Below are 60,948 nucleotides of genomic sequence, written 5' to 3' on the forward strand. Positions count from 1 at the left end.
AACACACTACAGAGTAAATAACGACTTCCTGAAGTAGTAGGCAGGGGCGTAACTACAGAGGAAGCAGACCCTGTGGCTGCAGGGGGTCCCATGAGATCCTAATTAATGAGCAATTTCAACATGTATTAGTAAAACAAGACAACCTCTGGATATATTGGGGGCCGAAAATGAATTTGCTGTTGGGCCCAGTAACATCTGGTTACTAGGGTTTATCAGTCACACCAGGGGTTTCGTCAGAAATCATGAGGCCAAACAATGACCAACAGAGCAGGCCCTTTTTAAGCAGCACCGGCAGGGTGAAATGTGGGGTCTGTAGAAAAGGTGGGCCACCCTAACATTGAATCACGTCTAGTAATTTATCACTTAGATATAAATATCTGTTCAGATTTAACTGAATTATAAAAAGGCATTTTTTCCCCAATGTGGATGAAAAAAAAGGATTTCATGAAATTATATATTAAATATATTAAATAAGAGCTTGTCCTTCATTGTGTAGTGTTATAGAAGAAAATACTTCAACATCTTCTGTGTTATTCCCCATGATATATCTGATTATAATATAATAAAGTTGAAGTGTCCAGTCCCTGTGTCCGTGGGATTGCGCTACTGCGCATGTGCCCCACGGACCGTCTCTGGCAAATTTTTTTTAGACTAGAACAATTCTGTTTTTATAAATGTTTGACTACATGTGTTCTAGCGCCCGTTAATTTAACGGTCTTAATGTCTAGTCTGATTATAATTCCACTGTGGGTCAGTAGTAGTAGATATCTATTATTCAAGGTTATATAATTTATGCTGCATTTGGTGAATAGTGTGAGTCTCTATTTCAGGCTATTATTATACACCTCATTTGGACAGATGGAGGTCGGTATCACAAGTTATTTTACTTCACTGGATCAGTAGCAGGGCTTCCCTCAAGTTGCATTGAGACAGTAGAAGGAAGGGCCACTATCAGCGGAGCACAGTGGGTACAGTTGTACTGGGCCCAGGGCTAAAGGGGGGCCCGGCTGTGCTGGAAAGATCATGCGGCTCTGAAGTCCCGAAGCTGCGCCTGAAGACCCGAAGCCGCACTGAAAAGACCCCCAGCTGTGCTGAACAGACCCGAAGCAGTGCCGAAAAGACCCAAAGCCATGAAAAGACCTGAAGTCACGAAAAGATCAAAGTTGAAGTCCTGAAGCCACAAAAAGACCCGAAGCTACGGAAGGAGCCTAAGAAGCTAAAGAAGAACCTAAGGTAAGTTCCACTGAACATCAATGTTTTTTTTTTATTGAACCCCTGGCCACCAATATTTTTTTTAAATATTCTATGGGGCCCCTGACCACCAATGTTTTTGAAAACTTTTATGGGGGACGGGCCGTGCCGACAGGGTGCCCTAGACACCCGGTCAACTATCCCACACCCTCCCCCCTATGTGTGCACGCTGCATGGGAAGGCATGACAGCGTAATGAAGGATAAGTAATGGCAGTGGGGGGTTGACGGAGGAAGGGAAGAGGAGGAGGGCCTAGCACAATTTTTTTTTTATTTAAAGGGGGCCCTGATCACCAATGTTTTTTTTTTTGTTTTTTTTTAAACTTTTATGTGGCACCCTGGCCGTCCTTTTTAAATTATAAAGGGGCCCTGACCACCAATGGCTTTTTATAACTTGTGAGTGAGGAGGTTTACTGTTTTTAGAGGTGGAGTCTGTGTGGACTTGTGGGGTAGGCAGGGACCAGGGGGCCCAGAAAACGTTGTATGGGGCCGGGATTTCTGACTGCAGCCCTGGTAGTAGGTGTGTATTTATATACATCATATATCACATGATATATAGATATGTATGGCAGATTATTATAGTGATGTGGGTCAGTAGCAGCAGCAGGTCTCTATTCCAGGTTATACTGGCAGTGCCAATAAGTGTGCAGGGAGCAGCATCCCAAGCTCTTCTCGTTGGATAAAAATCACGGAAACTATTTTTGTAACACATCCGCGCTACATAAAAACAATTATTTATAACGAAGAAATCTAAAGCAAAACAAACGCCCGAAAAACCCGCGCTAGATATTCACTGCACCAAATAAGCTTTAGTAAAATATTACACATACCTCGCAACTGTCCCGTTTTTAGAGGGACAGTCCCTCTTTTGACAGCTCAACCCTTTTTCTTTGCACTGAACAGCCAGAAAAAGAAACAAAGTTTCTGACTTAATTGGCTTTTGGCAGAGAGCCCAGAACAGCCAGGGCAGCAGCAGATAAGATACTTTTGTAACAATTTTGAGATAAGCAAATAAGTAATTGTAACAATATCAGATAACAGGTTTCTTGGGAGAAGTTAGAATCACAGCTGAAAGGGCAAATCACCTTCATTAGCAAAACTGTAATAACTGAAAAAAAAACAAAACACAGAAATATGTTCAAACATTCATAACCTGCCAAATTTTGTAAAATTAACATGCTCATTAGGGGGTGTGGCTAGAAAAATGGGTGTGGCAACTTTGTTGTCCCTCTTTCTATTTCCAAAATGTTGGGAGGTATGATTACGTGGTATCAAAGTCACGTCACTTTTTAGTGGTGTTGCTGCACTTGCATGAAATGCCATTTAATTGCATTTAATATCTTGTCATTTAGCGCCTCCTCTGCCTCCCTCAAGCTCACTGAGATTTCTAATTAGTTATTTCTAGTTAATTACTGACAGTGCTGCGGTGCTCGTTGTTTGAAGGCCGGGGAGCCAGTAGGGGGCCGGGGGAACACAGAATGTACCTTATGTGCCTGTGCTATGGGCTATTTTGGGAGTCCCCTTAGTCAGGGGAATAGAAGCCACACACGCTGCTCATTGCTGCTGAGATGTCAGTCTCTCCGGGACAGTCAGGGGACTGAAGGGAGAGAAACACAGAAAGCGGCAACATTTCAGGATCATGGAGAGCTTGTGCCCCCCAGACATTGAGAGGGCATCCACTGTATCCCTGGGGCTGGAGGACGAAGTCCCCTCCGACTCTGTCCTGGACACGGGGGAAGCAGAGGAGCTGACGCAGAGGTAGTGTCTGGGCTTGGCCACAACAAAACTGAATTTAGTCACAGAGTGTGTGTGTGTGTGGCACTTATCCTTTGTATTGGCTGCACTTTTACCTCACAAAACATTATTAGTAGGTGTTGCTTGTGCTACTGGGGTGTTTGTGGGAGGGAGAGGAGGGCATAAACTATGGGCATCAGAAACTGGCGGCCCCCTTCGTTTTAAAAATACAACAGAGAGATATTGTGTGGCAGTTGTTAGATATTTTCACTGTATCTGTCACAGATCTGCCAAGTCCTGGGCCTCCAGCTGTTGTTGAACTCCCAAACGTGTGTGAAAATCATGTGCATATGTAAGGGCAGCCTTGCAACAACTTTAATAAACAGCACTAAAGTTCCCCAGACGTCCACAACAACTGGGGGGGCTGCACCAGCTCTAGTGCAGGCATTGTATATCCTTTCACGCCTTGAAATCTTCCCACCCACTCCCTAAACACCCTGCCGTGCAACCGGCCTGCTCTCTCCAAAATCCTCTTATTTCAGCTCCTGGCCCTGCTGCCCATGGGTTTCTATTTAAAGAAGTAGCAGAAATGACAGCTGAGTTGGGACCTGGCCCCTCCCCTTTATGTTTGCCACATACATATCAATCCTCAATTCCATTTCATGGGTGTCATGTCATTGCGCAATGGCTACTGGCGACATAACCTTGTGCTCGTCTCGCTGCTTCTTTATATTGTGGGGCAGCTAGGATACGTTTTTATTCCCTCTTTCAACCCACTCCCAAATGTAACTAAAAAGTTATTTATGTGTAGTTGCTGTGTATGCAAGGCACAACTAGGGTTGCCACCTTTTCGGGGAAAAAATACCGGCCTTCCTATATATTTATCTTTTTTCCTTATTTATAACATTGGGATCAACCAACATTTTTACAGGCCAGGCCTGTAAAATACCGGCCAGGTGGCAACCCTAGGCACAACAGAAAGCCATTTTCCTGAACTAGAGATAAAATGTATACAGATGGGTTTGTCTTCCCTTCAATCCCCTATTTAACACTGTTATTATGTGCAGAGAACGTTTATTTATTTATGACCATTAGACTAGAGTCAGGGTAGCATTTGGTGGTAAAGGGGTGGACAAGTGCAGTGGGCCCTGCCAAAAAATTCTTGTCATTGCTCATGGGACCTTTTATCCAGAATGACCTGGGGTTTTTTCAGATAACGGATCTTTCCATAATTTGGATCTCCATGCCTTATGATATTGCCTTAAAATATTTTAATCATTATAATAGATTTGTTTTGCCTTAATCAAGGATTAATTATATAATTTGGATCAAGTACCCAGTACTGTTTTATTATTACGGACAAAAAGAAAATAATTTTTAAAAATTTGAATTATTTGACTAAAACTAGTCTATGGGAGATGGCCTTCCTCTAATTTGGATCTTTCTGGTTAACGGGTTTCCTGATAGCGGATCCCATACCTGTATGCAGAGGTAGATTGTTATTTTATTACTTTTAAGAGGTGGTTCACTTTTAGTTAACCATTATTAGAACGTTATAGTATGAGTAATTCTAAGCAACTTTCAATAGGCCTTCATTTTACAATTTTTTTTATAGTTTTTTTTTTATTAATTATTTGCCCTTTAATTCTGACTCTTTCCAGCTTTCAAATGGGAGTCATTCATCCCAACATCTGAAAAACAAATGCTCTTTAAGGCTTTTATTTTAATTGCACCAGTTTAATTTTCCAGTCTCTTATTCGTGTCAGTGCCTTGTTGCTAGGGTACTTTGGACCCTGGCAACCAGATTACTGCTGAATTCCATACTGGAGACCTGCTGGACAAAGCTAAATAATAAAATATTGAAAATAAATATGCAAGGGGTCTCAGAATATAACTGAACTGTCTAAACTGAACACTACAGCAGGGGTGCCCAGACCTAGCGTCCATCATGAGATCTACCGTAAGAACTCATAGCAGGATGGCACAGCGGCAATTACATCTATAAATACTCCCAAAGTGATCAACTGCTAGACCACGATCAACGTCTTGGGCACCCCTGGTCTACATCATGTTAAAAGTTCATTTAAATGTGAACAATCCCTTACTACCACTACTGTCTGCTATAAATAAACCATATTTTCCATTTAATGCCCCGTGGCTATTATTAAACATTTCCTTGTCATCTCCCTAGGGGAGGGCAGACAGTGACTACATAATTGCCGATCACAGTGTATTCAACCCAGTGACCGCCAGCCCATAATTCTAGTTTTCCCAAGCAGTGTATAACAAAGCCCTGCTGTTCCCATTGGTAGTCCTGGTTGTGCTCTTCTGTTGCCTTAGCTGTTAGCAGTGCACGTGTTCTAATTAGGCCTAGAGGGTTCTATAATTAACCCAGGGGACCTGTCAAAATAACAGAGACTCTGATTTATATACCTGCCTGCAAGAGTGATAATCCCTAAAATCTGCACTTCCGTGGGTAGTGTGGTACGGTGACTGTGTTTGATAAACTGCTGATAACATCATCAGATTGTCTTGGGGAAGTTTACTGTTGGTACTGGGCTTCAGGGCTCCCTTTAGCATTTGCGGGTCCCCCCTGGAGAAAAATAGACTTTCTGGTGCCAGATTGTTAAAGTTCAACTGCAGTTGAAGAACACTAGCAACACTGATATTTAGGGTTTATTAAACTCCAAATGCCAAAAACCAGAAATATTCATTAATTTTTACTATTAAATCTGAATTTTTAGTGGAAAAAAACCCCACAAATTTTCCAGGACTTATTATACCTCGAAGATGGAAAAAGTCAGAATCCGAAAATCCGGCATCTCAGACCTGCCGAGGTTGCGTATAAATCAATGGGAGGAGTCCCGAAGATATACTGATCTGCGCTGGGTTTCGTGCAATAATCGGAAGATTTCGTGATTTTCGGGCAAAAATCAGAAAAAAATCGGAGTTTTCAGGTGGAAAAACCTGAAAAATTCGTACAATTTTTTTTCCCCAATTTTCGGGAAAATGTATTGATAAATAAGGGGAATAAATACGGATAAATTCGGACTTTGATAAATGGGCCTCCCCATCTTACTGACACCAATATGCCCTACTTTTTTTTACATACTATTCCTGCTATCCCCCACTCTTCCAACCAACAGCTGCTATGCTGTGGGACCCTGATCTGTTAATTTACCCACATTTTATAATTGGGGGACTATAAGACTTTAAATCTCTTTATAATGGCAAGATGAATTCTCATCTAATCATATCTAGCTGAGGCATTGGAATATATTTGAAGTCAGAGTGCATAAATATAACTTTGTCTGCTTGCTCTCTATAATTTGCAATCATACACTTTTTCAGCATAGGTGATATTAATGATACCGAACATTGCATCCTTATAATTCTGGTTATGATTGTGCAGGTAGTAGTAACTAGTCTTTACAGATACTATATATCCCTGAAAATTCCAGTTATAAATGGTATCTGTATAATGGCAGAGACGCGTGGTCAGATTCGGGGAGATTAGTCGCCTGGCGACATAATCTCATCTTCTTCGACGACTAATTCCCCGAACTGCCTTCTCCTGCCTTCCCGCCATCTAGAATGTAAATAGCTGGCAGGGTGGCACTCGGATCGCTTAGTTTTCTGAAGTTTCCTCGTGAGGCAACTTCGGGCGACTTCGGAAAACGAAGTGCTCCAAGTGCCATCCCGCCGGCATATTTCATCCTAGCCAGCTGGAAGGCAGGGGAAGGAAGTTTGGGAGATTAGTCGCCCCCAAGAAGAGGAGATTTGTCGCCCCCAAGAAGAGGAGATTAGTCGCCCCCAAGAAGAGGAGATTAGTCGCCCCCAAGAAGAGGAGATTAGTCGCCCCCAAGAAGAGGAGATTTGTCGCCCCCAGAATGCTAATATTTTTCATCTCCCTTGGTTAAAATCTTGGGCATTAATAAAATTACTGGAATTTTCTCATAGAATTGTTGCCCCGTTGCATTCTGGTATCAGACTTGGGGGCAGATTTACTAAAATTCTTACTAAGGGGTGATTCCCAGAAGTTTATATAATATCCATTTACTTAACAACTCCCTGTCACATTTATCAGAGCAGATGAACGTGACAATTCGTCAGAATGTGAATAAATCCTTTGAGCATTCTGTTTAGCGTAGTGTTAGAGTTCAGTTCTGAATTGCTAAGCATATTAATGTGGAAATTAAAGATTTGCATTTCGACATAATTACAATCATATGTTTTTATTTTGACATAATAATAATAATAATCATGTTTTCATTTTAATTTCAGTTTTAAAGAGATTGTCCAAGCTGAAGATGTGAAACCAAGGTTACAGTGCCTTATGGCCAGCTCATCCTTCTCTATGGTGACAGTTCAGTGTGAAGATAGCGGGATACACTGGGAGACGAGCTCAAGTCGATGCTCAACTCCTTGGGCGTCAGAGGCCAGCACCACCTCCGATGTGTTCAGCTTGGAAAGTTCAGGCTCTGTCCCAGGCAAAGTTATATTTATTATGGATGAGGGCAAATATACCAGGAAAAAACACCGATCATCATCATCATCTGGCTTACCGCGGCATTCCAAAAGAAACACAGATCCTTCAAAACTAGGTCCTACAGAGAACATGGGAGAAGCTTTTAAACAAGCACTCGAAAAAGCTAAAGGTAACGCAAATTTGCATTGACACAAAGAGCAGGCGTTTGGACCAGTTTGTCATAATTTTTGTATAAATATTTACATTTTTTGAGACAGGCAGGCTCAATGGTCCCCAGTGTAGAAGTGCGATTAAAAACGTTTTTGTTTATTCACAAGAACAACATTCAAACGCAGCCTTAAAGTGGCCATAAACTAAAAGATCCGCTCGTTTGGCGACGTCGCCAAATGAGCCAATCTTTCCCCGATATGCCACTAACGGGCATGGCTATAGTCTATGGCCACCTTTAGGCATAAAACACATATGGCTGTTTTTAATCACACTTTTCCATTGTGAGTGAATACTCATGAAAATATGTACATTCTCACCAGTAGCGATCCTAGAGGGGGGCGGACCCTGGTGCGTGACGCGCAGCCTGGCCCAGCCCCCTCCGTACGGCCGCATTTTCAGCGGCGAACAGACTGCCGGGGGGCCCTGAGGGGGTGCGGGCCCTGGCCTGCTCGCACCCCCTGCTCCCCCGGTAGTTCCGCCACTGATTCTCAATCCCTCTTGGTCTGTGTCTTGTGCACCTGGACCCCACCTCAAACTTGATAAGTTTGATTCTTTTCTCCCCCATAATAAATGTGCTATTATGACCAGGCCATAGGAATACATTTCATGAATGGCTGCCCCCATGCTTACACAGCAGCTTTTTTATCTAAAGTAAAGTAGAGTTTCTGGAGCAGACACACCAGCTATACCAGTGCAAAGCAGCAGTTCATTATATTTTATACTTTAAAACGCTTTCATTTTTTGGTGTTACTGTTCCTTTAACATGCGCAATTGATGCATTTGGGCTAGGCAAAAGAACACATGGTGGCAGATTTATTAAAATGTGAGGTTAGAGCTCACCCCAAAAAATTTCATCCACTTTCTAATCATTCCAATGGGATTTTTAGAAGCATATTTATCAAATGGTGAATTCTAACTTTTATCCATTGATAGTTTTTGTTTGGTGAGCTCTGATCTTTTATACACCTGCCCCTTAAACTCTACGATTGATTCATTTTTGAATTTGTGTTATTTTAAAATTTAAATTAAACTTGATCAAGGTCTTTTCAAGACATGATTTTTTTCTTTGACTGCTAGGGGCAGAATTATCAAGGGTCAAAGTGAATTAGAGGGAATTTTCAAAGTTAAAAAATTTGAAATTCGAAGTAATTTTTTGAATACTTCGACCATCGAAAGGGATACTACGACTTCGAATTTACTTCGACTTCGATTCGAAGTAAAAATCGTTCGACCATTCGGTAATTGAAGTACTGTCTCTTTAAAAAAACTTCCACTTCAAAAAGTCGCCAACTTAAACCTGCCGAAGTGCTATGTTAGCCTATGGGGACCTTCCAGAGCAATTTTCTAAGTTTTTTATATTCGAAGGAAAATCATTCTATTCATACGATTCGACGTACGATGGGAGTACGATTGTACGATCGTACTACGATCAGAATACGATCGTACGATGAATATAATCCTCCCACTTCCACCTCGAAATTCGACCCTTGATAAATCTGCCCCCTAGTGTAGTTACAAAAAAAACGTGAATCTTGTTAATTAATAGTAGCGATGGGTGAATTTGTCCCATTTTGCTTCGACCGAAAATTTGCGAATTTCCCGTAAAATTCACGAAAATGCCTGGCGAATTTATTTGCCCAATATGAAGAAACAAGAGGCCGGCACACAGAGCGAATTAAACCGGGGTCCTACCCCTGGTGTGTTTACTGCGTCAAACAACGTTTCGGAGGGCGTTCCCCCTTCGTCAGGTGATACAAAGAATACGTGCATACACATTAAATAGGCAATTAGACCCACCCCCTTGCCTATTTAATGTGTATGCACGTATTCTTTGTATCACCTGGCGAAGGGGGAACTCCGTCCGAAACGTTGTTTGACGCAATAAATGTTTCAAGCTCATTTGATAAACTTTTGTGTAACCACCAATGCTATGTTTTACAGATACTGTGAACACAATAAAAAGTCCCAATTTAAGAAATGATAACCTTGGATCAAGAAGTTCTTTGAAAAAAAGGGCTATAGAAATGCATCCACTTTTAGAAGACACAATGGATTTTGCATCGACTTCACAGAATGTTGATCCAGATATCAAAAAGGATATTCTTCCGGCTCCTGTGCCAAAAGAAATCATATCAGTGTCACCTACAGATCCTGAAAACCCTCTTCCATCATCTGGTGAAAACCATTCACCAATAACAGGTCCTTCATCTACGAATTTACCCACCTCAACTGAAAAAGCAGGTGACGTTATGGCAAATAACGCTTCTATCATATCCAGAAGAAGTCGTTTGGAAAGAATGAACCACCCCATAGTTCCTCGGAAAGCCCTGAACAGTGTTTCAGAGAATATAGGTAATCTCCTTTTCCCCGAAGGAGAAAATGCATTAGCAAATTCTGAATGTGAACACAACACAGATGAGGCGCCTGACACACAGTCACATGTTTTCAGTATAGTCTCCGACGGTTCAGAAATATTAAATATTCTTGCCCCGGAACTCATATCATCAGTTGACCTAGAAGCCAGTTATCAAATGGAAGATAAATTAGAATATCTGGATGAAAACCCTATGCTAATACCAAAGCAAGTTTGTGAGACAGTTGATATATTAAATGAAACTGAAGAGCCAATGGAAGAGCAGGTGTTAAAAGTTGATACTAATCATATTGAAAACTTGAAAACTTTAGACCAGGAGACCGTGAAACCATTAAATCCAGACAAAAGCACCACAGAAGTTGACTATTTTGAAAAATTTACTTTAATCGACGACAAAGTAGCTGTTGAACCAGACTTTGTGAAATCAGATTTGAAACCTGAAGTGGGTCTTGCTAAAGTAAAAACATGTGGTACTTACAGTGAGAATGAGATTGCTGTTGAAGACGACCTTTACTTGTATGGTCATTTAGATGAATCCTTCTATGGCGTTCCTAAAGATAATGACTTTGAAGAACAAGCATTTAATGGCCAGAATTCTGATGTCATTCAAGAAGATGCAAGAACACAAGATATACAGTCACTAAAAATATCCCTGTTTAGCGAGGAGGAAGGCACATTGGAAAAATCTTTGCTTTTTCCAACATCTTATCCAATAAACCCAGAGCTTCTAGAGGAGCCACCAGCCTTGGCATTTCAATATGAAGACCTATATGAACACGCAAAAGGAGCAAAGAATAAAGATGATTATGACCAATCTGATGTTGAAAGTACCACTTCTGTGGCCACGTTTCATAGCAGAATTTCTGATGATGATGGAACTGGCATTTACTTTGAAAAATATAACCTTAAAGATGAGATACCAGTTAGTGAGGCCAAGACATATTGTAAAATTAAATATGATTTACCCGAGATTTCAGATTACCAACAACCGACGAGTAGCGTTACACCTGAAATAGATGATCACAGTCTGGATAATGACAAGCCTCTTGGAAGTGAAGAGTTTAATGATGTGCAGATGGAGTCAACTTGTGAAGTGGTGCCTCAATATAATGAACTATCACAGACAATTGAGCAGGGGGATATTGTATGTGTGAATAGTGAAATAACTGTCACTGATGCTAGCAATATTTTTGATATAAGTTCAACTGACCAAGTGCATAACAAAAAGGAAGAGATCACGGGAAAAGACAAGACTTTTCTTATTTCTGAAACCACAGTCAGTCCAGCTGATAATAGTTTTGAAATCCCTAAACCTCAAAATGAAGAAGAAACACCTGGCGTACAAGTGAAAAATGAGTTTGAAGCCATTGTGTGTGATACAAGCAAATCAGTACTAGATACCAGCCAAGAAAAGACAATACTTGCCAAAGCCTTGGTGAATGATGAGTCAAAACAGATGTTAAAGACAGATTTGAAAGAACCCAGAGAGGAAAGGTTTGTTGACAAAGAAATTGCACCAGTTAGTGCACAGAAATCAAAGGGACTAAGTGAAATAAAAGGTGAAGCAGAGAATAACAGGGAAGAAACTAAACTAGCTTTACAAACACCTCTGGGAGTCCTTGAGGAAGAAGAGGAAGACCTTTGTCTACAAAACACTGAGGAAATTGCTGAATCTTTGGGCTATGTCATGGTTAACCAAGATGATCTGCCAACACAGGCAAAAACAGACAGTCAGTTGTTGCAACAGGAAAGTGAAAAGGAAGATGATTTAATTACAGCCTTGGAGCAGGATGCTCAAAAGGAACTGGAAGATTTAGGGTTTGAAGTTATAGAGCATGAGAAATCCCCTGCTGATCTGCCAGAAGAAATATTACAAGGGGTTGCAAAGAAGATTCAGGGTGACACTTATTGCTACTCTTGCAAAAGTCCCATGTTAGCCATTGATAAAATATTTGGCGACCATAAGGACCATGATGTCACAGCCTTAGATGATGTTGTCAATGAGATGACAGTAAGTGATTCATTAGTATGTTAACTGAGTGTTTATATAAAATATTGTTCTCCATACAATTTTAATTTTATTCATTCATGGAAAAGAGCCATGGTGCCTAATTCTTTGTCTGATCCTAGGGATGCACCAAATCCAGGATTCGGTTTGGGATTCGGCCCTTTTCAGTAGGATTCGGATTTGGCCGAACCGAATCTGAATCCAAGTTTGCATATGCAAATTAGCGGCGGGGAGGGAAATCGAGTTACTTTTTGTCACAAAACAAGGAAGTAAAAAATGTTTTCCCCTTCCCACCCCTAATTTGTAATGCAAATTAGAATTCGATTCAGTATTCAGTCAAATCATTCACAAAGGATTCGGGGGTTCAGCCGAATCCATAAAAGTGGATTTGGTGCAGGATTCAATTCGGTATTCGGCTGAATCTTTCACAAAGGATTCAGGGGTTCGGCCGAATCCATAAAAGTGGATTTGGTGCATCCCTATCTGATACAGATGTTTATATATCCAACACTACTGTATTTGAAGGCAGATTGAATTGTGTAAATATACATCCTATAACAGTGCACAGTATCTTTCTCAATCTCTGTATTAAGTGTTTGCCCTTTAAAGGATAATTAATAATAGGTCTGCAATTCTCTGAAGGTAAAAAAATGTAGATGTTTTTATTTTCAGCATTTTCAGCTCTTGATCTTCCAAAGTATCTTACCGGTTGCTTCCTAGGCCAAAGGGACATATCCCATACAAGTGTCTATACATAGGCATAGCCACATTTTATAGTTCCATTCATTCGTGTCCGCTTTTGTCCTGGTGCATTTACAGATGATAATTTCAGACTGGACACATCATCTGGTCTACCAAAACTGAGCCAAACATGGCTAACTTAAAAGGGCAGTATAGCCCCCTTTTCAGCATTAGCTCAATGAATAGAGCTTGTGATAAGCATACTTTTTGCCCACTGTTTAAAGTAGAAATTATGTATTTATTTTATTATTTTTTACACTAAGCAGGACAAAAATCTAAATAGAATCAAAACAAATCATCAGTTTACTGAGAAGCCCATTGTACAAACAAACCCCATCTTTTCCCCAGCTACAGCCTGTTGAGGTGGCCGATAAAACCCGCCTACAGATGATGTCGGAAGCTTATTGGCCCATGTATGGGGCCCTCCAATGGGCTTCCCTTATCTGTATCAGGCCCAGGGGCACTCCACCAATGAGGCAAGTTGAGGCACTCACCTCAGGCGGCAGCGCCCCCCTGGTTGCCAGGGGCAGCAAAAATGCTGCTCCTGGTAACTGAGAGCCGAATTTCCGCTCTTCAACCTGAAAATTTGGCTCTTTTAGTGCAGAGAGCACAATTGCACTCTCTGCACTAGCAACGTGGACCGCACCCGACCCCCTCCAGCGCTGAAGAGGTAAGTGCCGTGGGGAGGGGTGGGGGCGGCAAAATGAAGGTCGACTAAGTGGCAAAATGACCAGAATTGCCCCTGATCAGGCCAGGTTTAAAAGTCCCATCGGGCGAGGACCGCATTGGCTCATTGATTCGGTCCTCACCCCTTCCTCCTGTAATCCTGTCATTGAGAGTCGATCGTTGATCAGCTCAGACCGATAATGACCACCTCATGTTATGCATGTTATAATACAGAGGCATTCTTACTAGACTACTGGATTGTTTTATTTGTGCTCATACAAGTAGAACATGCCTTAGTTTTAGTTTCAGAATTTGCCCTGTTTAGTGCTAGAAATACCAAAAAAAAAAACAAATTTCCTGATTAAAATAACAGACAAAATGTTTGTTTAGTACAAGCTCTATTAATTTAATCCCTGTTGAGTATAACTGCCGGTATACTACCCAGTTTTAAAGTGATGACTTGGCAGATGTTTTTAGGGTTGTCACTTCACCTCTGCCATAGCAAATGCCTGTAAAATGTACAGTCTGCTTGGCTAGAAACCAGGAATTAAAATGAAGAATCCGTTACTGCACAGGAACAAACACAGTCTGCAGTAGTTATTGATGCTAATGAGTAATCTTCCCTGTTTTCAGATGTACCAAGTGGATTCTACAAATCACTTTAGTTTAGTTCATTTTAGTTTTTTCCCCTAAAAAAATCTTATAAAAAATGTTATATTGTTAAGTTTGTCCTGAATTTTCCCTTAAGCTGGCCATAGATGCAAAGAACCGAACTTCGAATGATCGGACTTCCCCATCTCCCGACCTGCCACTAACCATTCCGATCAAATAAAGTAGTAAAAAAACTCCAGAAAGATCTGGAGTCAGTTTACAAAACTTTACAGTCTGATGCCATAATTGTTGGAAGCTATTAATGATATTTCCGTGCAACTGGAGCTCCTAGATGTAAGGTGCTAAGGAGTATTCAATTACATTTTATTCACAAGGAGGATTTGCAACTGCAAAGTGCTAACATGGATGCAATATTGAGCTTGCTGTTTTAACAACGGTACTTACATCTGCATGGCTTTTGGGTTACTATATGGTAAATATGGCCCTGGTTGTGTGTATGGATGTAAGGGAACCCTGAAATTACTGGTAGCCTTGACATTGCACCTTGTGAATTACACCCCTAATGACTTTACTGATGACATGCAATGAAAGTCACATCATTTGAGCACAAATGCAGTAAGTCAAATATTTGCTGCATCTTGACTATGATACTGTATGCAAAAAACAGACTCTAGTTTGAATCCGTATTGGTAAATCATGTGCAAGTTGTATTGCATGATATATAGTGCAAGCCTGCCATTAGTCTAGAATTCTGTGGAAAATGTTGAATTGTGGGTAAAAAAACATAGTTAATTATGTCCAGATCTTGCACCTTGCAAAACATTTTTAAATGACACCCTGGAGTTTGTGGCTGCAGCATTTAGTTGCCTCTGTTACTTATGGGTCAGGCCACACAAGCAGATTTGGGGAGATTAGTCACCCCAGCGACAAATCTTCTCTTCTTCAGGGGCGACAATCACCCCAAACTGCCTGCCCCCCTGCCTGCACACGCGGGGCTTCGTTTTCCGAAGTTGCCTAACAAGGTAGGTTCGGCGACTTCGGAAAATGAAGTGCCGCGTGTGAATTGCTGCAGCCGATTTTCATTTTAGCTGGCGGAGGGCAAGGGGATGGCAGTTCGGGGAGATTGTCGCCCCAATGAAGAGGAGATTTGTCGCTGGGGCGACTAATCTCCCTGAATCTGCTTGTGTGGCCTGACCCTTAAATAACAAACAGTAACACCAAAGAATGAAAGTGCTTTAAAATATATTATTTTTAAATATAATTTACTGTTTCTCAGCACTGGTAAAACTGGTGTTTCCTACCACTATAGTTTATAGATAGAAGGTGCCATTCTAGGCTCAGGTTAAATAGCAAATAACAGATGAATTCTGCAGAATACCATTGTATTCTATTACAGAGCTTATCTATCTGCTATGTAACCCGTGCCTCTTCTCCTTTTTCAGCCTTAAGGTGGCCATAGACGCAAAGATCCTATCGTACGAAACGAGGATTTGTACTATTTTTGGACCGTGTGTGGAGGGTCCTGTAATTTTTCGTCCGGCAGAGATCTGTCGTTTGGTCATTTGGACAGGTTTGATTTTGTCCCGACCGTCCCGCCAGAGCCCATTGCGCTCTCATCGTAATCTGATAGTTTGGCCATAGGGCCGAACGTTCAGATTACCCCCCATATAGCCATGCACGTTATTGGCATATCGGGGAAAGATTGGCTCATTTGGTGATGTCGCCAAATGAGCGGATTTTTGCGTCTATGGCCACATTAAGGGCCAGGACACATGCTCAAATACGGGGAGATTAGTCGCCTGATTAGTTGGGGCGACTAATCTCCCCCCGAACTAGAATGTAAATCGCCAGCAGGATGGTGCTCGGAGCTCTTAGTTTTCTGAAGTCGTCTGAAAGTTTGGGCAACTTAGGAAAACAAATTGCTCCAAGTGCCCGAATCTGAGCATGTGCCCTAACCCTTAATGGCTGCCCTCATGGTTACTTAACAACTTATTAATATAAACTATAGTAGTCTTTCTGAAGCAAACACATAACTATTACCAATGCAGGGCAACAGTACATTATATTTTAATCACTTTAAGATTCTTTTATTTTTTGGTGTTACTGTTCCTTTAAGCTCAAGAAGCAGGATCCTCTTCATTTATACAAGTGAACCTGTCACTCTCTCATGGTTACCAAGTGTCTCCAGTCTATTGGAATCCAACACATTTTATGCAAACTATGGCATACAACCATGACAGCAAACAGGAACATGAAGGGAAAGCACAAATGGTCACAGTAATTTGAGGCCTTGGGGAGGTGGTATAGGAATGTTTATGTTTGTGCCATTTTGTTGTCTTTTTGACATCATTCAAAAACACCTTATTTTTCTTGCACGTCTCATGACCCCAACGCATGCATTTGTTCATTTATGTTTTTGAATAGAATAATTTGGAGGATCTCCTAGAGAGACTGAAGGAAAGCTCAATGAAAACGGAGGATTTTGTCAGCAGAGTGGAATCGATGTTTAATGACGTTGAGGTAATTCTCTTTTCTTTTCTTTTTTTACTTATCGGCTTATAGTATTCTTTACTCCATGTCATTTATTGTTCAGTCTGATCGTTCTAGGCAATATGCATTAATGTCAGGACTAATAGTTCAGTAATCATCAGTGTGCAAGATTTATTCAGATTTATTCAGACTGATGAATGCCCCATTTGGTCATACAAGTGGTGGACTTCTTTGGTGCACGTTGCACAGATCTGTCAAGTGTTTGAGAACATATGTATAACTGTTGGACAAAGACCAACTACACAAGTCGATGGCCTCAAAATAACAGATGACCAGGGAAAAGCCAGTTGCTCACATGGTTTTATCAGCTGGTCGCATTACTTTGAGCAACCATTTCAAAACTTGGTGTGGACATAAGCATAGTAAAATAGATGTGTCAACATATCTTCAGTAAAGTGTGATTCTGCTATGCAGTAAAACTTTAAAGTTAATCTTGCCAATTACAAAAATAAATCTTTGCAAATAAAAATGAAAGATACAACTTTTTTTTTATTTATTCTCATAAATATTTCCAATGCCAATTAATATCCAGACCAGGGGTCCCCAACCTTTATTTACCCATAAGTCACACTGAAATGTAAAAATAGTTGGGGAGCAACACTAGCATGAAAAAGTCCCTGGGGGTGCCAAATAATAGCTGTAATTCGCTATTTGGTAGCCCCTATGTGAACTGGCAGTCTACAGGAGGCTCTATTTGGCAATACAACTGATTTTTATACAACTAAAACTTGCCTCCAAGCCTGGACTTCAAAAATAAGCACCGCTTTGAGGCCACTGGGTGCAAAATCCAAGGGGATGGTGAGCAACATGTTGCTTAAAAGCCACTGGTTGGGCATCACTGATCCAGACAGTAATTATGGAATCTATTCATCATTTACTATTTTTATATGCAGTGCTAAACCATGCACTGCAGTACATAATCCACAAGCCCTTGTCTGGTGGCCATGTGCCCACTGCTTTCTCTTACTGTGGCAGGTTTTAGAGCATTAAGATAGCATTGAGAACTGTACGTAAAACCTAACCTGATGAGGTGTTAAAGGAAAACTAAACTCTAAAAATGAATATGGCGAAAATGCCATATTTTATACTCTGAACTTATAGCACCAGCCTAAAGGTTCAGCTTGTCAATAGCAGCAATGGTCTAGGACTTCAAACTTGTCACAGGGGGTCACCATCTTGGAAAGTGTCTGTGACACTCACATGCTCAGTGGGCTCTGAGCAGCTGTTGAGAAGCTAAGCTTAGGGGTCGTCACTAATTATCAAGCAGAAAATGAGGTTTGTCTGTAATATAAGCTGATGCTACAGGGCTGATTATTAAATTCTGATGCTAATTGCACTGGTTTCTGAGCTGCCATGTAGTAATTATCTGTTATCAGCCTTATACTGTGACATTTCTATTCTATGTGTACTGTATATTGTGAGTGGGTCCCTAAGCTCAGTAAGTGACAGCAGCACAGAGCATGTGCAGTGAATCAGCAGAAAAGAAGATGGGGAGCTACTGGGGCATCTTTGGAGACACAGATCTTCCCTGCTAAATGGCTGTGGTTGCCTTGGGCTGGTACAGAAGCTCATAATAAAATGTACAACATTTCTAGCTACTTCTTTAGTAAAGCTTCAGTTCTCCATTAAGACAGAACTCCATTTGCACAGTACCAGCAGAGTATAAACCATTTAGTGATGGTGTAACAGTAAGATAATGAGTCTGCATGAGGTGGTGCAGAATTCTATGCTGGTTTGTGGTGGCTGCACATCTATTAAAGATATACTGGAACTTTTGTTTGAAATTGTTTGCAAAAACTAGTTATTTTTAGTGTGTTTATAATAATTTCTACATACAGATTAATATATATTATTATTTCATTTAAGAGGAATCATACAGAAAGTGAGAAGATTTTGGGTGAACAGAATGAGAAGATGACTGGCAAAGTCACCGCACAACGTACTGCAAAGAAAGAGAACTTTGAGGAGCTGAAGAAGATGAAATTGGAGTATCTATATGACCAGATGGTTAGCTTCCAGCAGAGTGTTGATTCAGCAAGAGAGATTTTAGAGAAAGCCGGAAAGGAGATTGAGGAGCAGGACCTTATATTGTTTTTGACTGTGAGTGGAAATAATTTCTGATTCTTGCATTCAATATTTGGAAAGATAATTCCTATAAATATAACATGAAAAGATGCTCACCTGCTAGGTTCCTAATTGGTAAATACTTTTTTTTTTATATTTTCTGTATTTGTTTATCTGATATTTATCTTCTAATCAGTTCCATTCTCTGCTTTCTGGTCAGTTTTTGCAAATACAACTTATTTGGTTTTCGAGTGATTGGCCAAATCATGTTGATCTATTTAATGGGCTGTCAATTCATTGATTAGATTAAAACAGTGGCCTAGGAGAGAACATCAGTGGCCTGAGGGCAATGGCACACCAGGAGATTAATTGTCAGCTATAAATAGGTGGTGGCACACATGAAGATTTGGTGAGATTAGTCGTGCAAATAATCTGCCCAAAAGGCTTTCCCACCCGCAAGAATATGATTCGCCGGCGAGATGGCATACGAATCACTTCTGATTTCCGAAGTCGTGCGAAATTTCCTTGTGAGACAACTTCAGTTATGTATGCCATATCACCAGCGATTTGTATTCTTACCAATGGGAAGGCATTTGGGTAGATTAGTCGGCCGAAGTAGGGGAGATTCGTCACTGGGCAACTAATCTCCCCGGCTGCCAGTACCCTGAGGGTCAGGGCACACAGGCAGATTTGGGAGATTAGTCACCCGGGGACAAAACTCCTCTTCTTCGGGGCGACTAATCTCCCTGTACTGCCTCCCCTGCCTTCCCACCGGCTAAAATGTAAATTACCGGCGGGGTGGCACTCAGATCAATTCATTTTCCGAAGTTGCCTCACGAGGAATCACTTGAAATTTCCTCTTGAGGAAACTTTGGGCGACTTCGGAAAATGACTTAGGGCGACTAATCTCCTGTAAAAGCTTTTCCCACCAGCAATAATGTAAATAGCTGGTGGTAAAACCCATGTGTCGCTTCAGTCTTCCAAAACCGTTTGAAGTTGCCTCAAGTGGAAACTTCATTTTGGAAGACTTGCTGTACAAAATGTTGTTCAAGATACAATAATCTTTTGGTCTGGTCTACTGTGTTTGTAGTGATGGCCTCTATTGGTATAAGGACCACTGAAGAATAGCTTGCATTTAGTTGACTATGTTCTAAGAACATGCCTCAATACAAATGCATACTGTCATACTGCATCATAATGAAGAAACAAATACTATTTTAGGAATTAACATGTTGATGCCATATTAGTAGGGATGCACCGAATCCACGATTTTGGATTCAGCCGAGCCCCCAAATCCTTTACAGAAGATTCGGCTGAATACAGAACTGAATCTGAATCCTAATTTACATATGCAAATTAGGAGTGGGAAGGGAAACATTTTTTACTTCCTTGTTTTGTGACAAAAATTCACGTGATTTCCCTCCCCGACCCTAATTTGCATATGCAAATTAGGATTCGGATTCGGTTCGGCCGTGTAGAAGGATTCGGCCAAATCCGAATCCTGCTGAAAAAGGCCGAATCCTGGCCGAATCCTGAACCGAATCCTGGATTCGGTGTATCCCTGCATATTCGTGCATATGAAAGCTTACAAGCTAACAAGGTATCCTTTTGGTGTTGTTATATGAGTTTATAATTTGGTTTTCTACATCTTACAGATTTCTTCTTTCTTCTTTTAGTCACACGATGAGACCAATACCAGGTACAGATAAGGAGTTGTGAATAGAGTGGGGGTGAATGCATGCAGTTGGATGCTTTTTCTTATGTGTGTTTTGGAGTCAACTCAATGAAACTAATTACATTCCATATACCCTCTCTATGGTCAGGGAATGATAAAGTATAAAATTGGAAGGAGGGATAGACCTAATTATCATTTCTTTTTCCAGCTGCATGATAGATGGTAACCAAGCTGTATACGTCAGTGTTACAGACAAAATAATTTAATGTTCAATTGTTTAATCGTAAGGTGAGGTTCTCCAAATTGTGGAAAACACCCCTTATCTGGAAAACAACAATTCTCAAGTATTTCAGATAACAGATCCCTGTATCTATTCCCTGTTTGGATTTTATAAAAATCCAGGCCAGATTCTTTTCATAACTATAACGTGTAGTGAAGTATATTGGCTGCCCAAATATTGCCCCATAGAGATTTACCATCAACATTCTCCTATGCTTGTTGATTACTAGTGATGTGCAGTTGGCCTGAAACACGCAGGTCGGGAGGGTTCAGGCCAATTTCCACACACTGATTTGCTGTGACCATACCGTGCTGGATTCTGCTTCTGGCAGCCACTATTTATAGGCGTGCACCTGCCCGCCCCCTTTTGTGACATCAGAGATGGGCAGGTCGTGTGCTGGGCTAGAAATAGAACTGCTGGTAGGGTTCGGGTCGGGAGCAGGTCAACGTTTTGTCAACCCACACATCACTATTGTACCAGTGATATTTTCTGGTAGGGTTGCACTTCTAAGGCTAGAGGATTTGGGCAAATGTCCTGTATACTGAGCCTCCTAAGTACAGTAGTAACCCACTTTTACATCCCAGATTCCTGGGATTGAACGTGTTTTTTTGCTGTCCCTTACAGACAAGTTGTTGCAGTCCCCCCAACTCCTTGAAATTGTTAAATCAGGGTTTCAGCAGTATTGTCCAGTGAAACCCGTGCATTAATATCAATTAAAATGCACATTTTTTGTTAGAGGGATGACATTCAATAACATCATTAACATATCATTCACTTGCCGTAAGTCAGTTGCAGCTACAGACACAAGCCACTAAGCGAACCCTGAAATTACATAGTAACATAGTAAGTTAGGTTGAAAAAAAGACACACGTCCATCAAGTTCATCCTTTTATCTCTATTATAACCTGCCTAACTGCCAGTTGATCCAGAGAAGACAAAAAAAAACCCATCTGAAGCCTCTCCAATTAGCCTGAGAGGGGGAAAAATTCCTTCCTGACTCCAAGATGGCAATTGGACTAGTCCCTGGATCAACTTGTACTATGAGCTATCTCCCATAACCCTGTATTCCCTCACTTGCTAAACACCATCCAACCCCTTCTTAAAGCTATCTAATGTATCAGCCTGTACCACTGATTCAGGGAGAGAATTCCACATCTTCACAGCTCTCACTGTAAAAAACCCCTTCCAAATATTTAGGCAGAACCTCTTTTCTTCCAATGGAAATGGGTGACCTCGTGTCAGCTGGAAAGACCTTCTGGTAAATAAAGCATTAGAGAGATTATTATATGATCCCCTTATATATTTATACATAGTCATCATATCACCCCTTAAGCGCCTCTTCTCCAGTGTGAACATCCCCAATTTGGCCAGTCTTTCCTCATAGCTAAGATTTTCCATACCTTTTACCAGCTTAGTTGCCCTTCTCTGTACCCTCTCTAATACAATAATGTCCTGTTTGAGTGATGGAGACCAAAACTGTACGGCATATTCTAGATGGGGCCTTACAAGTGCTCTATACAGTGGAAGAATGTCCCCTCCTCCCGTGAATCAATTCCCCTTTTAATACAGTTCAAGACTTTATTTGCAATTAATGCTGCTGACTGGCATTGCTTGTTACAGCCACGTTTATTATCTACAAAGACTCAGATTTCCTTTTCCATAATGGATTTGCCTAGTGCAGTCCCATTAAGGGTATAAGTGGCTTGGATATTTTTACATCCCAGGTGCATGACTTTACATTTATCAATATTGAATCTCATTTGCCACTTAGCTGCCCAGATTGCCAGTTTGTCAAGATCATGTTGCAAGGATGCCACATCCTGGATGGAATTTATTGCACTGGATAATTTTGTGTCATCTCCAAACACTGATACATTACTTACAATACCCTCCCCTAAGTCATTAATGAACAAGTTAAATAAAAGTGGACCCAATACCAAACCCTGAGGGACCCCACTAAGAACCTTACTCCAAGTAGAGAATATTCCATTAACAACCACCCTCTGTACCCGATCCTGTAGCCAGTTTCCTATCCACGTGCAAACGACTTCATTAAGCCCAACAGACCTTAGTTTAGAACGCAGTCTAAAAATCCAAACAGATCACATCTACTGCTCCCCCCACTGTCCACCATCTTACTTACCTCATCATTAAAAGCAATCAAATTTATCTGACTTCATAAAGCCATGCTGATTGCTGCTAATAATACAATTCACTAGGACAACATTTTGAATGTGATCCCTTACAAAACTTCAAAAAATGTTCCCACCACAGAAGTCAAATTTACTGGTCTATAATTGCCAGGCTATTGACTGGAATTGTTGCTAGGTCAAGGCTACTGGTTGTTCCAGGATTCCCCTGTGTCACATAGTTGTTGCTTTCTTAATTAAGCCCTCATATGTAAAATAAGCACTGTGCCATATAAGCAATATGTAAAGCAATGTTTTCTCCAGTGTGTGACTTTAGCTGCTATGTAACCCAAGGCTGTCAATAGATCAGTGATCTCCAACCAGTAGCTCGTGAGCAACATGTTGCTCTCCAATCCCTTGGATGTTGCTCTCAGTGTCCTCAAAGCAGGTGCTAATTTTTGAATTCCAGGCTTGGAAGCAAGTTTTAATTGCATAAAAACCAAGTATAGTGCCAAGTAGAGCCTCTTGTAGGCTGCCAGTCCACACAGGGGCTACCAAATAGTCAATCATTGCACTTATTGGCAACCCAAGGGACTTTTCCATCCTTGTGTTGCTCTCCAACTCTTTTTATATTTGAATGTGGCTCACGGGTTAAAAAAGGTTGAGGACCCCTGCTCTAGATGAACATAGTTGTAGATCAGCAACAGCTGAAAAAAATGCAGGTTGGACTGACAAGTTGCAAATTTATTGCTGCTTGGGCACATCCAGAAAAAACGATAGTTTGTTCCCCAAAAAAGAGACACCTGTGTGTTTCTGGCTATTTTATTATTTTATTGTATCATTTGCGTGTTGAATAATGTTAAACTCACTGATCTGCACTCTCCAAATATTCTGTACAGTAAAGAAGTTGTTTTTACATAGGCTCCTCTCTGCCACAGAAAGCACAATGTCACTAGATAAGATGCCCAGCGCCTTCTCACTTTTTGAACACCATGCTGGGAATTCTTCTGGAGACCAGAAGCAGAGACACGTGCCAGGTACAGATGAAATATAAGCATACTACTTAATTCATTTTGTCTCCAGTGTTTTCCCTAGTACACTACATCTGTATTTGTGAAACGATGATAATACGCTGAGAATCCTTTGGTGTGTTTAGTCGTCACATGACACATAGGGATGTAGCGAACGTCGGAAAAAAAGTTCGCGAACATATTCGCGAACTTGCGCAAAAACGTGAGCGGTTCGCGAACGGTTCGCGAACCCCATAGACTTCAATGGGAAGGCGAACTTTAACATCTAAAAAAGACATTTCTGGCCAGAAAAATGATTTTAAAGTTGTTTAAAGGGTGCAACGACCTGGACAGTGGCATGCCAGAGGGGGATCAAGGACAAAAATGTATCTGAAAAATCTGCCTGTGTGTGCTTGGAAGAGATAGTGTAGGGGGAGAGCTGTTAGTGATTTCAGGGACAGATGATAGTAAGTTTGCTGGCTAGTAATCTGCTTGATACTGCTCTGTATTGGAGGGACAGAAGTCTGCAGGGATTTGAGGGACATTTTAGCTTAGGTAGCTTTGCTGGCTAGTAATCTACTGTTCTCTTTAAACAACTGCCATACGTTGACCTTGTAGGCATTGTTTGCCCAGTTTTTTTGGACGCAGCCACTGAAGCACAGTTGCCAGAAAAAATATGCCATATAAATGCTGAAAATAGTAATTTTTCGCCATACGTTGACCTTGTAGACATTGTTTGCCCAGTTTTTTTGGTTGCAGCCACTGAAGCACAGTTGCCAGAAAAAATATGCCATATAAATGCTGAAAATAGTCATTTTTTGCCATACGTTGACCTTGTAGGCATTGTTTGCCCAGTTTTTTTGGTCGCAGCCACTGAAGCACAGTTGCCAGAAAAAATATGCCATATAAATGCTGAAAATAGTCATTTTTTGCCATACGTTGACCTTGTAGGCATTGTTTGCCCAGTTTTTTTGGCCGCAGCCACTGAAGCACAGAGGCCAGAAAAAATATGCCATATAAATGCTGAAAATAGTCATTTTTTTGGTCGCAGCCACTGAAGCACAGTTGCCAGAAAAATTATGCCATATAAATGCTGAAAATATGCATTTTTTTGGTTGCAGCCACTGAAGCACAGAGGCCAGAAAAATTATGCCATATAAATGCTGAAAATATAAATTTTTTTGGTTGCAGCCACTGAAGCACAGAGGCCAGAAAAATCATGCCATATAAATGCAGAAAATATGCATTTTTTGGTCGCAGCCACTGAAGCACAGTTGCCAGAAAAAATATGCCATATAAATGCTGAAAATAGTCATTTTTTGCCATACGTTGACCTTGTAGACATTGTTTGCCCAGTTTTTTTGGTTGCAGCCACTGAAGCACAGAGGCCAGAAAAAATTAAACCAGTAGGGTTTGCACCCTAGTTTGTAACGGTGGCGGAGGGAGGAGGACGCTAAAGGACAGCTGTGTGTGGAGTCATGAGGCTTGAAGAGAAGGACAGCTGCATAGAAGTCAGAACAAGTCTTCCGGCGTGCAGTAACCCTCCGAGATCCACCCCTCATTCATTTTAATAAAGGTCAGGTAATCGACACTTTTGTGACCTAGGCGAGTTCTCTTCTCAGTTACAATCCCTCCTGCTGCACTGAAGGTCCTTTCTGAGAGCACACTTGAGGCTGGGCAAGACAAGAGGTTCATGGCAAATTGTGACAGCTCTGGCCACAGATCAAGCCTGCACACCCAGTAGTCCAGGGGTTCATCGCTCCTCAGAGTGTCGATATCTGCAGTTAATGCCAGGTAGTCCGCTACCTGCCGGTCGAGGCGTTCTTTGAGGGTGGATCCAGAAGGGTTGTGGCGCTGCCTTGGACAGAAAAACATTTGCATGTCTGACGTTACAGACTGGCCAAAGGGCTTTGTCCTTGCAGGTGCGCTCGTGGCAGGATTACTGGCACCTCTGCCCCTGGAATGTTGATGAGTTCCTGAAGTGACATCACCCTTAAAAGCATTGTACAACATGTTTTGCAGGCTGGTTTGTAAATGCCGCATCTTTTCGGACTTGTGGTATGTTGGTAACATTTCTGACACTTTATGCTTGTACCGAGGGTCTAGTAGCGTTGCGACCCAGTACAGGTCCTTCTCCTTAAGCCTCTTGATACGGGGGTCCTTCAACAGGCATGACAGCATGAAAGACCCCATTCTCACAAGGTTGGATGCAGAGCTATCCATCTCCGCTTCCTCATTATCAAGGACTGCATCATCCACGGTCTCCTCCCCCCAGCCACGTACAAGACCAGGGGTCCCCAAAAGGTCACCACTAGCCCCCTGGGAAGCCTGCTCCTGTTGGTCCTCCTCCTCCTCCTCCACAAAGCCACCTTCCTCCTCTGACTCCACTTCTGGCACCTCTCCCTGCGTTGCAGCAGGTGCCTGGGTTCGTTCTGGTGATTCCGACCAGAAATCGCGCGCTTCCAGCTCCTCGTCACGCTGGTCTACAGCCTCATCTGTCACTCGTCGCACGGCACGCTCCAGGAAGAAAGCGAAGGGTATTAGGTCGCTGATGGTGCCTTCGGTGCGACTGACCATATTTGTCACCTCTTCAAAAGGTCGCATGAGCCTGCAGGCATCGCGCATAAGCACCCAGTAACGGGGGAAAAAAATCCCCAGCTCTGCAGATCCAGTCCTACCACCCAGTTCAAAAAGGTACTCGTTGACGGCCCTTTGTTGTTGCAGCAGACGTTCCAACATAAGGAGCGTTGAATTCCAGCGAGTCTGGCTGTCAGAAATCAAACGCCTGACTGGCATGTTGTAGCGCTGCTGAATGTCAGCAAGGCGTGCCATGGCTGTGTAGGAACGTCTGAAATGGGCCGACACCTTTCTGGACTGGGTGAGAACGTCCTGGAATCCTGGGTACTTGGAGACAAAACGTTGGACTATTAAATTTAACACATGTGCCATGCAGGGCACATGTGTTAAATTGCCCAGTCTCAACGCTGCCAACAGATTGCTTCCATTGTCACACACCACTTTTCCGATCTGCAGTTGGTGTGGGGTCAGCCACCGATCGGCCTGTGACTGCAGAGATGACAGGAGTACAGATCCGGTATGGTTTTTGCTTTCCAGGCACGTCATCCCCAAGACAGCGTGACAACGGCGTACCTGGCACGTCGAATAGCCTAGGGGGAGCTGGGGGTGCACAGGTGTGGAGGAGGAGAAGGAGGACCCAGCAGCAGAGTAAGAAGAAGAAGAGGAAGAAGACGAGGTAGAGAGCGATGGAGGAGTAGAGGTGGTGGCAGAACCGCGTGCAATCCGTGGCGGTGACACCAACTCCACTGTTGTTGTTGAGCTACCCATTCCCTGCTTCCCAGCCATTACCAAGTTCACCCAGTGGGCAGTGTAGGTGACATACCTGCCCTGACCATGCTTGGAGGACCATGCGTCAGTAGTCATATGGACCTTTGGCCCAACACTAAGTGACAGAGATGCGGTAACTTGGCTCTGCACATGTTGGTACAGGTGTGGTATTCCCTTTTTAGAAAAAAAATTACGGCTGGGTACCTTCCACTGCGGTGTCCCAATTGCTACAAATTTGCGGAAGGCCTCAGAGTCCACCAGCTGGTATGGTAAAAGCTGGCGGGCTAAGAGTGCAGACAAGCCAGCTGTCAGACGCCGGGCAAGGGGGTGACAGTCAGACATTGGCTTCTTACGCTCAAACATGGCCTTCACAGCAACTTGGCTGGTGGCAGATGACTGGGAATGGGAACAGGTGGTCAAGGTGGAAAGCGGAGTGGAGGGTGGTTCAGACGGGTCAAGGAGAGCAGAGGTAGAGCAGTAAGATGCTGGACCAGAAGGAGTGTGGCTTTTAGTTTGCCTGTTGCCTTTGAGGTGTTGCTCCCAAAGTGCTTTGTGCTTGCCGCTCATGTGCCTTCGCATAGAAGTTGTACCTATGTGGCTGTTGGGCTTACCAAGGCTCAGTTTCTGACTGCACTCATTGCAAATTACAATGCTTTTGTCAGAGGCACACACATTAAAAAAATCCCACACTGCTGACTTTTTGGAAGTGTGCGATCTGGCGGTAACAGTAGAAGTTGGCGGCATTGGCGGCAATGGCGGGTGCGTTGGCCGGCTGAACACAGGTGCTGATACATGTTGTTGCCCTACTGATCCCTGCGGGCTGTCCTCCCTGCTTCTTCTAAGTCTTATTCTCCTACTGCCTCTCTGACTCTCCGTCTCTCCATCTGAACTACCCTCCTCTTGCTCTCTTCTACTAGGCACCCACAAAACATCAATCTCCTCATCATCATTCTCCTCAGATGCATCAATTTCTTCTGACACATCACAGAAGGAAGCAGCAGCGGGGACCTCCTCCTCATCACTCATTATGTCCATCTCTATCGTGTTCTCTGCCAGAATTAAATCTGGTGTAAGGTCCTCATCTCCTTCATCTTCTTCTGGCAATAATGGTTGCGCATTACTCAGTTCAAGAAACTCATGGGAAAATAACTCCTCTGACTCCAGTGAAGAAGGGGCACCGGTGGTGGAGGAAGTGTTACGTGGGGTGGCCATAGCAGTGGAGGATGAGGAGGATGTTGTGGTAAAGTTAGAAACGGTAGAGGATGGGGTGTGCTGTGTAAGCCAGTCAACTACCTCTTCAGCATTTTGGGAGTTCAGGGTCATTGGCTTTTTAAAACTGGGCAATTTGCTAGGGCCACAGGATTGCATAGCAGCACGGCCCCTAGCACGGCCTCTGCGTGGCGGTCTGCCTTTGCCTGGCATTATTTTTAAAAAAACAACAACAACAAAAACTCAGTTGGTTTTTCTGGAAACGATAATACACACAGCTAGATGGCAGTTTGAAGAAAACAGTGTGCAAATAATGCCTACAAGGTCAACGTATACACTACTACAGTGGTGGATACGGATTACGTAAAATATATGAATGCTGCTTGAAAAAAAGTAACTCAAGTGGTTTTTCTAGAGACGATAATATTATCAATATTTAGACAAAATGTGAACAAGCTCACACAGCTAGATGGCGGGTTGAAGAAAACACTGTGCAAATAATGCCTACAAGGTCAACGTATACACTACTACAGCGGTGGATACGGATTACGTAAAATATATGAATGCTGCTTGAAAAAAAGTAACTCAAGTGGTTTTTCTAGAGACGATAATATTATCAATATTTAGACAAAATGTGAACAAGCTCACACAGCTAGATGGCGGGTCGAAGAAAACACTGTGCAAATAATGCCTACAAGGTCAACGTATACACTACTACAGCGGTGGATACGGATTACGTAAAATATATGAATGCTGCTTGAAAAAAAGTAACTCAAGTGGTTTTTCTAGAGACGATAATATTATCAATATTTAGACAAAATGTGAACAAGCTCACACAGCTAGATGGCGGGTTGAAGAAAACACTGTGCAAATAATGCCTACAAGGTCAACGTATACACTACTACAGCGGTGGATACGGATTACGTAAAATATATGAATGCTGCTTGAAAAAAAGTAACTCAAGTGGTTTTTCTAGAGACGATAATATTATCAATATTTAGACAAAATGTGAACAAGCTCACACAGCTAGATGGCGGGTTGAAGAAAACACTGTGCAAATAATGCCTACAAGGTCAACGTATACACTACTACAGCGGTGGATACGGATTACGTAAAATATATGAATGCTGCTTGAAAAAAAGTAACTCAAGTGGTTTTTCTAGAGACGATAATATTATCAATATTTAGACAAAATGTGAACAAGCTCACACAGCTAGATGGCGGGTTGAAGAAAACACTGTGCAAATAATGCCTACAAGGTCAACGTATACACTACTACAGCGGTGGATACGGATTACGTAAAATATATGAATGCTGCTTGAAAAAAAGTAACTCAAGTGGTTTTTCTAGAGACGATAATATTATCAATATTTAGACAAAATGTGAACAAGCTCACACAGCTAGATGGCGGGTTGAAGAAAACACTGTGCAAATAATGCCTACAAGGTCAACGTATACACTACTACAGCGGTGGATACGGATTACGTAAAATATATGAATGCTGCTTGAAAAAAAGTAACTCAAGTGGTTTTTCTAGAGACGATAATATTATCAATATTTAGACAAAATGTGAACAAGCTCACACAGCTAGATGGCGGGTTGAAGAAAACACTGTGCAAATAATGCCTACAAGGTCAACGTATACACTACTACAGCGGTGGATACGGATTACGTAAAATATATGAATGCTGCTTGAAAAAAAGTAACTCAAGTGGTTTTTCTAGAGACGATAATATTATCAATATTTAGACAAAATGTGAACAAGCTCACACAGCTAGATGGCGGGTTGAAGAAAACACTGTGCAAATAATGCCTACAAGGTCAACGTATACACTACTACAGCGGTGGATACGGATTACGTAAAATATATGAATGCTGCTTGAAAAAAAGTAACTCAAGTGGTTTTTCTAGAGACGATAATATTATCAATATTTAGACAAAATGTGAACAAGCTCACACAGCTAGATGGCGGGTTGAAGAAAACACTGTGCAAATACTGCCCACAAGATCAACGTATACACTACTACAGCGGTGGATACGGATCTCGTAAAATTTATTATGGCTGCTTGAAAAAAGTCACTCCGGTGTTTTTTCTGGAGACGGTAATATTATGGATATTTAGACAGAATGTGAACAAGGTCACACAGCTAGATGGCAGTTGGTTGAATAACACACTGGGCAAAAAATGCCTACAGGGCAAATAATGCCTAAAAGGTCAACTTATACACTACTACAGCGATGGATACGGATTACGTAAAATATATTATGGCTGCTTGAAAAAAGTCACTCCGGTGTTTTTTCTGGAGACGGTAATATTATGGATATTTAGACAGAATGTGAACAAGGTCACACAGCTAGATGGCAGTTGGTTGAATAACACACTGGGCAAAAAATGCCTACAGGGCAAATAATGCCTAAAAGGTCAACTTATACACTACTACAGCGGTAGTAAAATAAAAAAAAGTAAAATAAAAAAAAAATGAATATTAAAAAAAAAAAAATTAAAGTTGGTGCTGCTGAACTACTAGGAGCAGCAGATTAGCACACCAGTCCCACTCCCCAACACTGCTAGACTAATAGCACTGGGCTCTTAGTAGTAGTAGTAGTAGTAAAACAACAAAAAAATAAATAAAAGCAGTCCTTACAAGGACTACTGTTATTGCAGCAGTCAGCAGATGAGATCAGAAGCAGGACAGCTGCCCACTGCAGCTACATACAGAGCACTGCAGTAGAAGGTAGATTACTAGCCAGCAAAGCTACCTAAGCTTAAATGTCCCTCAAACCCCTGCAGACTTCTGTCCCTCCAATAACAGAGCAGTATCAAAACGATTACTAGCCAGCAAACTTTCAACTGTCCCTGAAATCACTAACAGGCAGCAGCTCTCTCCCTACACTATCTCTTCAGCACACACAGGCAGAGTGAAAAAACGCTGCAGGGCTTCGGTTTTTATAGGGAAGGGGAGTGGTCCAGGGGAGAGCTTCCTGATTGGCTGCCATGTACCTGCTGGTCTGGGGTGAGAGGGCAAAAAAAAGCGCCAACAATGGCGAACCCAAAACGGCGAACGTCGCGCGACGTTCGCGAACTTCCGGCGAGCGCGAACACCCGATGTTCGCGCGAACAAGTTCGCCGGCGAACAGTTCGCGACATCTCTAATGACACACAGAAAATGATAACAGATAATATAGACCCTGTTGGAAAATAATAGGATATTTGTAGTCACCTCAGAATTTCATGACCTGTATAAAAATACTGATTCTTTTACATTGTTGAACTCACTAATATCTTTATATTTTACATTTGAGGTACATTATTCACTTTATTATTTATATATTAGAGTAAAAACAAATTGGAATGCCACAGCTGAATACAAATAGAATAGCGACAATTCCACCTTGGATATTTCCTTATCTTGTATCACAATGGGGTACATTTAAAAACAGTGGGAAAATTTTGCACTAGTGCCCTTGGCAACCAATCAAATTTTTGCCTTTACTGCTCTTCCTGCTGCTGGCTGAACCTAGCTGATCCATGCTTGCTACTATGGGTCCAACTTTCTCCCAATCTTTCTGCTTTTAAAAGATCTTTTATAACACACTTGTTTCGAGAAGCCTACCCTCACTCTGCTTAACAACCAAATGCAATACCACATACAGTACCACATCTCTTACCCACTTCATTCTGATCTTGCCCACTCCCACACCTTGTGTATTATTCCCTTCCCTTTAGATTGTAAGCTCCTTTGCAAAGGGCCTTCCTTACCTTTTGTACCGGTATTGGTTGTGATGTATATAACTCCATATGTTCTATGTATGTAATTAATGTGATTTAGTTGTATAAACACATTTACGTTACAGCGCTGCGTAATATGTTGGCGCTATAGAAATAAATGTTAATAATAACAAATGGGTTGCTGCCCAATTACAGTTTTTACTAGTGTTATAATACGAGCCTGACCATATGCAGCTATCAGTTTTCTGTTAAGATAGAGCAATAGTAAACTTCCATCTAAGAATCCATAATTGTTGGATTTGGCCAAATAACAAATACTCCACAAAAGATTGTCTGAATGCCAAATGAAATCCTGATTTGCGTATTCAGATTTGAGAAAGATTGCATCAATTGTAAACAAAAAATTATCACAAAATTGCTAGGATTAAGATCATATGTATGGGACCTATAGGATTGCTATGCCCTATAGCGTTTAATCCCTACCCTTTTTCTTATATCTTTTGTTATTGGGGATAAGCCCCTGTAACTTGTCATTTAGTACACCACTAGTTGTTGTTCAAAGGGTGTAATACCACTTCCTGCCACACTGCTATATAGTGTGTGTGTAGTGAGTGGCCTCTTCCTCTTTGGCTCCTGGTGTTTCTCATTGAGCCTGGGATCACCAAGGCCCCAGTAAAGCCATTCGCCCCAAAGGGACCAGGACCTGTACCTTTGGTGATTAAGTCAGGGATCAGGAAACCCTGTGAGATCTTTAATAGACTCTCTAGGAGAGTGAGATAGCCAGCTTTATATAGCATGAGCAGCTGTGTGCTCCATCAAGTATAGTAGCATGGAGTAGCTTCCCAAAGGCCTCTTGTTTGCCTTTAGCACAGGGACTCAGTGGATAGGGTGTTAGGCTTTAGACTTTACACTTGACTACTATGCCTTATGGGATGGGAGTGACAGTCTTTATTGTGCTGTATCATCTTGTGCTATCCTCCCTCCTCTGTCATATGCTATACCTGCAAACCAACTGTGAGTAAACCTGTGGTCATTGCTTATGCTAATAAATCCCCTCTGTTATTTGCACCAAAGAACCTCCTGGCGTCCAATTCCTATCTTTTATATATAGTAGCCTGTGTTTTGTAGTTCTACTACACCTTAAAGGGAAAGCTTCCACTTGGTGAAGGCCCTGACCCTATTGTGTAAGTTGCAGCGTAACCCATGCTCATACCAATAGCTGGACACTTTAACTCCTTGTGGTCTGGATAGCCCAGATTAGCCTTACATATATATATATATCAGAATATAAGGCTGAGACTAATTAGTTAATAATAATTGGTATGTGGCAGTTCAGAAACCAGTACAATTAGCACCAGAATTCAATCAGGCCTGTAGCATCAGCTTATATGACAGGCCAACCTCATGTTCAATGATTTGTGACAACCCCTAAGATTAGCTCCTTAACAGCTGATCAGAGCCCACTGAGCATGTGCAGTGCCACTGACACTCCTACCAAAATTCAATATGGGAAACTCTTGTGACCACTTTGGATCATTACTACTATAAAGATGCTGAACTTTTAGTCTGGTTCAATAAGTTCAATATTTCAAATATGGCATTTCTAGCCATATTCATTTTTAGGTTTTAGTTGTATTCGTTCCAGCTCCCAGCATAACAGAAACATTAGCAGAGACCTTGTCATGTACCGAAGACGAGAGAGAAGATTCTACCTGGAGAAAATAACTTATAACCCTGAAGAGCTTCCTATGCTATACAGTGAAAGGCACAGAAAAATGTACTAAAAATAATATATGCAACAAAATAATGCAAATATATAGCAAATATATAAATGAGGTGCTGTTGTAAGCCAGTCCTAGAAATATATTAGCAAGTACTCCATTTGGTTTTACTTAAAGGACCAGTTACCCCAAAAACTGTTTTTATACATTAAATATATATACTGTTATCCTTCCATGGTAGAAAATGGGTGTTTGGTCAAGAAATAGTCCTAAAGTTTATATAAATAAGCTGCTGTGCAACCATTCAAGTCAAACAGGGCAAAAATGCCATAGATTCTTTATCTAGAACAATCATTTTCATTCTTACATAAGAAGGTACATGAGGGTCAGTTGATATGATGGCTCTATACGTGACCACAGAATGAAAACTCTCTGTTAAAAACAGGATTTTTATTGCCAACATTAGTTTATTTGTAAGTGCTGGATCAACAGAAAAAATTGTGAATGTAGAAAAACTTAGTGATGTTTCTGGTCCTTCAGTACATCCTATTCTACATTTTTATACAAACACAATAATGTGGTTATTAGCATGTTGTCGGTATGAACCGACAGTTACCTGCCATGGAATTGCAAATTAGAATTCAGTAGCTACATAAAGTCAGGTTTAATTTTGTTGGTTAGGTCCTAAAGCAATGATTTATATTTCCTTTCTTCTTTAGTCCCAGTGGGTGACTGTATTTTCCGTTTCCAATTCCTCTTCACAGAGACTGCATTTGTCTGCCTTTTCCTTGTTATTTTTTTTAAATAACGGGGTCAAATAATATATATAAATATAGTTCCAGCAAACTACATGTCTTTTCTCTTTGTGTTGCAGTGCCCCACACCCCTGATTTAAAGCCGCAAGAGCCCAATTCCGCTACAGGCACAACCATTACAATTTATTGGACTATGAACCAGGACGATGTTATTGATTGTTTTCAGGTGTACTGCATGGAGGAGCCTCAAGGAATCCATGATGAAAATGGTGAGTTCTTCAGTGTACAAGCCCAGTGTAACTGTACAAAACACCAGCATTTGGGATTTCTCTGCACATGGGGCCATCAGAGTTGGATTTTATAGCTTTTAAATTGTACTATAGAGTCTTCTTTTATTGCAGTGGATACGAAATCTGATATGAAATCTGAAAAATGTCACCATGAGGAACTATCGCGAAAATGAAAATTTAATATAAGCTTTCTCATACTGAATTAAGAAACTTTCTAAATACAATCAAATACAATTTAAAATTTGGTACTGAAATAATCAAGCTTATCTTCACTATTTCTCTCTCAGCATCTGTATATCCTCATTCTGTCTTTATTCAGGAGTTGGGTGCCAGATGAATTATCCAATATATCTTTATATCTATATAGGGGGGCTCTTTTTGCATAGACAATGTATTAGAGCTCACTCCATTAAAATCATGTCTCTCTACATGCAGAATTTGTGCAAAAGGCAGTTATTTTGTTTGTACTGGACTCTGTTATTTGAGTGAGCTCTAAAACATTTGCTTGGAAAGGGAGCCCCACCAAGTTATATTGGATCATTCATCTGACACCCAACATGAAGACAGAATGAAGAGTGATTGTTCACAACTGAGGCATTACAGTCCATCCTGTGCTGAAAGTGATGGTCCCTTAGCATTATTATATGTTATTTCCCCTGCAGTTTTAACTATTCACTGTGCTGAGTGTGTGGGGGAGTGTGTGATTTCACCAAGGTCTGTCCCCCTTAGTGCCAGCTCTCTGCACACACTGTATCTGCAAATGCAATCCAACAGATACACAATACACACTAATAACCATATGATAACATATACAGGTTTGGAATCCGTTATCCTGAAACCCGTTATCCAGAAAGCTCTGAATTATGGAAAGGCCTTCTCCGATAGACTCCATTATAATCAAATAATCCAAATTTTTAAAAACGGTTTCCTTTTTCTCTGTAGTAATAAAACAGTAGCTTGTACTTGATCCAAACTAAGATATAATTAGTCCATATTGGAGACAAAACCAGCCTATTGGGTTTATTTAATGATTACATATTTTTCTAGTAGGTATGAAGATCCAAAATATGGAAAGATCCATTATCCGGAAAACCCCAGGTACCGAGCATTCTTGGTAACAGGTCTCATACCTGTATATTAATTCATATGTCACAATTTATACACACAAATTATTGTGTATATGTAAGTGAGATATAATGAACCATAACAACAGCACCTGCTGTAAACAGCCGTAATATAAAATCCCCCACCTTATTTCTTTCTTTCCACCCACTGTTTATGTGTTATCCAACCTATGTAGGAAAATCTCTGACTGGCTGCTAGGAATGACTCCATGTAACGCTAGAAGTGGGTGTTGTAAATCATAGCAGAGTGGCAGCATTGCCGTCATTTGCTAAAATTTCAATCTAAAATGTCAGCTTCAGCAGCAGCAGGTAATCAGACACCTTTAAAGGGAAATACACCTTTGTTAGCAGTATTTAGAGTCATCCAATTACCCATTTCACTAAAACATATATAGGCTAAAAAAAAGAGGAAAAACTTGCTTTTATGCTGACGAATCTTCTCAGCATGATGCCTGTGATTTTATATCTCAAAATAATGATGTAGTGACTGTTGGTTCAGCTCAAATAATATTAGGTTCTGGGTATTCTTGGGAAAGCCACAGGACTATTAAAGAGAAACTAAAGCAAAAATGAAAATCTAATATAAGCTGTTTCTTATGCAAATAACCATTTTGTGCCGTTTCTGAAATAATCAAGTTACAAGTTCAGTTTCTGAAATAATCAAGTTAGTATTTACTATTTACCTCTTTACAATCTGTCGCTCTACATGCTGCGTTGTGTCGGGGTCAGTTAGCTCTAACACTTTGTGCAGGCCAAGGGAGCACACGCCAATGTGTATATATATATATATATATATATATATATATATATATATATATATATATATATATATATATTATCATCTCTTCTGCATACAAAAAAGAAATGCATACATAATGAGACAAAATTACAATGTCCCTATACCGCCCCAGACCACATACATATTACACATACTCCCAAACAAACATATAGGGGCACATTTACTAAGCTCAGGTGAAGGATTCAAATGAAAAAAACGTCGAATTTCGAAGTATTTTTTTGGGTACTTCCACCATCGAATAGGCTACTACGACCTTCGATTTGAACGATTCAAACTAAAAATTGTTCGACTATTCGACCATTCGATAGTCGAAGTACTGTCTCTTTAAAAAAAACGTTGACTACATACTTCGGTAGTTTAAACCTACCGAGGTAAAATCCTTCGATCGATCACTTAAAATCGTTCGAAGGATTTTATCATTCGATCAAACTATTTTTACTTCGATCGATCGCAGGATTTGCGCTAAATCCTTCGAATTCGATATTTTCGAAGTCGAAGGATTTAAATTCGAGGGTCGAATTCGAGGGTTTATTAACCCTTGATATTCGACCCTTAGTAAATGTGCCCCTTACTGTGTTAAAAAATCCAAAACATATTTCAGTATACATTTTCAAGCCAAGAATATATAAATAAATACAAAAAACCCAATTTTTCTAACTCCCACTCCTTAATATTTAACATGAGTATTTCTTTATTTTTTGTGCCATTTATTTGTGCAATCACACCTTATCTAAAATCTACTACCATCCTTACTATAAAGTTCAATAATTGTGCCTGATTGTACCTAATATAAGGTACTATTTACATGCCTATTACCATAATTCACATTATTTATTTTTTATTTCCATCACTATGTTGTGCAATAAAGTGCATATCTGTTACTGCCTCTCTCAACCAATAATAAAGTGTATTTATTGTGCATAACTCATAGTATGTGCAATCTAAGCAAATCCATGCCTAATGATCCACCTTTACTTTCAACTCTTTTTCTCTTCAACCTTTTTATATCTAGTTTATGAGGGACATGATTAAAAAGAGAAGCTTAAAACATTGAATTTCTATAAAAAGACCAGATAAGTTACCCACAATTTTAAGAGAGCAATTGCTCTTTGAGGGATGAAACTGTTACAAAACCTGGTTGAACGTGCAGGAATGTTTCAATATCTCCTTCTGGATGGCAGCAGATCAAAAAACACATTATAGAGAAGGAAAAGCTTTGTGCGCGTGGGGGTGCCAAATGTTAGGCACCCCCAAGTGAATGTATTGATTTACCTGAAACCCCGGGCCGGTGCTCCTATCAGCAGAAAACTGCACTGGCCCGGGGTTATACCAGTGAGCACCACGGAGCGATCCTCTTCCGTCTTCTGTAATTGAGAGTTTTCTGGATAACAGGTTTCCGGATAACGGATCCCATACCTGTAAGTAGATACAACCCATGCTGAAGCAACTTTTATTTAAAGGGGTTGTTCACCTTTAGATTAACTTTTAGTATGATGCAGAGAGCAATATTCTGAGACAATTTGCAATTGGTTTTCATTTTTCATTATTTTTGAGTTATTTAGCTTTTTATTCAGCAGCTCTCTAGTTTGCAATTTCGGCAATCTGTTTGCTAGGGTCCAACTTATCCTAGCAACCATGCACTGATATGTATAAGAGACTGGATTATGAATATAAAATAAGCCTGAATAGCAAGATAAATAATAAAAAGTAGCCTTAACTATAAATGTGTCGTTATACAGAGCATTTGTTTTTAGTGTTGTCTTGTTATTTTAGTGACCTCCATTTGAAAACTGGAAAGAGTCACAAGGAGAAGGCAAATAATTAAAAAACTATAAAAAAACAAAAAATGAAAACCAATTGAAAAGTTGCTTAGAATTAGCCATTCTATAACATACCACAAATTAACTTATAGGTGGACCACCCCTTTAACAATTAACAGCCCTTAAATCCATGGAACCACCACCCACCAGTGACTGTTTTCTTTCTATTCCACCAACAGGCTCTTGTTTGCACTCATTTAGTTGTGCACTCGTTTTTATATGCTGGAGAACAGTCAATGCAAGGCTGAAATGTTAATGTGTTTTATACAGGAGTGCTGAGTACATTACAATGATGATGCTTCGTTGTTGGTTTCCCCTAATGGTTTATGTCTGACTTACAATGGTAATTGTATTGTTTCAGCACTGCTTGAGGAATACAGAGTGACCGTGAAGGAAAGTTTTCTCATCTTGGAAGACCTTGAGCCGGACAAATGCTACAGTGTCTGGGTTATGGCAGTAAATTACACTGGGTGCAGCTTACCCAGTGACAAGGCTGTATTCAGAACTGGTACGTACAGCAACCTCTTTATACATATAGCATAGTAATCATTTAAAATCTCTGGAATTGAATCTGTGTAGTATACTTTGTACAGTACAGAGCTGCCAAGATATACTACAAAGCAGAGTAATGTTTTGTAATAAGCAATAATATACAGGATAGGATCTATTATCCAAAATGCTTTGGACCTTTCTGTAATTTGGATCGACATATCTTATGTCTGCTATATTAAACATCAAATAAACCCAATGGGACTGTTTTGCCACCAAGTTGGATTCACGCAGCTTAGTTACCATCAAATCAAATAAATATTATAAATTAGAATTATTTGCTGAAAATGGGAGATATGGGAGATTCTTTTCTTTTCCTTTCCATAATTTGGAGCTTTCTAAATAATAAGGGATAAGGGATCTCATACCTGTATATAGTTTAGGGATGCACCAAATCCACTATTTTGGATTCGGCCGAACCCCCGAATCCTTCGCGAAAGGTTCGGCCGAATACCGAACCGAATCCGAATCCTAATTTGCAAATGCAAATTACTGGTGGGAAAAGGAAAAAAATGTTACTTCCTTGTTTAGTGACAAAAAGGCATGCAATTTCCCTCCCTGCCCCTAATTTACATATGCAATTTAGGATTCGGATTCGGTTCGGCTGGGCAGAAGGATTTGGCCGAATCCGAATCCTGCTGAAAAAGGCAGAATCCTGGGCAAATCCCGAACCGAATCCTGGATTCGGTGCATCCCTAATATAGTTACCAATACCCGTATATGTACCCATATATATAATATCTTATATTGTGGTCCATAAGTTGTGCTAATATTGGGCTTTTCCCACAGGCAGATAATATGGCACTAATAGCAGAAGCTGATACTTTGGTCTTTCTGAAACTTTCGGAATTTACTACAGGTATAGGATCCGTTATCCGGAAAACTTTCTGAATTACGGAATGAATATCTCCCATAGACTCCATTATAATCAAATAATCCAAATTTTGTAATAATAAAACAGTCGCTTGTACTTGGTCCAAACTAAGATATAATTAATCCTTATTGGAAGCAAAACCAGCCTATTGGGTTTATTTAATGTTTATATGATTTTCTAGTAGACTTAAGGCATGAAGATCCAAATTATGGAAAGATCTGTTATCCAAAAAACCCTAGGTTCGGAGCATTCTGGATAACAGGTCCCACACCTGTACATACTGTATATGAAATACCTTTTATACTTCTTGTAAAATTCAGGTTTGCTGGGGAACTGTGGTCACAGACACTTATTCAAGCACTTGAAAGATATTGCAAAGTGAGCAACCTGATATTTCTGAGCTCTCCTCGTGTTAGTCATTTATAATATCCACTGGATAGGGCTGCTTCTTGTAACTTGATAATATGATGCTACATTTACACATTCCCTGCCTTCCAAGAGGCTGAACAGCTTATTCATTTCCATCTGGATAATACCTTGTCTCGTAGGGATAAACAGCTCAAAGAGATCTATGAGACAGATTTGCTTTATACCTTGCCTGGATGTCTTTTTGTTTTTATCATTTCTCTTAAACAGTAACATACAGTATATAATCATATATACACATAGTTCTTAAGTATTCATTTCTTATTTAAAAAAAAACAGCCCAAAAATATGAGTTATGATATATAAAAATTATGAAAACTGTAATTGTCCCCTTGTACCATGTTGCCTGATGCAAGCTTAAAGGACAAGGAAAGTTAAACTATAGAAGTAGCTAGAAATGTTGTACACTATGTTTTGGGCTTCTGTACCAGCCCAAGGCAACCAAAGCCCTTTAGCAGTAAAGATCTGTATCTCCAAAGATGCCCCAGTAGCTCCCCATCTTCTTTTCTGCTGATTCACTGCACATGCTCTGTGCTGCTGTCACTTACTGAGCTTAGAGACCCACTCACAATATACAGTACACATAGAATAGAAATGTCACAATATAAGGCTGATTAGTAATTAATACAGATAATTACTACATGGCAGCACAGAAACCAGTGCAATTAGCATCAGAATTTAATAATCAGCCCTGTAGCATCAGCTTACTATATATTACAGACCAACCTCATTTGAAGGTGACTTCGGGAAAACGTACCACCGCATATGATTAGCACTGGCGTTTTTTCATTTTAGCCGGCGCAGAGTCAGGGAAGGCGTTTGGGGAGATTGGTCGCCGCAAAAACTAGGCGATTAGTCGCCAGGCTATCAAATCTCCCCAAAACGCCCTGTGTGGCCTGACCCTTACGGTTTAGTTCTCCTTTAAAAGCAGCTGTGCTGCATGCTGATTGCTGGTGTAAGCTCTGTTATGTTAATATGTGATGGGTCCCCTGAAGATGCCTCACCTCACATGGGTTATATCTGGATATAAATTTCTGCCACATGTTTGCAGCATGGCCTGTGTAACAATATGAGACTGATTTCAGGAGTTTTACCAGCCGCCTTCTACCAATATATTGAATGGGGACACACTTATGTTTACTCTTTGTCTGAAATGTTCGAGTATTGTCGCTTTTAGTTGTCTTCCATTCAGCACATTGGGAAGTGGCAAGAACCTGATTTGGGTGTTTTAACATAGTAACATAGTAAGTTAGGTTAAAAAAAAGACACACGTCCATCAAGTTCAACCTTTTAACTCTATTTCAACCTGCCTAACTGCCAGTTGATCCAGAGGAAGGCAAATAAACCCCATTTGAATCCTCTCCAATTTGCCTCAGGGGGGGAAAAATTCCTTCCTGACTCCAAAATGGCAATCGGACTAGTCCCTGGATCAACTTGTACTATGAGCTATCTCCCATAACCCTGTATTCCCTCATTTGCTAAAAAGCCATCCAACCCCTTCTTAAAGCTATCTAATGTATCAGCCTGTACCCCTGATTCAGGGAGAGAATTCCACATCTTCACAGCTCTCACTGTAACAAAACCCTTACGAATATTTAGAACCTCCTTTCTTCTAATGGAAATGGGTGCCCTTGTGTCAGCTGGAAGAACCTACTTTTCTTGTATGTTTTAGTCTCAGTCTTAGCATTCTAGTGAATGGCATTTATCATCCCAATTTCACAAGTCTCAGATATTAAGTTTATACAGTTGGATACTTTGAGGCAGATTTTAAACAGAAAGCTTGGCACCAAACTACTGCTGGCGCTTAAGTAAGAATTAAGATTTTCTTGTAAGCCTCAGGAAATTTTGGCCGAGTGTTAAAGCAGCTTTTCTTGGATTAGAAAAGTATCCACTTAGGTTTCATCTGTGGCCTTCCTTTTATCTTCAAATTGTAAGTAAAGCATTTTCACAAATTTAGCCTATTTAGTTCAGTTCTTCTGAAAGTGACTGAAATGCAGGGGATTGTCCACCCAAATAATGATTTTATTTTTGTTTTTGCATAATGAAAAACTTGCTTGGGACAAAAACAACTTCTGTGTACTTTCTACTGAGTCAGATGCAAAACATCTTATCTATTTTATAAGAATCTTTTTTTGATACAATGTGATGACATACTCATTTCTTTTTGATTCTTCAACCAGCACAGCCAGCACAGGAAGGTATCATTTACTTGTTACATATATGTGATATTCTTGTTTATCAAATACTGGCATGCATTGATGAACAACTTTGAGAACATGGAATCTTTCCTAGGCAAGCTGTAATGTTTATACTATGCAGAAGAGCAATCCAAGTTCTGAGTGTGGGACTCCAGACTGTGCCTTTATCCTTTCAGACTCCAGTATGCCAAAAAGGCTTGGCTAAAGTGAAGTCTTGGCAAAGGTACAAAGATGAGTAACAAAATAAATAAAGGGTTAAAAAAAATATGAGGAAGAAAAACACTGGATTTGTCAACACTGGAAAATGATCTTTGGAGAGAGGCAATGAATTTGTGCAAACAGTAAAAGGTTAATGCAATGAGAATCACATAGGATAAAGGAAAAGACTGGAACAATAGAGGTTTCTGTAGTATAGGCTAGGGAAATAAGGATTTAACCCACTGTGCTATGTAGCAAGAGTATGATTTACATTTAAAATTATAAATAATAATGTAAAATGTCCAAGTCAAAAGTCAAAGTAAACTTTATTGTCATCTCAGCAGTATACGAATATACAGTGAGACGAGACGACGTGGCTCCAGCTAGTACATATCACAAAAAGGCACTTAAAAATACACAATAAATATGTAAATATGAAATGTGCAATATATAGGCAGAAATTGCATATATACATGGGTAAACCTTTAGAATTGTGCAAATAAATTAACAGTTCACAAAGTTAAGTTCACAGTTCAGGTGTGTCTGGAATGTAGTGGGAGGGCAGGCAGTGAGTTGAGGAGTCTGATCGCGTCTGCCGGATGGGAGCAGCGTGAACAGTCCGTGTGCGGGGTGTGTGGAGTCCAGTGCAATGCGCCTTTCTTACACAGCGCTTGTGGAAGATGTCCTGTAGTGATGGAAGAGCCGCTCCAATGATGTTGCCAGCTGTAGACAGTCCGCTGTAGACTTTTCCGGTCAGCAGAGCTGGCACTACTGTACCAGATGGAGATGCAGCTCGTCAGGACGCTCTCTATGGTGCCCCTGTAGAACACGGTGAGGGTGGGAGGCGGAAGGCTGGCCCATTTCAGTCGTCTTAGGAAGTGAAGACGCTGCTGAGCCTTTTTGGAGATGGAGGCAGTGTTGGTGGTCCAGGTGAGGTCATCAGAGATGTGGACTCCTAGGAATTTGGTGTTCTTTACTGTCTCTACTGTGGAGCCGTTGATGTTGAGTGGTGTGTGAGCAGGGAGAGTTCTCCTGAAGTCGATGATCATCTCTTTCGTTTTATCCACATTCAGTGACAGTTTGTTCTCACTGCACCAGACCACCAGCTGCTGAACCTCATCTCTGTACGTCGACCAGTGTCGGAATGGGACACCAGGGGCCCACCAAGAAAATTTAGACCAGGGCCCACTCTCAGTACTATTATTCTTCCTCTCCTCACGCAACCTCTATTCTCCTAGTCTCTTTTTGTTATACATAATATAACCTATTATTCCATCTATTTAGCCTCTTGGTTCTCATAGAAACAGGGAATGGCCATGAAATAGATCTAATGTTTAGCAACACAAGGGCTCACTGACACCTGGGCCCACCGGGAGTTTTCCTGGTGTCCCGGTGGGCCAGTCCGACACTGACATCGACTCGTCGTTGTGTACAGAGAATGTTATAGAGACAGGGCACTTATGGTCCTTTTTTGTAGAAAGTATCTATTTTAATATGACATGAATGCTATTGTTGTATCAGGGATAGAATACCTTTCTTTATTTGCAGTGAATCTGAAATATTGTTTAAGAGCTGGAGGGGCATTTTTTATACCTCATTGGATAGGGGCCCAAGATTTACTGTAGACTTAACAGAATTAAAATTCTACCATGCCTTTACAGTATGTGCGTGTTGCAACCCATGTGCTGTTCTGAATGTGAGCAGTTTAATTTGCACTTCTAATTCTGACAATCACATCAAGTGGTCAGGATCAGCTGCCAAGTTCTCAGAACATGAAGTAAATACTAGAAAAGGAAATGTACTTCCCAAGACTAATGATTGCTCTTAATAAACAACAAATATCTGCGGTTACATTATGGATACACACTCATCAAGGATACAGATATAGGATCCGTTATCCAGAAACCCATTATCTTGAAAGTTCTGAATTACAGAATGTCTGTCTCCCATAAACTCCATTTTTATCCAAATAATCCAAATCTTTTAAAATATTTCCCTTTTCTCTGTAATAATAAAACAGTAGCTTGTACTTGATCCCAACTAAGATATAATTAATCCTTATTGGAAGCAAAACCAGCCTTTTGGCTTTATTTAATGTTTAAATGATTTTCTAGTGGATTTAAGGTATGAAGATCCAAATTACAGAAAGATCTATTATCCAGAAAACCTCAGGTCCCAAGCATTCTGGATAACAGGTTTCATGCCTGTACAAGTATTCAGTGTCATAACATCCTTATAAGTGGTTTAGCTACTTCCCAATCTCCTGTATTTTGGAGGACAGTTTGTGGGTTATTTATTAAAATCCGATTGTTCTGGTCTGACTTTTAATGGGGTAAAACACAATTTTTTCAAAAAAAACCTTGAATTTTTCAAGTGTTCATTAAACTCCAATGGTGTTAAAAGTCAGAACAAAAAAATACTCCAACTCAAACATATAGAAGTCAATGGCAAATGTCCAGTTGATATCCTGATCTGTGCTGGGTTTTGTCCAATAATGTGAAGATTTTGTGGTTTCCAGTATCAAATCCGAAACAAACAGAGGTTTTGGGCGTCAAATCCAAAAAAGTCGCAGTTTTCGGCAACGAATCAGAAAAATGTGTTTGATTCGGATTTTTTCACGATTTTATCGAGTTTAATCCTACACAAGACATTTTCAGAAAAAATTGGTGATAAATAGGGTGGAAAGCCTGTGCTGATTTGGTTGGAGTCGTTTTCAGAAAATAGTGAGAACATTTTGGATTTTGATAAATAACCCCCTAAGTGTTGCTGTGTTACTGGGTCAGAGGCCGGTCCTCTTGCACGGTTACCACCTCATTTAGAATGCAGCTAGTTGGGAAACTGACCCAGTAATCCATACTCAGTCTATAAATATAACTCTTCCTAGCATGCAGTTTAACTTCTTCCCTATGTGCAACACATTTACATATGTATGCAGACATACCTAAGGGAAGCCAAAGAGTACAGGGAGATCATAAATCATCTAGTTATGATTAGACTGCTAGTAAAGCATCAAGGCACAGAGAATAAAGGCAGAACCTCATTGTAAGACCTCATTGTACTTTATCTCAACCAATTCAGTCACACCCCAAAATACTTCATACCAACCTTCCGGACCATTTATTGCAGATTACATGTCATCACCCCTTTAAATAAGTAGACTAATGAAATCTGCTTCTCAATAGCAGCAAAGACCCAGGATTTCAATATGTATTTATTACTTATCAGCCTTGTATTCTGTGTACTGTATAATGTGAGTGGGTCCCTAAGCTCAGTAAGTGACAGCAGCACAGAGCATGTGCCAGTGGCGTAACTAGTTGTTGCTGGGCCCCATAGCAAATTCAATTTAGGGCCCCAAAATATTTATAAGTTGGCCTATTTTACCAAGATATATTAAAATTGCTAATTAATTAGGGTCTCACTGGGCCCCCTACACTCCTGGGCCCCCCTGCAACCGCAGGGTCTGCTTCCTCTATAGTTACGCCCCTGGCATGTGCAGTGAATCAGCAGAAAAGAAGACAAGGAGCTACTGGGGCATCTTTGGAGACACAGATCTTTACTGCTAAAGGGCTGTGGTTGTCTAGGGCTGGTACAGAAGCCCAAGGCACATGTGAAGATTCGGGGATATTTAATCGACTGCCGATAAATCGCCTGTTCTTTTGGGGCGACTAATCTCCCGAACTGCCTCAAGCACATGGAGTGATTAGTTTTCTGAAGCCGCCTGAAGTTTCCTTGTGAGGCAACTTCGGAAGTCTTCAGAAAAAGAACGCACCAATTGCCATGTAAAACGCCGGCAGGAGGCAGTTTGGGGAGATTAGTCACCCCGAAGAAGAGGAGATTTGTCGCTGGGCGACTAATCTCCCTGAATCTGAGCGTGTGTCTCTGCCCTTAGACATAATGTACAACATTTCTAGCTACTTTTTTAGTTTTGTGCTTCATTCTGACGTGCAAACTAGGGAATTTCAAGTGGCCCAGGTAATAAGGACAGGACTTTGCTGCTCCTCCTGATGCTGCTCTGTGCAAGGAGCATCAGATTTTTCATTGGACATTTCTCAGGGCTTGATAAGTGTTCAGTAAGGGGTGTGTGCTCTTGCACTTGCACTCTAGCACTTGCATTCTGGGCAATAGTAAATGACCATCATATATATTTTAAGCTGTTTGTGTGTGTGTGTGTGTGTATATATATATATATATATATATATTTATACACATATTAATTAGACAAAAAAAACGTACCAAACAGTGCTTAATATAATGTCAAAATATCAAAATATTTTTGAAAATAAATTTTGATATTTTAATTTTATATTAAGCCCTGTTTGGTGCGGTTTTTTGTCTAATTAATAGTATTATTGTTTTGAACCAGCACACAGGCATTGAATTTCAGTGTGCACCAGTTACAAATTGTCTGGTACCCTGTATATATATATATATATATATATATATATATATTTATCTATATATATTTATCTATATATATATATATATATATATATATATATATATATATATATATATATATATATATATATATATATATATATACTCTTTCCAATGAGTATCCGCACTCCAAGGCTGTTGCTAATGGCGGGGTACACGGTAATTGTATGTATATCAATTATCAGTAGACCAGCACTCCCTTTTAAAATGTAATACTTTTTATTGTCATGGTATCAAACCGACGTTTCGGTCCACATTTGGACCTTTTTCAATTGCTAACTTAATGTTCCATCCTCAGCTCCCTCTACTCCAGTAATCAAAGCAGAGGAGTGTACAGTGTGCTGGGACACTGCTGTCGTCAGATGGAGCACATCACATCCCGAATCCACAGAATCATTTACCCTAGAGTGGTGCAAACAGTATCCATCAGAGGGAGAGGGACTGAGGTAAGAAAATATCATTTATATCGTCTTGAAGGAAACATAACAAAGACCTGCTGCAAGGAAGCACCCTTCTTTGTTTATGTTTATATCCCACTAGTTTATAACCTTTAACTGGTGATCTAATGACTTCTGTTGCCTGTTTTCCTCAGCGCACACACATAGATGAATAAACATAATATACACAGGCCGATATTAGCTTTCATCTTGGCCACTCCAGACCAAGTCAACAGTTTGTTGGCCCAGGAGTCAGGCCAAATGACAGCCTGCCCAACAGATACACGGCCAGTTACATCAGCCAGATCCAATATCTAGCAGGACAGTTATGGTGTCACATGCAAGAGTATATGACATTTTTGGATATCCGAGAGCTGTTAAAAAATATATATATATGGCGTTGTCCTGCCCCTTACCTCTTGTTAGAAAGGTGTGAGACTATTCTGAAAGATAATAATGCCAGTCAAATGTTATATAGGGCTGATCCTGGCTATAATAATAAAGGATTGAGTATAACATAATAACATTAAAGGAGAAGGAAAGGCTAAATTAAGTAAGCTTCATCAGAAAGGTCTATATAAATACACCAGTAAACCCTCAAAGTAATGCTGCTCTGAGTCCTCTGTCAAAAGAAACACAGCATTTCTTTCCTTCTATTGTGAACACATGGGCTTCTGTATCAGACTTCCTGTTTTCAGCTTAAACCTCCAGGGCTAGGGCTTGAGCATGCTCAGTTTGCTCCTCTCTCCCTTCCTCCTCCCATCCCTGTTGTAATCTGAGCCCAAAGTTATGAGTGAGCAGGGGAGACTCAGACAGGAAGTGATGTCACAGCAAGCTAATATGGCAGCTGCTATCCTAAAAAAACCAGAGAGAGATTCTAGAGCTGTTTACCCAGGTATGGTAAAGCATTCTGCAGAATAAATATAGTGTTATAGCTTGCACTATTGTGGCAAATCTATTGGCAATAAACTGCTTCGGGAGCTTCCCTTATCCTTTAAACTGGGTTTCAGTTGAGGCAAAACGATATCATGTCTGAAAGAAAGGGTAGCTAGACTGGAATATGTACAAACAAAACCTAAAACTTACTAATGCCACTACACAACTCCTAAATCAGCAGAAAATGAGAACGGAATAAGGTATCTGTGATATGTAGCAAAATGCTGCTCTGTTCTCTGTTTACAGAAGCTGTGCTATGTATGTGTTGGGTGTGTGTAAGATTTAAGTATTGGATTTCTGTAAAGCAACGGATGCTTGCCATGAGAGACAACTGACCTGCAGCACATTAACTTATTTATTCTCAGGTCCATTGCTGGAATCAAAGACCAGCAGTTAAAAGTAACTTTGCAGCCGAATGAGAATTATTTCTTCTATGTGAGAGCTGCTAATGTCGCTGGGACAAGTGAGCAGAGTGAAGCTGCCCTCATCTCAACCAAAGGTAACACACTCCAAGGGGAATATTTATCAAGCTTTGAATTGAAAATTCAAATTTTCCATTTTTTTGTGTGGCCAAAACTGCAGAATTCGACTAAAGTATTGTTCATATTCAATTAGAGTTTTTTTTAAAACTCAAATTAGATTTTCAAGATTTATCATTCTCTGGCCCTTTAAGAACTTAAATTCGACTTAAAAAAACCTGCCGAATTGCTGTTTTAGTCAACGGGAGACGTCCTGGGATCAATTTGGAGTTGTTTGCAGCCTTCCGGACATTTGAGGTTTTTTCAGAGAAAAAACTCTAATTGAGTTTTTAAAACTCGAATCGAATTCGGGTCGATCCCATTCACCCGAGTTTTATGAATTTGTTTTTTTTCAATAAATTCCAATTTGTTACATTTCGAGTTCATGGGAGTTTATGGGAGTTTTTAAAATTCGACCTTTGATAAATGTGCCTCCAAGTCTCCATCACTGGCCTCTATGCACAGAATCCTCCTGCATATGATAGACTCCTGCTTATACAACTTTTTTACCGTCAGTGTTAATGTTAGGGATGCACCGAATCCAGGATTCTGTTCGGGATTTGGCCAGGATTCGACCTTTTTCAGCAGGATTCGGATTTGGCGAATCCGAATCCTTATTTGCATATGCAAATTAGGGATAGGGAGGTAAATCTTATGACTTTTTGTAATAAAACAAGGAAGTAAAAATGTTTGCCCCTTCCCACCCCTAATTTGCATATGCAAATTAGGATTTGGTTCGGTATTTGGCCGAATCTTTCATGAACGATTTTGGGGTTCGGCCGAATCCAAAATAGTGGATTCTTTGCATCCCTAGTTAATGTTCATGTTCCAGTTGATGGTAGTTGCTTGCAATCACTTTTGGTTTATTTTTCCAGGCACAAGGTTTCACTTACTGAGAGATACCGCACACCCAGTATTGGAGCTCTCTCCAGAAGGAACCAGTATAAGTATTTCAGAGCAAAGTGAAATAACGGGGTTGGTGTCAACTTTCTGTTCTATTAATTATGCTTGAGCCAAGTAAATACACAGAGGTACAGTGAATATAGCAAGGCAATGCCGCATTTAGAAAATGGCACAATTCATTATGTAATGTAAAGAATTAAGGCAAAAGTATGTGGATGTCAAATATAAATATACGTTGGGTTTATGGCAGAGACATGACTGCCATTGAAGTTTTTATTGCATATATAAAAAATGTTTTTGCTTTCTAGAATTCCATTGGTGCTGGGGGAAGTGCTGCCTGCTAGCGGCTGCCATTACTGGGAAATGACAGTTGCAGGATGCAAAGGCTACAGTATAGGTGCCACCTTTCAACCTTCTCAAGAAGAATATGGCTTGGAACAAGACAGTACAACATGGTGTATGCAGTGCTGCTCCACCTCTACAAGGTAATCGAACACTTCTACACCAAAATAGAAAAATATAAAGCAACATTTTTTCAATATTTAAAACTATGCCTTAGCCAAAGTGCTTTGGGGCAACACCAACCATATTTAGGAGAAACACAGAGATACTTTTAATTACCTCTGACTGTTAAAGGGATTACAATTACGGTAGTTATTTATTAAAGTCTGAATGCCAAAAACTCAAAAATCTTTTTTTTTATTATAAAATCCAACTTTTTAGTGGAAACAAAAAACTTGAATTTTTCAGAATTTATTAAACCCAGAGGGTGGTTAAAGTGTTAATTAAAAAGTACTCAGACCTGCCGAGTTCATGTAGAAGTCAATGGGGCAGATTTACTGTACTAAAGGGCGAATTGTCATCAGCGTCCGCTTCGTACACTTCACACCACTTCGCCAGTTGCAAATTTGTTACCACTACGCTAATTCACTAAAATGCGAAGTTGTGTTCTGGGCGTCGAACGCTGTTGACTTTTCGCTAGCGATACTTCTTCAGTGGGAGCAATTTAAAGTTTTATAGACATCTTTATTAGAGATGTTGGTGCAAATGCTTGAAGTGGCCACTTTTTGTACAAGGAACCTTAATAAAGACAAGAGAATTAATATAATGCCCTACACATAATCCCACTGTAAAATGAATGTTCCATGGCCCCTTGTTAGGACTTTTGCCGGCAATCCTGCTTAAAAAAGGAAAAGTCACCACCGTTTTTTTTCAGCTTTAATACATTTTTCGACAGACAGGATATGATGTAAGTGACATAAGATTGAGGAAGATCTAGTTTCATTTTAGCAGTTCGCCTGGTCTGAGGTGGCGAAGTCAACTCTAGTGAAACAAGTAACATTCAGTATAATCAGCACTTTAGTGAATTTGCGAAGCAACGGCCATTCGCTTGAACAAAAAGTCACCTGTCAATAGAGCGGAATGAACGCTAGCAACGGTCTCTTTCACTAGCGAATTGTCATCTGCGCCTGTTAGTGAATTGACGATGTCCCTGCGGAATTGATTTCTGGCGAAAAGTCTCTAGTGTTAGCCACTTCGCCTGTAAATCTGCCCCAATGGGAGAAGATATCCTGATCAGCACTGGGTTTCGTGCAATAATCCGAAGATTTTGTAGTTTTCAGGCGGAAAATCCAAAAAATTAGTAAGATATGATTTTTTGGAGTTTTTGCCTGCATAGGAAATTTTCTGAAAAATGTATTGATAAATAAGGGGAAAAAAACTTGCGGATTTGGTCGGAGTAGTTTTCAGAAAATACTCAGATATTTTTGGATTTTTGTCAAACGGGTACATTTATCAAAGAGTAACAGTAGAGATCGCCACAGTCTGCTAGCGTATAATTCCGCCATTCTCCATTCATTTCTATGGGATTTTGAAAGGCATTTTTATCCACGGTTGAACTTTCACTTTGATAAATACTCTTTTAAAAATCCCATAGAAATGAATGGAGAGTGGCAGAATCTCACTCTAGTGGACTGTGTGATTTCTAACGTCAGGGTGATTTAGGGTAGTATATTTATCAAATGGTGACCATTCACTTTCACGCTTTGATAAATACGCCTTTAAAAATCCCATAGAAATGAATAGAGAGAGGCGGAATTCCACGCTAGCAGACTATGGTGTTCTCTAACTTCACTCATTGATAAATATACCCCTGGGTGTTTTGTGGCCCTGGTTGGTGTGCTAAACACTCAAAATTGCCCTTCCATACACTATAATGAAAGCTCTTGCTGATGTTCTTCGCTTACTGTACCCCTCAGGGCCAGACTGGGAGTAGAAATCAGCCCTGGCAAAAAATTAAACAGTCCACTTATAAATGTACGAGATCCCCCCTACAAGTTAAAAAAAATTGGTGGCCAGGGTCCCCCCCATAAAAGTTGCCAGCCTCCCAAGTTTAAATAAAACATTGGTGGCCAGGGTTCCCCAATAAAAGTAAAAAAAAATTGTCAGAGCCTCACATAAAAGTTTAAAAAACTTCGGCAGCTTCAACTTCCTTTAGTGGTTTCAGCTTCAGTTCCTTTTGGTGGCTTCATTTTGGCTCCCTTTGGCTGCTTTGCTTTCGCCCCCCACCGGCGACTTTGCTTCGCTGGCTTCCCGGGTGGTCCACTTAAGAAGAAATGGAAAGGCCCATCAGGCAGATTGCCAGTCCAGGCCTGCCCCTTATTAATAACAATAACATCCATTTGCCTATTGGGCCGTACTTGAATATTTGTTCATTGTACATTTTTGTAAGTCTGACATGAGGGGAATAATGGGGAATGAGAGAATACATTATAAGCAAGACAAAGTAGAATTTTAATTAATTCAGTAACATATCGCTTTTGAACCCCAAATTTCCCTTCCCTTCTACAGTCTTTAAAAGGATACTTGTTAAATAAAGCACATCATTGGTATCATTACAGTTACTCATATAAGTTCCTCCACAAGGAAGTCTTCAGTGAAGTCCGCTTGACAGAACCTCCAGATCGTATTGGAATCCTCCTGGATTACAGAACTGGGAGACTTTCATTCTACAATGTCCCAAAACGACAAGTCCTTTACACCTTCAGGAACGGGTTTAAGGAGGCATCTCACCCAACTTTTGCTCTAGAGACACCTGGGAATCTCCACTTGCATACTGGCATAGAACTTCCAACTTTTGCTACGTAGAGCTAACAATCTATGTCATATAGGGTGTTCCTTGCCTGTGGAACCCCTCAATGTGCTGTGTTCATTTTGAGAAATCATTGCTCCATATGGAAATGCTTGAAATTCTGTGGGGGCAGCTGTGGGGATGCTGCGATTAGATATGAATGAAACAAAAAGGAAATGCTGCAATAAGATATGAATGAAACAAAAAGGAAATGTTGCGATTATATATGAATGAAACAAAAAGGAAATGCTGAGATTAGAAATGAATGAAACAAAAAGGAAATGCTGAGATTAGAAATGAATGAAACAAAAAGGAAATGCTGAGATTAGAAATGAATGAAACAAAAAGAAAATGCTGCAATTAGAAATGAATGAAACAAAAAGGAAATGTTGCGATTATATATGAATGAAACAAAAAGAAAATGCTGAGATTAGAAATGAATGAAACAAAAAGGAAATGCTGTGATTAGATATGAACGAATCAAAAAGGAAATGCGATTAGATAGGAATGAAACAAAAAGGAAAAGCGATTAGATAGGAATAAAACAAAAAGGAAATGCAATTAGATATGAATGAAACAAAAAGGAAATGCTGCGATTAGATATGAATGAAACAAAAAGGAAATGCGATTAGATATGAATGAAACAAAAGGAAATGCGATTAGATATGAATGAAACAAAAGGAAATGCGATTAGATAGGAATGAAACAAAAAGGAAAAGCGATTAGATATGAATGAAACAAAAAGGAAATGCGATTAGATAGGAATGAAACAAAAAGGAAATGCGATTAGATATGAATGAAACAAAAAGGAAATGCTGCGATTAGATATGAATGAAACAAAAGGAAATGCGATTAGATAGGAATGAAACAAAAAGGAAAAGCGATTAGATATGAATGAAACAAAAAGGAAATGCAATTAGATAGGAATGAAACAAAAAGGAAATGCGATTAGATATGAATGAAACAAAAAGGAAATGCAATTAGATATGAATGAAACAAAAAGGAAATGCTGCGATTAGATAGGAATGAAACAAAAAGGAAAAGCAATTAGATAGGAATGAAACAAAAAGGAAATGCGATTAGATAGGAATGAAACAAAAAGGAAATGCGATTAGATAGGAATGAAACAAAAAGGAAATGCTGCGATTAGATAGGAATGAAACAAAAAGAAAAAGCGATTAGATAGGAATGAAACAAAAAGGAAATGCGATTAGATAGGAATGAAACAAAAAGGAAATGCGATTAGATAGGAATGAAACAAAAAGGAAAAGCGATTAGATAGGAATGAAACAAAAAGGAAATGCGATTAGATATGAATGAAACAAAAAGGAAATGCTGCGATTATGAATGAAACAAAAAGGAAATGCAATTAGATATGAATGAAACAAAAAGGAAATGCTGCGATTAAATATGAATGAAACAAAAAGGAAATGCAATTAGATATGAATGAAACAAAAGGAAATGCGATTAGATATGAATGAAACAAAAAGGAAATGCTGAGATTAGATATGAATGAAACAAAAGGAAATTATGCGATTAGATATGAATAAAACAAAAGGAAATGTTGCGATTAGATATGAATGAAACAAAAAGGAAATGCAATTAGATATGAATGAAACAAAAGGAAATGCGATTAGATATGAATGAAACAAAAGGAAATGCGATTAGATATGAATGAAACAAAAAGGAAATGCTGAGATTAGATATGAATGAAACAAAAATAGTGTGATTTTTGTTGATAAGATTGTCTTTTTTTTTAGACTCCTTCCTTTTCAGAGATTGTTCTTCCATAGGTTTTTTTAAACATAGGGGAATCCTGCTAAATAAAACCCTGCAGCCAAAATTATGATACAAAGGATCACATTTAAATTCTTTTTAAGTGGTATCACTTTGATCTGCCTTTTTTTAGGACACATGATGGAAAGGCCAACATCAACAATGTCTTAACCTTCTTAAAAATTGGCAAATAGCCTAATTAGATGTCTTAATGAAGGCCTCTAGTTGGGCTAATATCCAGTCCAGTCTGTTACAGTAGAGAGATGATCATCATTGATGAGGCTTTCATCTGTTTTCTGTATTTTGGGGAACAGGACAGTATTTTACTTTCAGGTAGGAAAGCCTATGATAAGAGCAGGACAAGCTCCTGTCAGGGAAAAACAAATAATACAAAGGATATCATACATTGTCTACTGATTGTTAGATATATTCAGTATATTAATATATTAGTAAATTAAAGGATGTGTAGTCTGCAGCCCTCAAGCTGTTAAACTGTAATCCAATATTGGGATACAGCGCACATGCTGATTAGTAAGACTGCCACTAGTTGGGGGCCCCAGTGTTCCTGCCTGAAGTGAGTGAAAAAAGGCTAAGAAAAAAGAAGCTTTAACTGCAATGTTACTATAGTATTTACAGAAGAAGCAAGTTTTAAAAAAGAAAACTGTAGCCTTGGCAAATATTGTATTGTGGGAAGACACTGAGGGGCAGATTTATCAAGGGTCGAAGGGAAAATTAAAGTAAAAAAATTCGTATTTAGAATTTTCAATTTTTTTTGTACTTCGATTAGGGAATAGTCCAAATTTGTTTTGAATTTGAAAAAAAATAGAATATCGAAATTTGTCATGTTCTGTCTCTTTAAAACTTGGACTTCGGCCATTCGCCATCTAAAACCTGCCGAATTGCTGTTTTAGCCTATAGGGGACCTCCTAGAATCTATGGTGGATTTGAACAATCAAAGGTTTTTTTTTTAGAAAATACTTCAAAACAAATTAGATCGAATTCGATCTTACTTCGATTCGAACGATCGAATACAGCCTATTCACCCGCACAAAAAAACGTTGATTTTTTTAATAAATTTTGGTTGGTCTTTTTTTATTCGAATTTCGAAGTTATGGGAGTTAAAAAAAAAAAGCTCCCATTACTTCGAAATTCGACCCTTGATAAATCTGCTCCTGAGTGTGGAAACATGCAAAGAAACTTGAGTTTTTCATACAGTTATCTCACAACTAGTGAAAATGCTAGTTTAGAATAACCTATTTTAGAAATGTTCAGAAGGGAAGGTTCTTACAAATTATCTATGATGTGTAAAATATATTTTAGCTTAAAGGGGGTTAAGAGAACTGAGGGAATGTGGGGAGAGCAGTGACATCTAGGAAGTGCTGAATGGAAAGTGAAAGTAATTATCTGCCCCGCCTCTATGCCACTGGCATAGAGGAGGGGCAGACAATATTTGATTGACAGCTGAGATCTTTAAATGAGTTTACAACAGCTATGAATGCTTTAATAAAAAACAGAAATTGGATTTCATGTTTAATTTGAAAAGGACTTTTGTTATACAGATTTTTGTGTCTGGGTGACAGGTCCACTTTAACATCATAAGAACGCTAAGGAGGTATTATAGTCATAATATATATTGCCTCCAGTAATTGCAGAACTAAGACTTGCTGTTTGCTCTAGCTATAGTAGCCAATCAGCTGGCTAGTAAATGAGACCTGCTAATTGGCTGCTAGGGATTAATAGAATTGAAGCGAATCTGGTGACCGGACCTTTGTAATTTTCAAATAAATATGTCTGTGTATATTGTAAGGGATCTGTTCAGATACAAAATTAAAAGACCTCATCAGATCAGGAATTATGAAAATATATAGCATAAGGCCTGTCATGATCAGGAGCTGGAAAAATACAAATTGGTCATCCCTGTTTAGGCTTCAAGTCTATACCTGCCGACATATAAATATATATGTATTAAATACAAGGGCCATGAATATCCTGTAACATATATCCTTGTAAACAGTGCTTAGTGATGTTATTAGTTATGATCTTTACTAAGTGATGCGTGTCTCATTGAAACCTGTATTATTTATTATAAAAAAATAATGTACCCCCCCGTTGTAAATTATCAATTACTCTGGCTAAAGGCTTTAAGCTTGAGTTTTATGTTGCCTTTAGCCCAGAGTAACAGAAAGGATTTATGTATAAACAGATTTATTTAATATAATAAGTTATTCTTGTATTGGAGGAGAGGGTTTAATGGGTTGTAAAATCTCAGTGTGCCTTCACTTTTTTTCTCTCTTTATTTATTGTGTTTTTCCAACAAATACATACATTGTATCTTCAAATACTTCTCCAAGGAGTAAGATCTAACATATATATAGCAAAAAAAAAAAAAAACCAACACAAAAAAAAATTAAAAATGTAATAAAGATTTTATACCTCCCAGGGTAGTTACTACTAAAGATAGTCCAAGATAATGTAGGCTTTATGTTTTGGTCGTAGGAAGCCAAAGTTTATATGCTTCCTGTATTTTTCTTTTCTCAGACCTCTTGGCGCTGCTTTTTCATATTCTAAGGGGCAGATTTACTAAGGGTCGAATTTCGAAGTTAAAAAAGCTTCGAAATTCGACCCTCGAATTGAAATCCTTCGACTTCGATTATCAAAAGTCGAAGGATTTTTCACCGAATTTAGCGTTCGACCGATTTTTAGCGATCGATCGAAGGATTTCTATTCAACCAAAAAAAACTTAGAAAAGTGCTCTGGAAGGTCCCCATAGGCTAACATTGCACTTTGCTAGCTTTAATTTGGCAAAGTATGAAGTCGAAGTACTTCGATTATCGAATGGTCGAATAGTCGAACGATTTTTAATCGAACCGTTCAAATCGAAGTCGAATGTTCGAATATAGCCTATTTGATGGTCGAAGTACCCAAAAATTTACTTCGAAATTCAAACTTTTTGAAATGCAAACCATTCTCTCGAGCTTAGTAAATCTGCCCCTAAGTTATTAGTTACTTCTTATTGTATTTGGTGGATATTTGGAATCTTCTTTTTTTTCCCAGTCCCTTGCTATCAGGAGTTTACAGGTATTTAAAGGAATAGGAAAGTTAAACTAAAGAAGTCGGCAAGAAATGCTGTACATTATGTTTTGTGCTTCTATACCAGCCCAAGGCAACCAAATCCCTTTAGCAGTAAAGATCTGTGTCTCCAAAGATGCCCCAGTAGCTCCCCATCTTCTTTTCTGCTGATTCACTGCACATGCTCTGTGCTGCTGTCACTTACTGAGCTTAGGGGCCCACTCACAATATACAGTACACATAGAATAGAAATGTCACAATATAAGGCTGATTAGTAATTAATACAGATAATTACTACATGGCAGCACAGAAACCAGTGCAATTAGCATCAGAATTTAATAATCAGCCCTGTAGCATCAGCTTATATTACAGACCAACCTCATTTTCTGCTGGATAATTAGTGACGACCCCTAAACTTAGCTTCTCAACAGCTGCTCAGAGCCCACTGAGCATGTGCGTGTCACAGACACTTTCCAAGATGGTGACCCCCTGTGACAAGTCTGAAGTCCTGGATCATTGCTGCTATTGACAAGCTGAAACTTTAGGCTGGTGCAATAAGTTCAGTGTATAAAATATGGCATTTTTAGCCCTATTAATTTTTAGGGTTTAGTTCTCCTTTAATACTTGGAAGGTCAGCATTTCCAAGCTCTTATTTGGAAGTTTGTCATGTAGGTTTAAGAGCATTGCTTCAGTTGATAATGGAATATCTTTCTGGGTGACCTTTGTAATCAATGATGTTGCCGCTAGCCAGAAACTTTGTATAGTATCACAATTCCACCAGATGTGTAGCATAGCTCCTATATCTCTGTTGCATCTCCAGCATAGATTTGAAGCTTTGAGATACATTTTTGCTATCCTTGAAGGTGTTAGGTACCAATTATATAGGATTTTGTAATAATTCTCCTGATGAGTGACACATTGAGTAAACAATTGTGGTTTGATGATATCCAGTGTGTCTTCATATTAATTACTGGCGACTGTTATCCGTTCTCATTTCTATATATAAAAATCCAGGTATCTGTGGGTGAATCTGTTTCCTTATATGATGTAGAGTATGTGCAGCTATCAGTTGCCTGCAGTGGGGATTTAACCCTTGCTGCCACCAGCAATTGCAGAACTCAGACTTGCAGTGAGCTCAGCGGAGGATGATGGGATTTTAAGGACTGCAGCAGAACGTAAAAGTATGTATGAAGGTCACTCACATGACTTCACTACCAGAGAATGAAACAACACAATAACTTATGCTGGCTATGTTATATGCAATGTATACACATGGCTGTATATAGACTGTACCGGGTAATAAAGTGATTTTAATTAGAATGAAGTAATCAAATGTCTTTCATACACTACCAGTGTCATTTATTGAAGTTGTTTTTGCTTTATTATAAATCCTAAGGAAGTTGCGTTTGCCTCTGGGAGAGAGAAGATTCTTCTGTAGTGTTAACTTGCCTTCTGTACACCAGGGGGTGCTGTGTTACTATTTGACTTCATGCTATTTGCCCATATCTGGTACAGATGGTTGTGTTATTAGTACAAGTGCATCTGTTATAATATCTCTGGCACTGACTGATCTGCTGACTCACAGGCAGGGAGAACTCCAAAAATTCACTGCTGCCGACAGACCTCAGCTCAATATCAGTGGTTTTCCGAATGTGGTATGTGCAGCGTTTGTAAGTTATTGGGGGCCCATTTGGGCATCCCCTTAACTGCCTCTTCATTTATTCTCATTACACTCACATTGTGGTTCCAGCCATCCTTCTCAGAGGCAACACATGACAGGCTGGTAGTGGAAGATCACCTTTACAGCAGAAATGCAAGAGACCAGCCGCATGGTGGGAAAAGGGCTGCTGATAGCAAGATTGTTGGTTTGTGTAACACAAGAGTTTGTGCTTAGCCAATACTTTCCTAGTCCCGGTATTTCATGGTTTAACCATTTCTTTTGTTCAAAAATGCTGTTTGTCTGGGAATTGTGGGCTGACATGATTAAAGGGGTGAAGGTGGATGAACTGCTACATACTATTACCTTAAAGGAAGCGTTCAGTGTAAAAATAAAAACTGGGTAAATAAACAGGCTGTGCAAAATAAAAAATGTTTTCAATGTGGTTACTTAGGCAAAAATGTAATGTATAAAGGCTGGAGTGACTGGATGTCTAACATAATAGCCAGAACACTACTTCCTGCTTTGCAGCTCTCTTAAGATAGAACTACATGAATGTTTTCGGCGCGATCCGATGCGCTGCGTCAAAACGCATGCGTCAAATCGCATGCAACGAAAATAAGGTAAGTGAATGCATTGTTGGATGGTGTTGCAGCGTTGATCCGACTCGACTGTCGGATGCAGATGCTGCACGCTGCGTCTGCATCCGTCAGTTGTGTGGCGTCTTGTCCATCATGCGTTTTGTCGCAGCGCGTCGGATCGTGCCAAAAACGTTTGTGTAGTTCTACCCTAAGAGAGCTGCAAAGCAGGAAGTAGAGTTCTGGCTACTATGTTAGACATCCAGTCACTCCAGCCTTAATACATCTTTTTACCCTATTTTTATTTTTACACTGAACTGTTCCTTTAAGAAATGAGTGCCTTACCTACAGCATGGATGCATGCCCACGGTCTTTGTAGGGGACCCAGTCCCTCACTATTGTGCTCACCTGCAGTTTGCATACTGGGGCAAGGGGCAGATTTATTTGAGGGTCCTGAATTTTGGGCCACAAAAAGGAAAGGACTCAGAGACTAAAGGTGGCCATACACAGGGAGATCCGCTTGTTTGGCAATGTTGGCAAATGATCAGATCTCTCCCCGATGTGCCCACATTGAGATGGGCCATATCGGGCTGATATGATCATGGGCCCTAGGGCCCAACGATCGGATCACAATGGAGGCTATACGGGCAGATGCGCCAACGACCCAAAGGGATTTTT

At 40.0% G+C, this 60,948-nt stretch overlaps 1 protein-coding gene across 1 annotated transcript; it reads left to right on the forward strand.

Annotated features, from left to right (window-relative positions):
• Positions 1–2,756: 2,756 nt before the first annotated feature.
• On the forward strand, positions 2,757–53,426 carry LOC108707278 (cardiomyopathy-associated protein 5). Its single transcript, XM_018244466.2, has 14 exons — positions 2,757–3,007; positions 7,268–7,641; positions 9,624–12,067; positions 16,508–16,603; positions 18,500–18,733; positions 20,374–20,396; positions 23,703–23,818; positions 34,671–34,820; positions 38,946–39,092; positions 47,565–47,712; positions 49,005–49,138; positions 50,033–50,132; positions 50,369–50,545; positions 52,961–53,426. Exons 1-14 carry the CDS (start codon positions 2,889–2,891, stop codon positions 53,205–53,207), a joined length of 4,509 nt encoding a protein of 1,502 aa, XP_018099955.1. The 5' UTR covers positions 2,757–2,888; the 3' UTR covers positions 53,208–53,426.
• The last annotated feature ends 7,522 nt before the right edge of the window (positions 53,427–60,948 follow it).

Source organism: Xenopus laevis, chromosome 1S (genome assembly GCF_017654675.1).
Source record: "Xenopus laevis strain J_2021 chromosome 1S, Xenopus_laevis_v10.1, whole genome shotgun sequence".
Taxonomy (NCBI): domain Eukaryota; kingdom Metazoa; phylum Chordata; class Amphibia; order Anura; family Pipidae; genus Xenopus; species Xenopus laevis.

What these genes read in the sequence shown, in the direction of transcription:
- LOC108707278 (XM_018244466.2), top strand. Translation starts at nt 2,889, where the DNA reads ATGGAGAGCTTGTGCCCCCCAGACATTGAGAGGGCATCCACTGTATCC. An exon ending in AGCACTCGAAAAAGCTAAAG is followed by an intron (nt 7,642 to 9,623) that starts GTAACGCAAATT and finishes TATGTTTTACAG; the next exon opens with ATACTGTGAACACAATAAAA. An exon ending in ACCTTATATTGTTTTTGACT is followed by an intron (nt 18,734 to 20,373) that starts GTGAGTGGAAAT and finishes TTCTTCTTTTAG; the next exon opens with TCACACGATGAGACCAATAC.